Raw genomic sequence first — 72,089 nt, 5'->3', positions numbered from 1 at the left:
TGAATTGCCATTTATCACCAGTGAATATGAGACTGTTGAGAGACATCAAGATGCCATTTTAATCTAATGACCATTCTGACTCAACTTATGCATCATACTAAATAAGAATTCACATTCTATACGATCATAAACTTTACTCATATCCAATTTGAGAGTCAAAAAAGTTTTTCTTCCTTTTTTTTAATTCTCTTAATCCGTTATGCTAATATTCTGTTAAAATCTATTTGTGATTTGGGACACCACACGTATAAGATTAATATTTATTTGTGAATTTATATATAGAGAGAGAGAGCTGAATTTATATATGTTACATACTAACTTTTTGGCTCCTGAACTTTGGCACTTCTTACCTGATCTTGTTGGCTCTTGAACTTTGGCATTTCTCACCTGATCTTTTTGGCCTTATTACATGTAAAACCAACTTTTAGCTCCCAAAAGGTGTGATACCCCCTGATTTCGGAACACGGGTTGATCAAGTCCGCGCACAAAATCAGGGGATGTCAAACCAATTAAAGTATTTAAACAAGCACGGATTACAAAATGAAATAAAGAATAAAAGAAAACGCTGAAGAAATCCAATTAATAGTAAATCCATTAATAACTTCCAAATGGTTACAACTCGGGAATCCCGTAACTCAAGGACCCCTTAACCAAAAGTTACTATTTAGAATTGTTACCAAATAAATACTAATATCAACTGAAACAAAACTAATATCCTACTTTTAAGTAAATAGAAGGAATGGATAAGTCCTCCAGCTGCGGATCCTCAACCTTGAGACTTGACCTTCTAGCAACCTAAAAAAAAATCGCGGGTTAAACCCTACGAGCAAGTTCTCTCTACCAAGCCTCTGGAAACCAATAAACAGATCATCTTTACCAAAACCATCCCTAATTAAGCTTTAACTTTAATATACGATGCTACAAATATATATAAATACTTATATATATAGTACAAGAATCCTATCTGTTAAGAGGGCATTAAATTGTCAAAACCACTCACCAATAATTAATTATCAGTCATACCTAGACCAAGCCCCCCCTTTTATAATTTTCTCATAAAGTAAACCCCACTCACCTTAACTCCATCCTAAACAGTAATTTAGTCATCTAAATATATAACAATTTAAATATGCACCGGCAAATCAACCATGCCATTTATAAATATATTTATTTATATACTAGCAATTCAACCATGCTTCCTTCAGTATATTTACTTTTACAATTAATTAGCAATTCAACCATGCTTCCCATACATGAAATTTATTCATAACCAATAAGGCAGTATATCAAAGCCTTTGGCAACTCATCCATGCCTACAATTCAACCATGTACTAACTTTAAACTTAACTCTAAGTATAATTATAGATAGACTTCACATGCATATAATAAGCATGTCCTTAATTTAATAACCGTGTATCTATTACGATTTTAAATCAACCATACCATCCACGAATCAAGTCATACCAAACAAGATTTATAATATTTAATAATCTTAAATAATAGATATATACACATATATTTTATAATATATATATATGTGTGTATCATACATTCCATACCAATCGTTGACTATTTAAAATCATATCTACATATATATATACATATATACACCTCCTTTCATTGCAAAAATATTTAATTAATTGTATTTATACCACTAAATGCTACTAGGTATCTTAGTAACACTCTGAGGCTCTCAGGACATCAAGAACACACCCTCTAATGATTAATTTTAACCCTAACAAGCTTAAAATAAATACTGGAACTTCACCGGAGTCTCAAGCAACTTTGCAGGACCTCACACTCGTCCCCACGCGCCTCCACGCGCTTCCCCTTACCAGCAGGCGCGTTCACGCACCCTCACGCGCCTGAGCCACTCTCGGCGCGTGTTGGCAACTTCTAAGTGGTTGCTGTTGGGTGCATTGGTACACCGCGCTACACAGGATAACCTCTCTTTTGACCAAACCCATTAAATGGTCCAGATCAACAGGTGCACCCTTTTCTTACGTACGCGACCACATTGGATAAAAATCCTATTGATGCGCAAGTAACTACCGCCTCCAGTGTGTAATATGTTAAACTATTTAACATATATATATATATAACAGTATATATAACTAATTTCTATAATAACATTAAAAATATAAATTAATTCCAGAAAATTTTCAGAAAAACTCAGAAAATTCCAAAAACTTTATTTATTATTTTAGGCGTAAATAAACATATATAATTAAATTAAGATCCATTAAATTTTAATTCATCATGCTACAAGAGGGTAAGCAAACTATGAAAATTGTAAAAAAAATAAAATTTGATTAACCTAACCTCATATACGAGATATATATTATCAGAACAATTCATACATATATTCATATGTTTCAATCTAAAATTTTGTAAAGAATACACATGCTCTTCTAATCCGATTAATAATTTATTTTTAATTAACAAAACAGAAATATAATTTTGATACTCAATGTGATAGGTTTATGAATTTTAAGAGGAGAAGTAGAGAAGAACTCGCCTTTTCTTTTCCAAATCCGGTCTCCTCTTACGTTCTTTGATTCGGCATCCTCTTCGTTAGCCCTTCTTCTTCTCTCTCTAATTCTCTTATTTTTCTAACATGGAAAAACTCCTAACCCTAAAGTCTTATGTGTCTATTTATACACATCCAAAAACCTAAATCCTTTTCCCATTAGGATTATCATATAAAATAAATAATATTTATCTTTTAAATAATATATATACATACATATATTTTAATATAAATATATATATATTACCTTCCATATATAACCATTAGTTAAATAAATTATATATACCTATATATATCAATATATAATTATATTGACATATATACCCCTCCACATGATTTAATAATGAATTAATATACACATGTAATTATATAGGTATAATTATGCAAAGATAATTATTAAATATCCTCACAACCATGGGCCTTTACCAATTAACCCAACAAGGCTTCCTTCAAGCCCAATACCACATCCGTTGGTCCAACTTCCTTTAATCCCAATCCAAATAACTTAAATACCTAAAATAATGAAATTAAATTTAATAGCTACCAATAATTAACAATAAAGCTACACCAACATAAAATCACGCAAATCAAATAAACAATTCACTACCTAGCATTCCACAAATCAAACACCATATAAATTTAACAAATAAAATTACAAAATATAATTTAATTAAAACAATACAATTTACCTACGCACTTAATTAAATAAAACAAATCACAACTATCAAGCACCTAATTAAATAAAACAAATCATTTAAAAATTATAATAATAATAATATAATATAAATTAATTTAATTAATAAATCCTTTTTAAAATATCGGGGTATTACATTCTTCCCCCTTAACAAAAGGAATTTCGTCCTCGGAATTCACGAATCCATGAAATGAAATTTTGATTATTTGTCCCAAATTTTCATTTTCCCTTATTCCACTGTTTGCCATGTAAGATATCTAATATGTAAATATCTATAATAAAATGCTCACAATTGTGTAAATTATTAAAACACCTAGTGGTGCAATATACTAACAGTCAATGATTTGTATATATATGTATAAATATATATGTTATAAACCTTCTTAGACCAATCTTTGAATTTCATTTTGACTGATTACAACCTAAAAAAAAATGGACACTAAAAATACAATAAGTCAGAAATAACAAAATTTCTCTTAACATTCAATCTAAAAGATGCAACATTAATTTGTACATCATGCAAATATTAAGAGCTTGTGATTATAGTATATTAACCATCTTTCAAAGCATCAGAAACAATCGCACATCTATTCAATTTTATAAAAGCAATTTTACCAAAAGTAACAGTACAATCTTTATAAACCAAAAGTGAAACAAGAATGAAATTGCGTCTAACATCTGTGCATAAAGATAGTTATCTAATACTAATATCCCCATACTCTCTAATTTCAAATGTAATACTCCCACTAACTTAACTACAACCTTGGCATCAGGTCAAAAGACAAATATATATCCCTATCATCAAGACTTTTGGATTCCTGAAATCCTTGCAACAAATTGCAAACATGTTTAGTGACTCCAAAATCTATCCATCAGGAATTAATAGATACAATCACTTAACATGTCTCAATGATTAAATATACATTTTCCTATGCCACGTCATTGCTTAGACAGTTCGTCCTGCAAAAGAAACAGTTTCATTTTCCTTCAACATACACTTCCTTATTTCCTTTAACCTTTTGGATACCCATGTTTTATACTAGCTTAGTCCTCTTATCATCCTTCTTCTTTCCTTTGTCTTTCCACTTGGGCCTAGAAGAAGATGGTATAGACTAGGTTAGATTGATAGGAACTCCCATACTTTTGATTATCCCTTCATATGTTACCAATTCTATAAGAATATCAGCTAGTGTGAACTCAAACTGGTTCCTTATTAAATTCACTCTAAAAGAGTTGAACGAGTTTGGTAACAAGACAATAATCATGTCAACTTGAAACTTACCACCCAAGTCAACCTTATTGACCTCCAGTTCAATTTTTAAGTAATAATCAATCATTTTCCAAAATTTGATCTTTTACTGGAGATCCTTAGGCTATCTTGATGGTATTTATATCTGACATAGTACTTAGGCATATGCTCTATCTAATCTCACCAAAACATCTCATTGAGAGATAATATGATGCTTGAAGCAAATAAAATAATACACATATTAGCTTTGGAGCGTATTCAAGATAAACTCTAGAATGTTGCACCGAGCCATATCATTTGCCTTATTTCACTTATTAAAAGCATTAATGTTCTCTTGGGTATCTTAAAGTTAAAGGGAATTAGGTATGGGAGTAGCAAACACATTTTGTACCCTTACGTTGTGAGTAAAATATCTAAGTTCCTTTTCCAGTCTGTATAAATGAGGTCCAAGTACATTGAATATGTAAGCAAGCAAATTAAATGGATTAGACATAATTAATCTGAATATAAATGCATTCATACAATATGCAAGGTGAATTATTAATATTATCATCCATATTTAAAATTAAAATGAGTTTGTCAACCACATAGTAAAGATTTCATTATCACTATTGGTGAACAATCCATTTTAATTAATGTGAGTCCCTCAACTTCGTAGTATAATAAATCACACAATCAATACATCAATAACTTATCATGATTGAGGAGTTCATTATTACTATTGTTGAGCTTTATTCACTATTAGGCGAGCACTTCCATTAAAATAATATGTGGGTCCCTTAACCACTGCATGAAAAATCAGAAAACCAATACGCCAATAACTTATTTGGTTGACAAAATTCATTATTGCTATTGGTGGACAAATCCCATCATTCTCATATCTCTTAAGACAATGTCTTGTCTATATATATGAAATGATTTCCGATTATGTTTAGCCTTTCTAAAATCACCTAGTGTAGACCGTTCCGTTGAGGAGCTAACATTATTGATTTTAGATTGAGTGTATAATGTTATTAATGCTCCAACGAAAAATAAAACATTAAATATCTTGTCATTATAATCTAAACTCTTTAAATCATGCGTAGGGCCTTATTTCTAAAGATTTAATTACAATGAACATTTAATTTTTTTTTTTTTAATTTTCATGAGACAACCATTCTTGTAATTTTTAAATTCTTCAAATCATGCGTGGGGCATTATTTTTGAAGTTCTAATTACAATGGTTATAATAACGAAGGTCATGGGGTAATGTATAAAAATCCCCACTCCCACTCAATTTTTAATCATTTATAATTAGGGTTTTTAATTAATGATTTAATGCATGCAAAACGCCATGATTTTAATCCAATTAAATTTAGAAAATATCTAAACTTTTAAATGATTCACTAATATTTAATTTGAAGCACACTTTAAAAATAATTTACAAAAAATAGTTTTTCGTTTCCCAATAAGTGCCCTCTGATTAATTAGTAATCAAATCCAATTAATTTTCATAATTTAAATAAGGGATAATTTCAGTGACACCCCAATAGTTTGGCCAAATATTAGTCTAAAACATCTTTCGAAAATAACTATCATTTAGGTCCATTTTCATTTTTCCATTACTGCCTCTGTTAAAAACATGGAAAAGACATGTTTGCCCCTAATTTTTTAATCACATTTATTCCAAAACATTAGATAATGTAAATGACTTCTATACGCCTACACACAGTATTTCTCTCACCTCTATCTCTGTATGAAAGGACGAAGCTTCTGTGAGAAAAATGTTAGAGACGATGGGAGACGGCCAATGAACGGGGACGAGAAATATTGGCGACGGCCAATAGACGGCGACAAGAAATATTCAACGAAGGCTGACCACTGGCCAACGGTGATGGCTTGATTTGCATTGGTAATGGTTTCAAGTCGCCGGTGTTTATGGAGTTTAGCGGCATGGTGGTATGAGGGAGGAGAGGACACGATGTGTGTGTGTGTGTGTGTGTGTGTATATATATATATATATATATATATAAAAGAAGAAATAAAGCTATAAAAGGAGTAATTTAATTTGTAGAGTTTCAGTAATTCTTAATCTACGCGATCGTTGTTGAAATTCTGGCAATCGTCGCCCACTTGTTCCCCGAACCTGGCCTGTGGACGCATAGTGCTTCACCTCCGGCGAGAGTTGATTACACCTCCGGAGACTGCACAAGTTGCCGGACCTACCAGGAAACGATCTGGATATCAACGTCCAGTTCCGCACTCCATGTTGATCCGATCCACCAACAAAAACTCCATTGCCAATTCATTATTCCTCGTTGATTTGCTGGAGATCAAAAATAGAGACATCATTGCTCCTCTGTACACGATCAAAGAGTGTCAAACACTCTATATGGTTTATTGTATATGAATTTTTGTATTTTATTATAATTTTTTTTGGGTAATTAATCAATTTTGGGGAAACCAAACCCATTAATTGTTTCTTTCAAGTATTTACAGATTGATTTGGGAATTCTAGTATTAGAGTTTATGGTTTATGGCACCAATTAATTATGTATAGAAAGTGTATACGTTGTTATGTATGATAGAGAGAGAAAAAGACAACGATGAATTAGACCGATGAAGAAAAAAAAATTAATAAAATTTAAATGTAAATATAAAATGATAGAAATAGACTTCAATTCACATGCTAAACAATAAAAAGCATGGGCTTTTGTTATCCAAAAAATATGAGGACAAGCCTATATATATATATATATATATATATATATATATATATCTGAAATGATGGAATATATGAATGGGTGATTGATCATAGAACCGGACACTTGTAAAAAATTTCGTATTTTTCTTTCTCTTTTTAAATTTCATTAATTTTCTTAAAAAAATAAAATTTTCTTACTTAAAATTTCATTAATTTCCTTAAAAAAATATATGAATGGGTGATTTTTCTTATTTTAATTTTTAAAATTTTTCTTATTTTTTTCTTTTTCTTTTTAAATTTCATTAATTTCCTTACAAAAATAAAATTTTCTTACTTAAAATTTCATTAATTTCCTTAAAAAAAATATATGAATGGGTGATTTTTCTTATTTTATTTTTCTATTTTGGTTTTTTAATTTTTTCTTATTTTTCTCTTTCTCTTTTTAAATTTCATTAATTTACTTAGAAAAATAAAATTTTCTTACTTAAAATTTCATTAATTTCCTTAAAAAAAAATATAGAACCGAACACTTGTATGGCATATAATAGCCCTCAATACCAAACTGTATGATGTTGATCACCTACTTTATTTATTCTTGTATATAGAAAAGGAAGGGTAAACATGTCATTTGAATAGTCAACTTAAAGTCAAATAAGGGTAAACATGTAATTTTAATCATTAAAGAAACAATTTATTGAGTCAAACTAAAGTCAAAAGGTAAGAATGTCTTTTTAGATGTAAAAAGTGGTCTGACACACTTGTCAACTAACTTTTGGGGTGTGAGTGACAAATGGAGCAAACGTTTGTATGTGAATGATAGTTATTTTCGAAAGATGTTTTAGACTGATATTTGGCCAAACTACTGGGGTGTCAGTGAAATTATCCCTTTAATTATTATAAATCAAGTCATTTAGATAAAAAATCATGAATCTAATGCATGAAAAATAATAATTAGCAATTAATTATTTTATGCATCATATAAATAAATAAATGACAGATAAAACAAATAACATGGCCAATGGATTTAGCTTTTAACATTTAAATACTATAATTACTAAGTGCTATAATTATTACACCCCATTAAACTCCCACTATTTTTAAATAATGGAGAATAACTTGAAAATCCCCTTTTTGGGGCAATAATTTACTTTTTAATGAGTGAAAACATGACAAAATAATTATTAAAACAAGCCTGGAGGTCCACTGTAACATCCTATGCACCCACAAGAGTCAAAACATGGTCAAACGCACCTCTAGCATGCCCCTACGCGCCCACATGCGCTCAGCAGGTTTCATCACGCGCGTGGACGCGTCGACAGAATGCACTAACTCGTGCCACGCGCTGCCACCCTGAAGGCGCCAGTTGGTTGGGCGCCCCTAGGGAGCACTGAAGGCGCACCTCACCTAATCCCCTCTCCTCTGATGATAGATCATGTGGCTAAGGTTGCGGTTGCACCATCTGATGGTGCACCACAAAGCGCTGGAACAACCATCCTCCTTTTTCTGCGCTGCCCTTGCTGCCGTTGACTCTCTCTTGCCGGAAATTGCAGAAAAAATATTAAAAAACCCAGAAAATTAAATTTGGCCTTAAAAAATTCCAGAAAATTTTTAAAAATTCCTAGAAAATTTCTTAAGCCTAATTTAACCCTCTTGGACCTTTTTGAAGCTTCATAGCATCTTTTGATGAAGATTACATGACTTTAAAGAAATTTTACAATTTGAAATATAATGAAAAAAATTAAATTACATCATTAAACTTTCAAATAGCTAAATCAAAGCCTTAATTACATTCATCCAAAGATAAAATTACATTAAACATATAAGTTTCATCCATGACCCAAAAATACATCATCATTCATTCATAACTATACATACATCATCATTATGTATTAATATATATCAACATATTAAATCATACATCAACATATATCAATAAATATATATATGCATGTATAATTTGGATCCATGAATGATGATTTTCATAAAAAAAAACATGATCTCAAGTAATGAATCAAACCATGCTCTGATACCACTGTTGGGAAACGTGCATGTTTTAAAAACTTTTTGAGGGATTTTCATACATAGATATTGATTCATCACATAGAGACAAGTTTTATGCAAAAATAAAATATGATGTATCATTAAATTAATAGATTGAATACTTACATCAATGTTTGAGTAAACCCTAAATCTCTCTTCTAAAGTGAATGTTCTCACTTATTATAGATCCCTTTGCTAGATGCCTTCTCCTTGGATCTTCATCTTATTGGTAATGATCTTGCCTTTAGGAATCACCCATAAGCCTCTATGAATGACCTTGGAAAACTAGGCTTGTGGGAGCCTCCATTAGATGAGAATACTAATCCTAAAATTCTAGAGAGAGAAAATATATTCCTTTTTTTTTTCCCCAAAAGTTTCCATAAAATATACATGGACCATGTATATATAGGCAACATAAAGATAAGGAAATGAAACAATAAATCCTTCTCAATCTCTAATTCACATATCTCAAATCTAATAGGATTCCAATATCAAGTTGGACTATAAGTGAGAATCATTTGGGCTTATTATTTTCTTGGCTACAATGAATTAATAATTGGGCCGATCCATGGACCCAATTCAATTAATTCATAAATTAATTTCTACTCCACTAGAAGAAATTAATTGAACTCTAATTAAATAATAAATAACCTCTAAGTCAATGTTACACTTTGACCCATCTATGCATAATTAGTTATCGGATAAATAAAGCCATCAATCCAACTACTTAATTAGTATATTTATTTTGGTACCTTTGATTATTTTTGGCTTGATCACAATAAAATATTTGTTTGACAAAAATAATAATTTAAATAAATAAATATATAATAAATCATTTTTGTCTAAAAATACACGAAGACCTTTGAATTTACTTTGTGATCAACCATAATCAATACAAAATAAATATAAGTAGCAATAATGCAAATATTGAAAATATAACCCTCTAACTATTAATTACATAATTACCCAAAGTGTCGGTCTAAGGATTCCGAAGATTCAGCTGAACAAATCAAAATAATTACTAATTAATAAAAGAGTCTATATTTCTCTCATGCTTAAGAGTCAAATGCCATGACGGTAATAGGGAGCAATTGCATACGACGGCTCCCACAATATATCTCAACCTAACGCGGATCAAGTTTAAGTCTTAGTTAATAATGAGTCCATCCATAATTACCGACTTTGAACTATTTATGATTACTATTTATATTCATGTATTAATCGTCATCACATACATATATAAATACTTCTTGTAATCAAGTGGACACTATCAATTCCATAATAATTGAAGCATATTACATTGAATTCATCGATTATATAAATCATAAATATTTCAGATATGTCAGGAACATGTGTCATTATAATCCAAATAGAAATTTACTATGCCAGGGCGTATAAATCCCAACAGTTCTATTTAACATAACTCTTTAGAGGAAAGAACCAATGAGTAGGTTTTGGAACACAGGAAAAAAATGAAGGAGGGAGCTCTTAATATTCTTGGTTCAAGACAAACTTGAATTCAAACAAATAAGCTAGCGCTTAATTTTCCACACACACACACACACACACACAAAAAAAAAAAAAAAAAAAAAAAAAAAAAAAAAAAAAAACCCTTCTCATATCTTTTTTATACTCAGTTTTAGACCATGCCTCCATTAGAGAATTCCATTGAGACACCCAAGGAATCGCTAGAAAAGGGACAATAACAATATCAAGTGGAGACTATTAGTAACACCCCAGATATATATATATATATATTTATTTATTTATTTATTTATGAATTCATGTTTTATCTACATATTATCTATGTGGAATTATGAGAGATAGGAGGTTTACCGTATCTTTTAAGAGAGATACAAGGCTATCAGTTTAGTTTGAATTCTAAAGAGTTCTTATTGAACTCAACCATTAGTTATATATTTAGACTTAGTTGTATCGGCATTGCATTACCTACGTTGACATATCTACGATACTATTCTTTGAATTCTACACGATCATTTTAAAGAAGCGAAGAAACTTAAGCAGATTTCATTTACAAGTAAGTTAATTCTTGCTTGTAACTCTGTATTTATTTATATCTTAATTGTTAAATTATCATGCATAATTTAACTGTAGAACTCATGATAATTATTTTAAATTAGAGATATGGAGATTATACAAGGAGCTACTGATTGATTAGAATTTATATTTATTTTATTATTTCTTTATGTTGTCAAAATTGATTATTTAATCATGATTGGTGAAAGACAAAGTATACACATTTATTGTTAGAGACAGAAACCATTCTAGAAAGTGAGGAGATATCTGTTATCAAAGGTTCACACATATGGGTGCAAAATACCTAGTTAATTAAAGTTTCAGTTTAGTTTAGATTTCTAATGATAGATTTTGCGGTTATTGGTATTTTGTCTTTTAATGTTAGTTTAAGTAAAGGAAAGATAAAAGATATAAGAAAAAGAAAAAGAAAAGAAAATGGTAATGATGGTAGCGAGCCACTAGGAATTTTGTTTTGCCAGAAATCTTGCATGTGAATGATATATATAGAAGTTAGATGGATTGGAAAGAATGAAATATTAGTATTGAGGGTGGCGGTACCCAATAGAAGATTCATTTGACCAAAATTCTTTGGTGTGCGTCATAAGGAGTGCTTATATAAATATTTCATCTTTTGTGTTTGTTTTGTTTAAAGAAAGTCGATTTTGGGTTCACTTATTTACAGAGTATTATATATATATATATTGTGTGTGTGTATATATATATATATTGTATGTTTTGTCAATTGGGTACGGAGTGGAGGAGAATAAATTTTGGCAGAATAGGATATGAATCGTTATTAAGGACGGCGAGTACAGTTAATGGCTGAACAATTTGAGTGATATTAAGGTTGAAATTTATAATATAGGTTTACAACTTACTGTAATTAGGACTATGAGTTGGCACTGGTATGTTGGTAGTTATTTATTAATTAATTAATTATTAATTAAGGTATTTGATAAACTCATGATATTATGAAAAATAATTATTTAAATGTATTTGTATTTAATTGAAGTGATTAAACTAGTTGGAGCGGTAGTCTGGGACTTACCCAATGATGAGTTTGTTGATCGCAGTCAGGGACTGTTTACGGGAGTGAATTACCCTTTTGTTATGGCCATTGGGCTAAATATGCCCTTAGTATGTGGACGTGATCAAGGTCCATCTGGGCGAGTAAACGTACAACCCTACCACATGTGTGTAATTGGTAGTCCGAGACTATGTAATTCACACCATTTAATTGGAGTGGAGCCAAGGGCTCATATGAGGTAATGGCAATAGAACGCCAGGGGAGCCAGGGGCTCATGTGAGGTAAGTGAAATTTTAGTAATTTATTTTTAGATGGGTTACAAGTTCTCAATTTAAGCTAATGTTATTGAAGGACAACATAGTTGACACAATTGTTGTTGAGTCAATTTAATTAATAGTTAGGTTGATGATTTGTAGATATTTTGTGGTCACTTATAGATGTATATATTTACAGAATATAAGTAAGGATTAACTTGCTGAACGATAATAGTGTTTAGCAATTTCTTGCTGAACTTATGAGTTCATCCCTTTATCACTTTCAGGTGCATATGGATTTGTCTTGCAAAGGAGGCTCAATGGGAGATGGAGATTTTTTTATTTTTCCTTATATTGATTTTATTATTGTTTCTTAGTAAAACATTTTGTAATAAGATTCACTTAGTAAGTTGGTGGATGTAATAGATCTCCTTTGGATTGATGGATTTTTAAGTAAAATTTATTCTTACTATTTTAATCGTGGATTATTGTGGATGAATTATGTGAGTCACGTGCCAGATTTTAGTATAAGGTAAAGGTTCTTGTGTTAGAATTTTTTGGGCATGACAGTTTGGTATCAGAGCCTAGGTTTAAGAATACTTGGCTGAAGGGAATATTGTAAAGATAGGATTTAAGATATAAAATGTATTGTGGAATGCGTAAATTATCTACTTTAGTAGTGATGAATGCTGAAAAGTACACATTTAAACTCGTTAAGCTTAGGTATTCTAGGACCTTTATCTATCTTATTTTTCCATCTTAGACTAATTTCATGTTATTGCCCTTTTCATGTGCTTATTCCAAAAATAAGCTAATTCAACCAAATAAGAGAATTAAATAAGCTAATTCAAGCTGGATGGAAGAAAGGAGCAAAGTGGAAGCAGAGTGTGGAAAACAGCAAGTTCGATCGATCTTAACATTCCTTCGATCGATCAGAGTAAGATCGATCTAGACATTTCAAGATGGATCCAAACCCTTGTTCTTTTCCAAAAGATTCCATCATCTTCGATCGATCCAACATTCCTTCGATAGATGGAAATTGCTTAATCTTATCCTTACCTACCACCCCACCTACCACTTTTGTCTCTTTCCCAAAATATCCCAAAATATTTCAGAGATTTATCTTTATTCAAAAAGGAGCTGCCAAGGATGATTGATCTTTGCAGCATTCGATAGATCTCACCTAAGTTTGATCGATCTCACCACAGTTCGATCGATCGAACCTCCTCAAGTCCGGAAAAAAATAAGTTCTAGCTCATTAAAAGTTATCTCATGGTGCAATCATTGGAGGAGCCCTTGTGCACGAGTCCAGACCATTGGTTGTGACACTTGAGCTACCTATATAAAGATTTGAGCTACTTTTTACACATATACTTAGAAACATTCTTAGAGAGGAAGAAAAGAAAGGAGGAGAGGCTAGAGATACATTCTTGGGAGTTCTTCCATTCTTCTAGGGTTTCCATCAAGAAGGAGGTCATTTCTACCATGGAGATAGCCCTTGAGGGTTAGATGGCTACTTCAATGAGTGGTTAAACATCTTTTTGGGGCTAGAGTTAGCCCTAAACATGTCTTCTAGACTTTAATGCTTTGTATTTTGAGGGGATTTGTGTTGTAATCTTGTATTGACACTTAATTTATATATGAATCTTACTTATTCAATTATTTGTGTGGTTTAATACTTCCAATTGATTATTTCATTATATCCATATGTCTATGTATGTTAGAATAGATGTTCATATGTTTATCTCTAGTTTTTGTGTTATTGATGCATGTCTATATGTGTTGATGCAATGGATCTAGAGATTGTAAAGGCATAGTGCTTAATAGAATACTATTGTGGTTTATTTGATGGTTCATACTCATGTCTTGATGGATTGTGCCTCTCCCTTAGTTTATTTAGTTTAATTTTCATGCCCTTAGCTTAGTTGTAGTGTAGTTACCTTAGTTGTTAGATAGGAGGACAATCCATGCTTGTTGTTTGATGTTCCATGCTTATAAATACAAGTAGTATTATTCTCGAACCATGTGATGTGTTTGGATTGTGAGCTTAAAGGAAGGATTAATGGCTTAGTTTGATGTATTATGCTATTTACTAGGTTGCTTAGACAATATATGCTTAATTGGTCATCCATGCTTGTTGAAACAGTCAATCACACACTCTCAAATTGCAACACATGTTTCCCCTCATTAATTATACATTGAATGTCTAGAATGGTGGTGTTTAGTGGTGACCTCTAGACCCCAAGACCTTACTCTTTTGTTTTCTCTAAATTTCATTTAAATTACTTAATTTACATTGAACTTGTTTAGTTTAGTTTGTAGTCTAATCAACCACACAATCCACTTTTGATCACTAGACCTACTAACTTATATATTGTTTCCATTGCTAGTGCACCCACAATCCCTTGGGATGATCCCTACTCACCCTAGCTATATTTTTAGTTAGAGGTAATAGTGGCATTTATAAATTTAAAACTTGGCCACACTATTTTACACAAATTTGGTTATACATCAACGACCACACCAAGTTTTTGGCACCGTTGCCGGGGATTGAGTTAGCAACACCGTATTTTGGAAACAATTAGGAATTAGTACTCTTTTGATCGTGTCTTTTCTTTACTTTATTTTTAGTTATTTATAGTGTTTGTTCTTATTTGGCTAGGTGAATTGAGCAAAGGAGAATTAAAAGCAAGGAAGCCAAGTGAAGCTAAGCAGAAGCAAAAAGGGCTAAAATCTAAAAAAATTGTAAAGCATAGCAAGGCTTGAAAATTGAAAATGAATTGAAGTTTCTTAATGACCCTTTGTGAGATTTTTCTAACTCAATCTCTAGTTAAATCGCTGGCCCGTGTGGTGGCAAGTTTTTCAATTCTTAGATAAATTGTCGGCCCATGTGGTGGCAAGTTTTTCAATTCTTAGATAAATCGTGAGCCCGGGTGGAGGCAATTTACTTTTCTTTGCATGTTGTTTAAGCATGGGAGTATGGGATCATTGTATATGGAGATATGTTGATTGATTTGTTGCGGGGGTGAAGTGATTGTTTTGATTTTTGTGTGGTCTTAACCCACCCTTCATCATCTTAAAGGAAAATCTAGAGGGTCATCTTGGTTATTTAGACCTGAATTTCATGGAACACCCGCCTTTCAACCAATTTCCTCCCGGAGTTCAAGCTCCAATTCCTCCAATGGTCCTTCGTGATCATTATAGTCTCCATGAATACCATGCACCAACTTCTATCATGCTTCCTAATTTTCGAGCCGATCAATATGAGATTAAGCCCGAGACTATTTAAATGTGTCCACTCTTCTATGGCTTAGATGGTGAGGAACCATAGAAACATCTTGATGAATTCCTTGAAATATGCTCTACCGTGAGGTACATGAATGTCCTGGAAGAAGTTCTTAGGTTACTTCTTTTCCCTTTCACTCTTAAAAATTAGGCTAAGCATTGGTTCAACAACTTGGGGGCAAATTCAATAACTTCTTAGGTACAAATGCAAAATGAATTTTTAAAGAAATTTTACCCAGTGAGTTTGACCAATGTTATGCGAACTTCTATTCGTGAATTTTCTCAAAGAGAAGGAGAACTTTTACATGCGGCTTAGGAAAGATTGAATGACTTGTTAAGGAAATGCCCACACCATGGCATTCCTAAATGGCAAGTAGTTCAATATTTCTATGAAAGTCTATCCGACATTCACAAGGACATAGTTGATACCTCATGTGGAGGATCATATTTTGGGAAACATGCAGATGAAGATTGGCACCTTTTTGAGAAAATGAGTGAAAATTCATTGCATAAGTGTCACACTTCTCGGTTGAGTCATGATTCTAATAATAAAAAAATAAATAAATAAATAAAAAAAAAAAAAAAATTGAAAGTATGTCAAATTGGAAGTCCAGTGGAGATTGTTACCGAGGTCAAAACTCTCACTCAAAAACTTGATCAATTTTTATTGAGTCAAAAATCGGCAAATCAATTATCTCCTCTTCTTAATCATCATCTTCATCATTCTTGTGAGCCATGCATGACTTGTCCAAGTGTATTGCATACTACTTCCAATTGTCCCCATGGACATGTGCTTGATGAACACTATGAACAAGTCAATACCACATTTGCTCACCCTCTTTCAAATGCTTATGTTCTGGTGTGGAGTGAACATTCAAATCCGTTTCAACCTAAAAATTTTCAAAACCGATATATTTTCCTCATCAAAGAAATAAAGGTTCAAGTGGATTTGTCTCACCTTCTTCTTTTCATTAAAGAATGAATCATTTCTCTCATCCTCAAGCTTATAATTCTCAAAGTAGCTCTAATCATCCTCATGCACTTTCTAGCAACCCCACATTTGAAGATAAGGTCTTAGTAGCTTTAGGTAGTTTGGAAATAAACACCAATTTGTTACTTTCATATTCTCAATAGATATCAAAACTTGAGTCTCAAATCGGGATAATAGCTAATGCATTGAATGCAAGAGAAATTGGTAAATTGCCTAGCCAACCCGAAAGGAACCCAAAAGCCCAACATTATGTGGAAGCAAACTCCATATCAGGGTGTCCCTCCCAAGAGCAAGTGCAAGCAATCACCACTTTGAGAAGTGGGAGGCAAGTTGATAATAAGGTTGAACAACCAAATGAAGATAGTGAACCGGTGCAACCAAAAGTTGACACCGTCCCGTTTCCAATCTTATTCCTATTTCCTTGGATGAAAATGGCCCTAAAGGGAATTCTCAACCTTCTTTATCACCTCCTCAAATTGCAAGGTCTTATGAGCCAAAAGTTCCATTTCCTTATACTTTAAAAGAAACTTCGCCTTTTAGGAAGCAAAAAGGAAAAATCCATGACATGATGGAAGTCTTCAAACAAGTCAACATAAATCTTCCTCTCTTGGACGCAACTAGGCAAATTTTGCCTTATGCAAAATTCTTGAAAGATCTTTGCACACAAAAGAGGAAGAGTAAGGGAAAAGGTCGTAAGAAAGTGTTTCTCATAGAGTAAGTAAGTTCCATCATCCAACATAACACTCCACCTAAGTTCAAAAATCCCGGGGCTCCGACCATTTCATGTGTGATTAGAAACCATGAAGTTTGTAAAGCTCTTCTTGACTTAGGAGTGAATGGTAATTTGATTCCTTACTCCGTGTATGTCCAACTAGGATTGAATGAATTGAAACCAACCTTGGTGGTGCTTCAATTAGCCGATATATCTATCAAAACACCTAGGGGCATGATTGAGGACATACTCATCAAGGTTAACAAGTTCTACTTCCCGATCGATTTTGTGATTTTTGATACCAAACAGGTTGTTAATCCCACCAATCACATCCCAATCATCTTAGGAAGGCCATTTCTTGCTACCGCAAATGCTACCATTAATTGTAGATCCGGTGTCATGGACCTTTCTTTTGGTAATATGATGGTTAAGCTTAATGTTTTCAATGCAAGTCAACATCCCATAGATGAAGATGAGTGTTGTCTCATAGATGTCTTGATGAGGTTGTTGAGGAATCTATTCCTACCATGGTCATGAAACAACCAACCAAGGATAATCTTTCATCTCTTCTTTCTGAGGACCCCCTTGCATCTTATCTTCTTGAAATGTACAGTAATTGTGGGTTTGATAATGAAGGGTTAATGAATGAGCTTAATGATCTAATGGAATCCATTGCAAGTTTGGATTTTCCACCTTGGAAAGCTCCAAAAGAGCCTCTTCCTCCACTCTCTAGCACTCCACTGGTCCCATCTCTAATCTCTCCATCCACTATTGAGCTTAAAACTCTCCCTCCCGATCTTAAGTATGCCTTCCTAGGCTAGAAAGAGACTCTTCCGGTCATCATCTCTTCAAATCTTGAAAAAGATCAAGAGAATTCTCTTTTGAATGTGCTTAAGGAAAATAAAGAAGTTATTGGGTGGAGTATGGCGGATCTGAAGGGAATTGACCCTTCCATTTGTATGCATTGCATTCTTATGGAAGAAGATGCAAAACCTTTTAGAGATACCCAAAGGAGATTAAATCCAAACATGAAAGAAGTGGTTAAGAAAGAAGTAGTTAAGCTCTTAGATGTCGATATCATTTATCTAATCTCTGATAGCAATTGGGTGAGTCCAACTCAAGTAGTTCCCAAGAAATCGAGGATTACGGTGGTTGAAAATCCAAAAGGTGAGGTAATTTCTAAGTGTACCGCCAATTCATGGCGTGTATGCATTGACTACCGAAAATTGAATGCCACCACTATGAAAGATCACTTCCCTTTGCCATTTATTGATCAAATCCTAGAGAGATTGGCCGAGCAACAATATTATTGCTTTCTTGATGGCTATTCGGGTTACAATCAAGTAGCCCTTGACCCCTTAGACCAAGAGAAAACTACTTTTACTTGTCCTTTCGGCACATTTGCTTATAGACAGATGCCATTTGGTTTGTGCAATGCCCCTGCAACATTTCAAAGGTGTATGATGTCAATTTTTTCTGACATGGTGGAAGAGTATCTAGAGGTCTTTATGGATGATTTTTCTATCTTTGGGTCTTCATTTGATGCATGCCTTAAAAATCTAAATTTGGTGCTTAAAAGATGTCGTGAAACAAACCTTATTCTTAGTTGGGAAAAGAGCCATTTCATGGTTCAAGAAGGTATTGTTTTGGGTCACATCATCTCAAAAAGGGGAATTGAGGTGGATAAAGCGAAAGTTGAGCTCATTTCTGAATTGCCTCCACCTTCTACGGTGAGAGAGGTTCGCTCCTTTCAAGGTCATGCCGGCTTCTATCGCCGTTTCATCAAAGATTTTAGCAAAATTGCTAGACTCTTGTGTAATCTTCTCGCCAAGGAAACTCCTTTTGTCTTTGATCAAGCATGCCTTGATGCTTTTCATAAATTACGTGACTTATTGTCATCTGCTCCTATTATGCAACCACCCAATTGGTTATTACCCTTTAAAATCATGTGTGATGCTTCTGATTATACCATGGGAGCAGTCTTGGGGCAAAGGGTAGGAAAACTTTCATGCGCTGTATACTATGCAAGCAAAACCCTCTCAGGAGCTCAATTGAACTACTTCACTACCGAGAAGGAATTACTTGCCGTAGTGTATGCTCTTGACAAGTTCCGGTCTTATCTCTTAGGGTCAAAAGTTATTGGTTATTCTGATCATGCTACTTTGAGGCACCTTTTGACTAAGAAGGAAACAAAGCCTCGTTTAATAAGGTGGATTTTGCTTCTTCAAGAATTCGATTTTAAAATCAAAGATAAGAAAGACACCGAAAATGTGGTTACCGATCATCTTTCAAGATTAGTGCTAGAATCTTCCTTGAGTCCACCAATTCATGATTCATTTCCGGATGAACAACTATTCTAAGTTTCTAATGGATAAATGCCTTAGTTTGCCAATATTGTGAATTTTCTGGCAATTGGCAAACTTCCGACCAATTGGTCAAAGCAAGCGAAGAAGCGTTTCTTTGTTAACATCTGGAATTACTATTGGGAAGATCCTGTTTTGTTTTGATATTGTCTAGATCAAATTATGAGAAGGTGCATTCCGGAGAGTGAAATCTCAAGTGTGCTTGTGTTTTGCCATACTCTTACATGCGGTGGACATTTTAGTGCAAAGAAAACCGCCTTGAAGGTGCTTCAAAGTGGGTTATTTTGGCCCACCATTCATAGATATGCCTACAATTTTTACAAGGAGTGTGAGAGATGTCAAAAAATGGGGTCAATGTTGAGGAGAGATATGATGCCCTTGACAAATATTCTTGTTATTGAAATCTTTGACATTTGGGGTATTAATTTTATGGGTCCTTTCCCTATGTCTTATGGATATCAATACATTTTGCTTGCCGTTGACTATGTTTCTAAGTGGGTGGAGGCTTGTGCTACCAAAACCAATGACCACTCCGTGGTTGTGCAATTCATTAAATCCAACATATTCACTTGTTTTGGTATGCCAAGAGCCATGATTAGTGATGGATGAAAGCATTTTTGCAATCAATTCTTAAAACAATTATTTCTTAAGTACTCCGTCACTCATAAATTCGCCACTCCCTATCATCCTCAAACAAGTGGGCAAGTAGAAGTTTCAAATTGGGAAATCAAACATATTCTTGAAAAAACGGTTAATACAACTCGAAAGGATTGGTCGCTTAAGTTAAATGATGCTTTGTGGGCTTACCGAATGGTATATAAGACTTCTATCGGCATGTCTCCTTATAGACTTGTTTATGGAAAGCCTTGCCATCTTCCGGTTGAGCTAGAACACAAGGCTATGTGGGCAATTAAAAAGCTCAATCTTGACCTTGACAAAGCCGGAGAGAACCGGTTACTCCAAATTGAATGAGTTGGAAGAGTTGAGGCACAAATTGAATGAGTTGGAAGAGTTGAGGCACAATGCTTATGACAATGCCAAACTCTACAAAGATATGACCAAAGCTTTTCATGACAAACACATTAGGAAGAAATCTTTTGAGCCTGGTCAAAAAGCTTGGCTTTTCAATTCTAGATTAAAACTCTTCCCCGGAAAGTTGCGAACCAAATGGGAAGGTCCTTATGAAATCATTTCTGTTGCGCCTCATAGGGCGGTTGAAATTCAAAGTTAAAAAAATGGCAACACATTCAAGGTAAATGGGCAAAGGTTGAAACCCTATATTGAGGGACAAGTTTTTCAAAGGCATATGGAAGCTGCCCTTTTGGTAGATCCAATCTACGAAGAGATATAGTGATGTATTCATTGGTTTCAAGAGAAAGCTCAATTTCCTACATACTTTGCCAGTTCGATCAATCTCAAAGTAAGTTCGATCGATCGAACACCCATATCTGCATCCAATCAGCTCTCTGTCCCATCGTGCGAGGATTTCCTGCATATTTCAGCTCTCTGTCCCATCGTGCGAGGATTTCCTGCATATTTCAGCTCTCTGTCCCATCGTGCGAACTTCATGCTCGATCGATCTGAGAATTCCAAAATTGATCCGGTTTCTCTTGGATCGATCGAAGTTCTATACTTAGAAAATTTTTGAAACCCTGCATATTTCAGCTCTCTGTCCCATCATTCGATGATGTCTGCAGGATTTCACCTATTCTCGATCAATCTAAGTTCAATCGATCTGATGCTTCATAATCTTAAAAAAAAATAGAAAAAAAAAAAATCGATCTTTCAAAGCAGCATTCCGTCTAGCTAAAGACGTTAAACTTAGCACCCATTTTGTATATTACTTGCATTTTTCATTTTTCTTCGCATGTTTCTTAAAAAAAATAAAAAAAAAATAGAACAACTTTCTACCATTGTGCCCTTATGAGTAATCATGCATACTTTCATGTTTTTGCTAGGACTTGATCCCATATCTCTCTTGCCTCTAGTGTTATATTGTCTTAAAATGCTTGATTTACTTATCTTATCCCATTTGATATTTGATGTGAGTTTGCTAGTGTAGTTATTCAAATAGGTTGTTAATTCTAAGTTTGGGGGAGACCCTTTTCATATTAGATCATCGCCAGGCTTCATGCTTTCGCCACCACGGTATACTCTTTCCATCTTTTCTGTTGTTCTCATTGCATATTGAGGACAATGTGCAGTTTAAGTTTGGGGGTAAGGTATCTTTGTTGCATTCTACTTAAAATTGAGCTTTAAATGCATGATTGAGATTGGAGATCCATGTTAGCCATGAATTTGATCTTTTGAGGACTATATTGCTTGAAATTTAAAAATTACTTGACTTAAGAGTCCAATACTCCTTGTATGCCTTGTGGATGCCATTTACGAGTAAATTTTTCGAAAGATTGATATCTTGCTTGCACTTGTGGTCCATATCATCCTAATTTTGTGATTGTTTTAAGATTCACTCTAGGATTCTACACTAGCACAGGTGTACACTAGCATTCATTTGTGGGGTACATGCTTTATTGATTATTGAATTGGTTATATCTCAATTGGGCTAGTAGTGCATTGAAAGCTTTCATTTTGATAAAGGTGGATAACAAACCCTTTTTAATGAGTAGCCGGGATTCTAGCCTTATCAAGCATTGAATTTCTCGCGCCGAAAGGTGGAGGGCCCAAACTGTAATGACTAGGATTTTTCGGATAAATTTTTTCCATTGTCTTTTCCCTTCTGAGTTTGGTTTCTTGTCGATTAGTGTCGTCTTGAGTGCTCTGGAGTGATTTCCGAGACTCTTTTCTGTGAATTGACAACTTCCTTTGAGGACCGAATCAATTCCGCATTTTTCGTTTTTCGACACTTTTCACTTTTTGTCTTTTCCCTATTTTATCTTTTTCCCGTTTGGCACTTTGTTTGCGTAACCACACTTCTTGTGTTCGGAGTTGGTTTTGACTTCACGTATCTTCATTCTCAGTGGTTTCCATGAGATACGTATCTTTACTTTCGTGAGAAAGTACTCTAGTTGCTCCCGGTGCCCATAGGAGCATAAATGCAAAGTTCTTTGAAATTTTTTTTTTTCTTGGGGTGTTTTTCATAAATATCTTTTGAAGATATTTTATTTCAGGGGTATCTAAGAAAATATCTTTTGGAAGATATTTTCATTCTGGGGCAGTTTCACAGTTTTCACTTTTTGGAGGGGCCATTCTGTAATTAATGAAAGTTATTGCTCAATGCCTTGTTTTGAGCCTGGATCCTCGTACAGGATTCATTTTCACATTTCGTCGAGTCGTGGACTCTTAGAATTTCCTCTTAGGCGATGTTTTCCAGTTTCAAGGTTTCTGGCCCCGGTTTGCGCCAAACTTGTTTAGGGCATAACTCTCTGTTCGGGACTCAGTTTTTGATGTTGTTTCTTCCGTTATTCATATTTTCTCATTTTAAATCTTTTTCGTTCATGGAGTTTTGCCGTTTGAGCGTGTCTGCTCAAATTACACTTTTTCGGACCCGGCGGGGCCCGTTCGGGGCACTTTTTGAGTTTTTCTATAAATAGGGGGTTAGTAGATGAAAAATCAGATTTTTCTCTCTCTCTCCTCTCTCACGAATGGTCCAAGCTCCTCCCATGACTGCCATCTTCTCTCTCCTCTTTTGAGCTTTTTCCTTTCAATAAAAAGTTATCATGCCTTAGTGTTTTATGTTCGTGTTGGTGAGGCCTTCGATTCCAACCGATTGGAATCTCATTTTGGCCATTTCTTGAGTTCGGGTTTGAAGTCAAGTTATGTTTTTGATGGGGCTTCCTTGGGATTAATGTTCGTGGTGTTGTCCCCGACAAAACCTAGGAGTTTCGTTGGATTCGGAGCCGATTTATTTTGGTGGGGATTTGAGATTTCATCTCAAATGGAGGTAGGGAATGTTTTAGAATTTTATATGTGTTGTATTGTGTGTTTTTCATGTTTATACAACTTATATGCATGCCTTGTATCAAATCTAGGAAATTTGAAATATTTAATTCTTTGTATAGGATTTAATTTTCATAATGATGAGAAATTTGGATTTGAATTGTGGCATGGTAGAAACTCTGTTTTAATATGTTGGTTAATATATATTAAATTGGGATTAATTAAATAAGAATTACACTTTTTAATCAATATTTATCTTTTGTGAAAGATTAAAGTTCATGACCGTACCTTGCATGAAATTAAGTTGTATTATGCTTCTAAATTAAGTTTTGACTTGTTTGTTAACATACTTTAATTTGAGAGTATTTGGTTGAGTTGAAAATCTAGATGCTTTAATCAAGAGAATTAAATAAAAATCTATTTTTTGTGGTTTCATGGGCCTAATTAAGCTTTTGTGTGAATATATGTAATGACCATGATATGTCTATTAACATATATTAAATTGGGGCTAATTGGAAATGATTTGAAATCTAGAGAGTTTAATTATTTTGATGTAATTAAATTTTATCTTGTTTATCCATGGATTTAATCATGTTTTAGAAGTTGCTTCTATTTTAAGAGCATGGATTTAGACTTGTGATGTATTCACTTGATTGTGTTATATGCATTGACGAGCATTGTTGTTAAAGTTATATTCATGAGAGTATGTTTCTAATATGAATATATTGTTAGCTTGTGACTTCATAGCATTATGAATATGAAATGCTTATTATGCACAATTGAGAGTTATATTGCTAACTTGTTACTATGTAGTAGTAATATGTATAAGTTGTGAACTTATTTGGCTTATTTTGGAATCTTGGGACATTGTTGAGTTGAGATGGCTAGGGTTTGGCTCTAGTACGGGGACGTAAGTCCTCTAAGTCATTGAGATAGTGTGCACTTAAGGTGGTCTTCCCTGCAGGTTAGTGCCCGGAATAACCATTGAGGTCTCGGCAGAATTCCGAGCATGATGTCCAAGTCTTCCACTTTTTGTTTTCGCATTCAATTCCAAGTTGACAATCATGTTTACCTTGTTGACTTGTGGTTTTGGCTATTGGCGATTTTGATGTTGTTAAGTACATCCATACTAAATTGCTATATTTAGTTGATTTCACACTTTTAGATTTCTAGTTGATAACCTAGATAATCTATGTCTTGATGTGTGGTATTAGATATTCTAATTATGCTAAATTGTTATATTTAGTTGATGTTGCATTTTAGACTTCAAGTTGATAACCTTGAGAATCTATATGTTGTTATTTTGTGTAAGCATGTTCCTATGTTGTTGCTTTGTGTAAACATGACCCTATGTTGCTAAAATTACATGAATGAGGTGATTGATGCTAGAAATGATCTTAGGTAGCTAGGATGCTCCTTGAGTCTCACCTTTGACATAGACGTTAGGTGGAATGAACCCCAATAATTAAATCATGCAAACTTGTAAAACGTAGGTCGATGCATGCTCATTTCCTACGAGTAGCTTTATGTTACTCACCCCTATGATACTGGGGCATATTTCAGGTACAAGAATTAAAGTTGAGACTCTCATTATGCTTGGATGACTTGTGGACTTGAAGATTTTCATTTTGTGAAAGTTGGCTCGGAATGCCAATTGTAGTCTTTTTTGTCAAATTTGTATATTTGATTCTAAACTTGTAATGTGTGCCTGAGCACACTTTTGATTCTTATTTTATGTATATGACATGAGGCCAAGGGCCAAACTTCTTTTAAAATCACATTTATGTCATGGATGTTGATTTTTGCCTTTAATGAGATTATATTAAAATTCATGCGTTTTAATATGCTATTTTGCACCGGAGCGTGTATCGTGTATGAAATTCATTATCTAGAATTCATTTAACATGTATGAGGTGTGGCCAAAGGCCAACCAGTATTTTGAAGTCATTTCAAAATTTTGGATTCCAAGTTTTCATTCCAGACTTCATTTTTGGCATTTTGGCCGTTAGGGGGTCATATTTTGTATCCGCCATATTTTTAAGCCATGGACCATTGTAACACATCTTATTAGGTAAGTTACATTTGCATGCATGGTCGTTTTCGGGCAAAGCTTCTTCTTTGGTAAAATGAGCCTCTTACGGACTCATTTTACACTTTTGTTGCATAATCTGACCTAAGGGTATTTTGAACATTTTCTTTGGGAAATAAATTCTATTCTTCATGTGGCCAATTAGAAAATGTGATTTTAGGGGGGGTTTCTTTTTCGTGTTTTTCCAAAAAATGTCATCTTGGTATTGGAAATCGATTGCAAAGTTCAGCTTCTGTTTTTCCATTTAGCAGCTTTTTGGACCCTCTGGACCAGTTTTCTTGGGAGGGAATTTTGGGAATTTCATAGTGTGTATTTTTCAATTTTTCTAAAAAGTCACGTAGAAAACTCAATTTTGAGGGGGGTTTCTTCTTTGTGTTTTTCCAAAAGATGTCATCTAAGGCCTCAAAATCCCATTTTTTCTGGAAAAACCCCTGTTGCCAGGTTTTTGGGTTGCACCTTACTGCCCTCTTCACATGTAACCGGTTAGAAGGGGTTTGGTAACCGGTTAGATGACTTGAGGCAGTGTCTTGGTCGTGTTTTTTGGTCTCCTAACCGGTTAGGAAGGCTTAGTAACCGGTTAGATGGTCATGGGTTGACTATTTTGACCGTTTTGCCCCTGTTTCTTTTGTTAGCCACATCTTCTTCATCTGGACTCCAAATCAAGTGATTTTTGAGTCTAAGTTCATTGATTTTTCGTTGTCTTTCCAATGGTGTGCTCGGTAGCACCCACTTTTAAGCTTGAAATGACGTTTTTGCCCCTAGGTTCATTCTTGTTCGTTTTTGAAACGTTACTTCCACATTTGATTCCTTTGGGTTCCGTGACCTCGTTGAGGGTCAAATTGGCGTCTTAGAGCCATGTTGTATCTCTAGAGACCATTTTTTTGTCTTTTGCTTCCGCATTTCGAGTCCGTTTTCGGGTCATCTTTCGGTTCATCACTGACGCACCGGGTTGAAAAACTGGGGCTGTCACACAAATTCTAGGCTCAAACTTTAGGTTAATAATTAAATGCTATTAAAAAAATAAAATAATAAAAAATAAAAATAAATAAAAAGTTGCAAAAGAAATAAAAAAGTGAGGACTTCTCCCAAAAGGTGAGAAGTGGGAAATGATTAGATGGAGGTTGTTTTGATTTGTAGCCTAGTTGATTTGAGCTTGTAAGTCCTTAGGGGTGTTTAAACGCCTAATGCCCTAAAGCCGTCCGGTTTGGGAGTCATTGACCTAGTTGATTTGAGCGCTGAAAAATGCGCATTTAAACCCCTTAAGCTTAGGTATTATAGGACATTTATCTATCTTATTTTTCCTTCTTAGATTAATTTCATGTTATTGCCCTTTTCAGGTGTTTATCCCAAAAATAAGCTAATTTAGCCAAATAAGAGCATTAAAGAAGCTAACTCAAGCTGGATGAAAGAAAGAAGCAAAGTGGAAGCAGAGTGTGGAAAACAACAAGTTCGATCGATCTCAACATTCATTCGATAGATCAGAGCAAAATCGATCTAGACATTTCAAGATGGATCCAAGCCCTTGTTCTTATCCAAAAGATTCCATCTTCTTTGATCGATCCAACATTCATTCGATCGATCGAAATTGCATGATCTTATCCTCACCTACCACCTCACCTACCACTTTTGTCTCTTTCCTAAAATATCCCAAAATATCTCATAGATTTGTCTTTATTCAAAAAGGTGCCGCCAAGGATGATCGATCTCTGCAGCATTTGATGGATCTCACCTAAGATCGATCGATCGAACCTCCTCAAGTCTGAAAAAAAATAAGTTTCAGCTCATTAAAAGTTGTCTCATGGTGCAATCATTGGTGAAGCCCTTGTGCACGAGTCCAGACCATTGGGTGTGACACTTGAGCTACCTATATAAAGATTTGAGCTACTTTTTACACATATACTTAGAAACATTCTTAAAGAGGAAGAAGAAAGATGAGGAGAGGTTAGAGATACATTCTTGAGAGTTCTTCCATTCTTCTAGGGTTTCCATCAAGAAGGAGGTCATTCCTACCATGGAGATAGCCCTTGAGGGTTGGATGGCTACTTCAATTAGTGGCTAAACATTTTCTTGGGGCTAAAGTTAGCCCTAAGCATGCCTTCTAGCCTCTAATGCTTTGTATTTTGAGGGGATTTGTGTTGTAATCTTGACACTTATTTTATATATGAATCTTGTTTATTCAATGATTCGTGTGGTTTAATACTTTCAATTGATCATTTCATCTATCCATATGTCTATGGATGTTAGAATAGATGTTCATGTATTTATCTCTAATTTTTGTGTTATTGATGCATGTTTATATGTGTTGATGCTATGGATCTAGAGATTGTCAAAGCATAGTGCTTAATAGAATATTATTGTGGTTTTTTTTGATAGTTTATACTCATGTCTTGATGGATTGTGCCTCTCCCTTAGTTTATTTAATTTAATTTTCATACCCTTAGCTTAGTTGTAATGTAGTTACCTTAGTTGTTAGATAGGAGGACAATCCATGCTTGTTGTTTGATATTTCATGCTTATAAATGCAAGTAGTATTATTCTCTAACCATGTGATATGTTTGGATTGTGAGCTTAAAGGAATGATTAATGGCTTAGTTTGATGTATTGTATTATTTACTAGGTTGCTTAGACAATATATACTTAATTAGTCATCCATGCTTGTTGAAACAATTAATTACACACTACATGTTTCCCCTTATTAATTATATATTGAATGTCTAGAATGGTGATATTTAGTGGTGACCTCTAGACCCTAAGACCTCACTCTCTTGTTTTCTCTAAATTTCATTTAAATTACTTATTTTACATTGAACTTGTTTAGTTTAGTTTGTAGTCTAATCAACCAAACAATCCACTTTTGATCACTCGACTTACTAACCTATATATTGTTTCCATTGCTAGTGCACCCACAATCCCTTGGGACGATCCCTACTCACCCTAGCGATATTTTTAGTTAGAGGTAGTAGTGGCATTTATAAATTTAAAACTTGGCCACACTATTTTGCACAAATTTTGTTGTACATCGATGACCACACCAAGTAGCATGCTCCATCTTAGCTATGATTAATCTTTAAGAATAATGATTATATCATTCTTCATTATATAGGATGTCTGGAGCTGGTAGATGCCGAGGATGACCCTGCTAGAGGTAGAGGTCAAGGAGGCGCTGGTTAGGGCGGGGTAAGCCGCGGCGTGGCTCAGATGGATGACGCACTTTAAATGCCGAATCCTAATGCGGAACAAGTTCCCATGACTACATACACAAGGGCCATACGCAAATTAAAAGTTATTGAGTTCGTTAGAGCTTCCGATCCACTTGATGCTGAAAAATGGATCGATGATGTGGAAAAATATTTTGAGATGATAGACTGTACTGAAGTGCATAAAAGGATGATAGCTGCATTTTTCTTGTCGGGTGAGGCATGCCAATGGTGGCAGACCATGACTAGGACTACTGTAGACATAACCGCTATGACTTGGGAAGAATTTAAGATACGGTTCCATGAAAAACATTTTCCACTATCCGTGAGAGAAAAGAAGGTGATTGAATTCATGGAATTAGAACAGAGCAACACAATGATGGTTAGTAACTATGAGACAAAGTTTACGGAACTCTCTCGATTTGCTCCTCACATAGTAGCTAATGAGGAACGCAGGATTCGAAAGTTTGAGTGGGGTCTGATCTCTTATGTCAAAAGATTGGTAGTCAGACATAGGTGTGACACCTATGCAAAAGTTATAGAATGTGCCATGGCAATTAAAGAAAATAACAATAATATTTTTCAAAAGAAAAAGGAGCAATAATCATCCAAAAAAAAAAAAAAAAAAAAAAAAAAAAAAAAAAAAGGAAAAAGGAAAGGGTACTTTCTAAGAAGCTCAAGGAAGTAAGAGTGATCAATTCCAACATTTCCAATGGGGTACAAGAGATGAACAAAATGACCAGAAATGGAAGTGACAAAGAATTAAAGGTTCTAGACAAATCAAATTAGTGGGGCCAACAAAAACCGGATAGGAGCAATATAAATTCTGGGAAAATGTTATAATTGTTTGGAGGGCGGACATATGGTAAGGTTTTGTCCAAAGCCACATAAGAATTCTGAGACAGGTGAAACGGAACCGTAGAAGTAGGAGGAAGATATTATGAATGAAGAAGTGGGAATTTATTATTATTATTATTTATTTATTTATTTATCTCTTTAGCTTTTGGCATATGAATAAAGTAGAGGTTTAGGGTTACTTATTAATGGTTGTTAAACATTATTTTCTCTAAACATTTGGGTTGTTCGTAGCATTTGACATAATAAATTTGGATTTATAAATCTTGTAAATTCATTGATTATTAATGAATGGTTGTCATTATTTTATAAGTGATTACTTAAAATAATCAGGATGACTAGAAAGAAAATTAATGAGGACCAACAGAAGCAAAAGGATAATTTATTGGCTCATGTGCGAGGGAGAACTCAAAAGGCAGGAATGGATATCAAAAGTTCTATTCCAATAGGTGTTATCCCAAAGTACAAATCGAGAAAGGTTGCTTATGTATGAGATTGACCTCCATTTTACGGACACAATGCTAACCTAGTTCCTTTTACGGAAATGAAAATTGAAGTGGATGATCTTAAAGAGGATTCTGAGAAGACGTCTCGAGACATTGAATAAAGGCATGTAAATTTCGAGGACGAAATTTCAATTAAGTAGGGTAGAATGTAACACACTATATATATATATATATATTTATGAATTCATGTTTTTATCTACATATTATCTATGTGGAATTATGAGAGATAGGAGGTTTACCATATCTTTTAAGAGAGATACAAGGCTATCAGTTTAGTTTGAATTTTAAAGAGTCCTTATTGAACTCAACCACTAGTTATATATCTAGACTTAGTTGTATCAGCATTGCATTACCTACATTGACATACCTACGATACTATTCTGTGAATTCTACACGATCATTTCAAATAAACGAAGAAGCTTAAGTAGATTTCATTTGCAGGCAAGTTAATTCTTACTTGTAACTCTGTATTTATTTATGTATTAATTGTTAGATTATTATGCATGATTTAACTGTGGAACTCAGGATAATTATTTTTAATTAGAGAGATAGAGATTATACAAGAAGCTACTGATTGATTAGAATTTATATTTATTTCATTATTTCTTTTTGTTGTCAAAACTGATTATTTAATCATGATTGGTGAAAGACAAAGTATACACATTTATTGTTGGAGACAGAAGTCATTCTAGAAGTGAGGTGATATCTGCTATTAAAGGTTCACGCATACCAGTGCAAAATACCTAGTTAATTAGAGTTTCGGTTTAGTTCAAATTTCTAATAATTGATTTTGGGATTATTGCTATTTTGTCTTTTAATGTTAGTTTAAATAAAGGAAAGAAAAAAGATAAAAGAAAAAGAAAAAGAAAAAGAAAAGAAAATGGTAATGGTGGTGGCGGGCCAATATGAGTTTTGTTTTGCCAAAAATCTTGCACATGAATGATATATATACATTGTTAGATGAATTGGAAAAAATGAAATATGGGTATTGATGGTGGCGGGACCCAGTAGAAGATTCATTTAACCAAAATTCTTTTGGTGTGCGTCATAGGGAGTGCTTATATGAATATTTCGTCTTTTGTGGTTGTTTTGTTTACAGAAGGTCGGTTTTGGGTTCACTTGTTTATAGAGTATTTTATATATATATATATATATTGTATGTTTTGTCAATTGGGTACGGAGTGGAGGAGAATAAATTTTGGCAGAATAGGATATGAATCGGTATTGAGGAAGGTGAGTTCAGTTAATGGCTGAACAATTTGAGTGATATTGAGGTTGAAATTTAGAGTATAGGTTTACAACTTACTGTAATTAGGATTGTTAGTTGGTGCTGGTATGTTGGTATTTATTTATTTATTAATTAAAGTGTTTGATAAACTCATGATAGTATGAGTTAGAATTATTTAAATGTATTAGTATTTAACTGAAGTGATTAAACTAGTTGGAGCGGTAGTCTGGGACTTACTCAATGATGAGTTTGTTGAGCGCAGTCAGGGACTGTCTACGGGAGTAAATTACCCTTTTGTTATGACCTTTAGGCAAAATGTGCTCTTAGAATGTGGACGTGGTCGGGGCCATTAGGGCAAGTAGACGTCCAACCCAGCCATATGTGTGTAGTTGGTAGTACGAGACTATGCAATTCACACTATTTAATTAGAATGGAGCCAGTGGCTCATGTGAGGTAATGGCAATAGAACTCAAACAGGTTGACGGGAGCTAGGAGCTCATGTGAGGTAAGTGAAATTTTAGTAATTTATTTTTAAATGGGTTAGAAGTTCTCAATTTAAGCTAATGATATTGAAGGACATCATAGTTGTATTGTTGAGTCAATTTAATTAATAATTAGGTTGATGATTTATAGATATTTCGTGGTCACTTATAGATGTATATATTTACAGAATATAAGTAAGGATTGACTTACTAAACGATGATAGTGTTTAGTAATTTCTTATTGAGCATGTGAGCTTACCCCTTTATCACTTTCAGGTACACATGGATTTATCTTGCAAAGGAGGCTCAATGGGAGATGGAGATTTTCCAATTTTTCCTTATATTGATTTTATTATTGTTTCTTGGCAAAACATTTTGTAATAAGATTCACTTAGTACATTGATGGATGTAATAGATCTCCTTTGGATTAATGGATTTTTAAATAAAATTTATTCTTAACGTTTTAATCATGAATTATTGTGGATAAATTATGTGAGCCACATAGCATATTTTAGTATAAGGCAAGGGTTCTTGTGTTAGAATTTTTGGGGCTTGACAATTAGGGGTAAATGACACCCAAAGATGTCATGGAAGAGTCTATTGCTCAATTTCATAAATGTGACATAATGCCTCCTTCACTAAATATTTTTCGAATAAATAGAGCATCACTAGATAGGGCGGGGTATTTTGCCATCCCTACTCCTGGCCCACCCCTCCCTCCGCCCCTGGTATTATTGCAATCATGTTCTATGTGTCTAAATCCCGTTTAAAAAGAAAAAAAAAATAAAAAAAATAAAGCAAAAAAAAAAAACCCCTAACAATAAAGAAGTCCATCTGCAGTAATTATTACCTTTTAAGTTGTTTGAGAGCTTATGCTCAACACACACACACACACCTAATCCCCGTTGCCAGCTTTTGCCATTTATGATCAGTGTTCACAAGAGCGAGAGCACGATTCGTGATTATGTAAAAAAGTTCTCAACAATGCCCTATGTACCCATGGACTACGAAGTTGCTTTGACTATATATGATGATCTTGATCAAAATTACTATGCTTATGCCACTTCTTTACAATTCTTGGTCAGAAAGTGCTCTCTCTGTATTTCTTCTTAGTTGAAATTATCCTCGCAGATTAACTTAACATCAAGCCAAGGTTCCCAAACACTCTATCAATGCGACCCATAATATTCTGATCACTATACACAAGGCAAACCCTTAATATTGTATAAGTAGAGAACGACATTTCATGCTCTTAGCCGCCTTGGGGACTTGACCAGCATACTACACAACTCTTTGAGGTTACGAGGTGACATCCCAAAAATGACTTCACTTAAGAGCTTGATCAAACTTTCTTGTAACAAAAAGGGTTAAGCCAAATCAGTAAAGAGTAGATCTTTTATGACCAAAATCAAGTTGCCCCAACAATTTCTCTTCTAGTGTCAAACTTATATGACCACAACAAGCAAAACACTAGTCTAGCAGTCTAATGACTAGGAGAAAAATAAAACATCCTCTATAGATAGACCAGAAATTGTGATACCCCTTCCCCCCCCAAAACCAATGAAGGTAGATTAATGAATTTTCATTTCTCATTTGTTTTTACTTCATTTGGTAAGATGGATTAGGCATTAGGAAGGGGTATCCACTATCTCCATTGCTCTTTTGCTTAGTTATTGATTACTTCTCATATATGATCCAGAGGGTTCTTCAAGTAGGTCAATTACAGTTTTGTTATGCTGTTCAGAATTCCAATTCCTAGATTTCTCATATCTTTTTTTTTTGGTTGATGACTTGTTTGTGATCTTAAAAACATTTATTCCAAATGCTAGACATCTTCAAACTTTTGTATAGCAGTTCTACAATCTTTCAGGCTTAAAGGTGACTAAGAGTGAATTATTTTTCTCTAGGTCTGTGAAAAGGTAAAGAGGGATACAAAATATCTTGAACTTTTCTATAGACTCTTTTCCAGTCACTTGCTTAGGTTTACCACTAGCAGAGAAGAGAAATACACATGTTTATTGTGCTCCTTCGGTGGATAAAAATTAATACAAAACTGTCTACCTGGAACTATTTCAATTTGTCACTTGTAGGTAGGGTTGAATTAGTAAAGTCTGTGATCACCTCATATTACTATTTATGGTCTGCTATGTTTTCAATTCCTGTTAGGGTACAAAATTATATTGAGAAGAAAGTAAAATAATTCTTATGATCTGGCAACCCAGACCAGAAAGTTAATCCCCTTCTAAGTTAGGAGAAAGTCACATTGCCTAAGAGGGAATTAGGTTTTGGGACAGATTTCTTTAAAGTGTTACTGCAGCCAGTAAATGTGTGTTATTATGGGACTTTCTGTATCTCAAATAAGCACTGTGGGTTCGATGGTTCGGAGATAAATACTTGAAGAGGCACCATTTTTGGAACATGGTTAGCAAAACCTCTTACTCAGCAGTTTGGAAAAGCATTCTTTCAGTCACAGAGTTTATATTACCTCATATGAATTTTAAGATAAATGATGGTTCATCTTTGAGCTTGTTTTTTGATCCTTGGTGTAATGGAGCATCTTTGCAGTAGATATATGGTTTGACAGCTCTTAATGCTGGATTTAATCATGATGATACACTTAGTATGCTGAGACAAGATACTGGGTGGTTTGTACCTCCCTCGGTTTTAAATTGTCTAAATAGGGGCAGCAATTTGGTAGCTTCAGATGGTTCACCTTTGAGCTTGTTCTTTGATCACTGGTGTGATGGAACATCTTTGCAGTAGAGATTTGGTTTGAGAACTATTATAGTTGGATTTAATCATGATGATACACTTGGTGTGTTGGGAGAGGATATTAGGTGGTTTTGTACCTTCCTCTTAACTTGATGAGATTTTAAATTGTCTAAATAAGGGCAGTAATTTGGTAGCTTCAGATAAGTTGGGGTGGGACAATGGTTAGTTCAGCTTTAAAAAACATCATGACACCAATGTTCCTTAGTACTCTCTAGTATGGAATGGCAGCCGACCTAGAGACTCTATTTTTGTTGTTTTAATGTTACAGCATGCAAATAAGTCCTACAAAAATCCAATAAGACAAGGCTTTACCCTCATCTCTACATATTATAACTGCTATAGAAGAGAGCACTCAAATGACCATCTATTTTGGTCCTGCAGTTATGCTAGACAAGTGTGGCAGTGGTTTATTGATTTATGTAAATCGGAGGAGCTAACTGCTGAGATTGTCTTCTTTAAACGATGTTATTACCCGGTTCATTTTCAATTCTGAATAGCGTAATTTGAAGACTAAGGTTCAAAAATGCTTTCTCACAGACATCATCTGGAGTTCATGGAATCATAGGAATGGTATTCTTCATGGGTGAGGTCCAATCTCTATTGTTGATTTAGGTAGAGCAGCTTGTATGGAAGGAATATCCTTCTTGGGTGTTTCTCTTATAGACTTGCAGTATATTTTCTGAGTTTTTGAAAATTTTGGATTGTGCTTTCCCATGTTCTAATCAAGGGTATGCTCAAGACTAGTGATTTATTATTTTGTTTGTTCTTGTGATCTCTTGTCTAGATCACTTATCTTCTTGTACAATAGTGTTTCATTTTTGTATCAATAAAATTCGAACCATTTAGGGGGAAAAAATTACATCTCTTTTTGGTTGGCTAAGTGGAAAGGAGGAAAGAAGTGATACTATTATGTTTATACCTAAGGGTGCACAAAAGAACCATGAGAACCGAACAAAACCATGGGCTTCGGTTTCGGTTCGGGTTCTGAAATTAGGAACCGTGGGTGTACGCTTCCGGTTCCAGACCCGTGGGAACCGGTAAGAACTGGAACCGTATATATATATGATTACTTACTTATTATATATATTTATTTTGTTTACCTATTATATATATAGGTTTTGTGGTTTAGTGCTAGCCACGTGGTCCACACTAAACCAAAAAACAAAATTTAAACCTAAACCTCATCAGACTTATCGCCTCCTCTCAATTCATCTCTAGCTTCCTCAGGTCGCCTCCTCTCAAGTCTTAACTTCATTCTTTAGTCCTCCTTAAGTCCTCAGTCAATTCAGTCCTCACTCCTCAATCCTCAATCCTCATCCTCTCATCTTCAGATCTTCTCATCGCGGCTATCGCTGACACCCACACACCATCTCAGACTTCTCATCGCCATCGCCGACTCCCACACACCATCTTCAGATCTTCTCGTCGCAGCTATAGACAATTTTTTTTCTTTTTTTTTTTTTTGTTCGTTTTGAATGTTCAATCATTAATTAGAACGATGTATACAGCTGTTATTATCACATTGAAGCACTGCTAGTTTTTTTTATTCGATTACCTGATAGTCGGAATATCTTTTCTGTTGGGTGTTCAATTTGTAGATCTACTCTGTGTGTTATTGTCTTCAAAGGCTTAAAGCCTTCAAATAAGTAATAGAAGGGAACAACAGGAAAAAAAGAGCAAACAGTCAGTGAGAACCATGGAATGGAACCGGTTCGGTTTCATACCTATATAGTTCTGGTTCCGGTTCCATTTTTAAAGAACTGTTGTGAACGGTTCCGGTTCGGGTTTCGACTGGAATCGTAAGGAATCGAATCGTGTGCACCCCTATTTACACCCTTATTTAAATTAATAAATTTTTAGATACAAGTAATATAGTTTTTTTTTTTTATTTTATCCAACTAACATTTACAATATTATTTTTCTCATTTTTCTTCCACTTTTGGATGGAAAAAAATTTGTGGACGAGAAGGGATATTTCACTCCTCCCATCTAGGCACGACCCATTTAGGGACTCAACAGAAATTCTTTTATATACAAAATTACCTATAAAAGGTCACGATTCTCATCTTCTGTGTTTTTCTTTACCAAAAATTGAAAGTTTGCTCCATTCCTCCACCTCCTTTCGTACCAAACCTAGGCTTAGGGCCTGTTTGATTTCCTATTTAAGCGCTGAATGCAGATGACGATAAGTGATTTTAAAAAATAAGTGTGTTTGATAAAATTTTAGGACACCGCTTAACATGGTAAGTACTGCTTAAAAGAGGTCAAAATTTTAAGCTGGAGAGAGTTGCTTATCGCTTATCGCAGAAGACGGTAAGTAATTAGGTTTTAAAACTATTTTTTTAATGACTACTCTACCCTCCAATAATCACTCTCCCTCTTATAGACTTTTCTATACGATTTTTATAATGCTTCTCTCTGCAATTTGTTTAAAATTGAAAAACTTTTCTATATATATTTGGTTGGTTGTTACCTTTTTTTTTTTTTTTTTAGAACAAATACTTTAAAAATATATATAATTTTACCAAATTCCCAAAATAATAATAGTAATAATAATAATAATAGGTATTATCTTATATACACGTCTCTTTTGGTTACCTATTCAAATTGTTTTAACCCAAGTATTTATATAATAGAATTTTATTTCTACATAAGAATTCTTTTTCACCTACTTTCTGTAATTTTTAACATCCTTTTCAATACTAAACATAAATTTTATGTAATCCAAAATCAATATATTTTAAATTTTACTTTCTTTAATCTTTGTAACACCTTTTTCGATATCTTACAGAACAAATATTATGTAATCCAAAACCCATATATTTTAAATTTTACTTTCTTTAATCTTTGTAGTACCCTTTTTAATATCCCACATAAATGTTATGTAATCCAAAATCCATATATTTTAAATTTTTATCAATTATTTTTTTGATTATTTGACATTATTATTCATTGTTAAATTGATATTTCATTGAGTGAATTAATGTGGTTATTTTATTAATATTTTTATATTATAAATATAAAATTGTTATGAGTACCATATATTGAGGGCAAAAATGTAATCTATACAACTTTCAGAATTCAGTTTTTGTATATAATAAACAATCTTAATGAATTCAGTGCTTAAAATTAAAACATTATCAAACAGCTTTTTAAATTAATATATTCAGCACTTAAAATTTCAGCGCTTAAAATTCAGTACTTAAAATTTTCAGTGCATAATTTTCAATTTTATCAAACAGCACCTTAGTCTTTCTTTTAAAAGACAAATAAGTCCTTTCAAATTTTAGTAAGACCACTAAGTCTTTTGAATTTTTTTTCCTATTTAAGTTCTAAACCACTTGGACTTTCATATATAACCTTATCACAATAGATATAAAATTAAAATTTTTAATTATGTGTGTATTAAAATTGTAGTAAATTCTATGCACAATAAACTAAATTTAAATTAGTTAATTATAATTTATATTCAGAATGCTTTATTCCTTAATTAACTAAACTTGAATGAATTAAAAAAAAAATTGAAGTACATATAAAATTTTGAATAATTTTAAAAAAAGTTTCTTTCATTTTTAGTAAGGATCTAAATAGAAGAGATTCAGTGTGGTCTAATTCAACATTAGGATTTATTAGTTTTATTGATAATTGATAGGACTAATTTGTTTTTAAAAAGTAAAAGGTATGATTTTTTTTTAATTATTAAAAAGTATTATTTACTGCATTTATTTTGTACTATAAGGGTTTGCAACTTGAACCGTGGGACCAAGTAGTAATAGTACCCTCTTTATTGACCATATGAGGTTCTATAATTTTGAAATTTGAATACAAATGGCGCTCGAGAATCGACAATAAATGGGGGAATCGGGGATTGAATAAATGGGGGAATCGGGGATTGAACTCTGGCATCAAGTGCTGAATGACTACAATGCCCATGGAGTCTTCATGAGCAAGTCAAAGTCGACCTTTTGGTTTGAAATGCATACCTCAAATGACAAGAGTATCCCCACAGGTTCAATAGCCAAGCTTTTGGGTTTGAATTATATTTCTTTAATTTGAAGTAATATTCCCTTGTTTTTTCAACATTTGAGATTTGATAAATCCAAGTCCATATAACTTATTGAAATTATTTACCTTAAAATATCTCATTATTTGTATTTGGTTTTTTCTTGCTATTTTAATTCAAACTCTTTCATTTATTAGAAATTTTTGTCCAATCACCAAGTAAATTGAACCAAACGAATGTATTAAAATTTTAAGATAAATTACACTCACATCTTCTGCGGTTAGGTCATATTACACATATATTAACATTTTAGTTTTACATTTCACTTATATTTGAATTAGTGGTTTAGCATTTCACTTACACCCCAAATGTCAATTTTTGATAGAATCAGAGTACTTTTGAGGTGTTAAAGGACTATACTACCCTTTGACCTCATATTGATTATTTTTTGTGACCAAACTACCCATCTCATTCACCACCGCCCCCCTCTCTGTGAACCTTCCTCTTTCCCTTTCTACCTCTCCTTTTAACCTCTCTCTCCCTTCTCCCTTTTCCCTTCTCCCTTCTCCCTCCTCCTCCTTATTTTCTACCCCCACAGCCCACTCTCTTTTCCCCCGTATAAAAAACCCCCTCTCTCACAGGTCACAAACCCTCACACATAGATCCTTCGTCGAGGGTTTGAGAAAATGGAGAGAGGTAGCTACAGTCGTGGCGGTGGTGAAAGAGGTCGTGGTGGAGGTGGTTGCGGTGGCGGCAGGAGAAATAGAAGGGATCGATTCCCCATTATCGACGATTTGTCAAATCAAATGGCGATGACGACGTAGAAGACGACAATGATGTAGAAGCCTTTAGTGGCGTTGAAAATGGCGGTACAAAGGCGAAGAAGTTGAAGCCAAAGAAACCAAAGCTTTTTGTATCCAACGCCGCGGTGAATATTGATGCCTCTGATCTTTCTGTTCTTGTTGATGAAATAACTGTGAGTTTACGATTCTCTTTCTATATTGTATCAATTTGATTTGGTGGACTGTGATCTATTGTTTGAAATTGTATATGAATTCAATTCTGTGTTTGTTGTGTTCAAAAATTTGAATTCCGTCATGGTTTGTGTAAGCTTTTTATGAATCGCAGTAGGATATACAACTCATGCAATTCGCTGACTATTTCGGCCGCGCATTTGCTCAAGTTATTTCATCAAGAACTGGTGGTGGTGGTGTGGGATAGGGATAGGAATAGGTGGTCTTTTGTCATTTAAGATTACATATATTTTGTATTAAAAAATTAAAGGTAAAATGGTCAATTCGCATGATTGGGTGTAAGTGAAAGTTAAAACCAAAATTTTCATCTAGCTGAAATATGACCTAACCTCAGGAGGTGTCTGTGCAATTTACCCAAAATTTTATTATATATAAATATTTTATGCCATTAATTGTGCATGTAAGAAAACTAAAATGAAGACCACATGATTAACAATTCAAATGAAAGAAAAAACTTAATCTAATAAATTTGATAATCACATTCTCAAAGTATCACATATTAAGTCGTTAGTTGATGTAGTTATCATAATTCAATTATATAAACTTTGTACCCGTGCGAATTTGAAAAAAAATACCTTATACAATTAATGTAAAATTAAATATATATAAAACTAATTCCTCAAGAGACTTGTGAGCATACTTTAGTACAAAAATCTTATCTATATAAGAAAAAAAAAATAATTTTTTTTACTCTATAAAATAACATACAAGGATCTTCTAAGTTAAAATTTTTTTGCGTTGTTAAAAATTGACATATGACCTTTGTAAGGACCTATTACTTGCAATTCACCACATCAAAGAGATGCGTTTGAGACATTATTTTTCTAAACTATGCTCACAAGCAAAAAAAAAAAAATAAAAAAAAAATAAAAAATCACTTATGATAACAATTAATTATGAGGATTCTTACATCGTACCAATTAAAAATCTGATGGATAGTTTAGTCATTTTGGTTAACTCAAAAGCTTCTAATTCATCAATGGCAAAACGGTAATTATATAAAACTACAAGTGTTCAAAATCCATACGCATACAATATATAAAGGTCATTTCTTTACCTGCACACATTGCAGAGAAGAACAAAGCAGATAGTGGAGGGAGAATTTTTTTTGCTCTTTTGAAAGTTCAGATAGCAAGAGAAATTCACCAGCAAAGAATGGTTAGCCTTTTCCTCTGTCATATGCTTCGTTCATGTTTGAATTCTTCTATAACATGCATCTATCTATATCACGTAAGTAATTTGTATGATTAGGGTTTTCAGATTTTGATCTCGGAATTTAGGGTTTTGAGAATTCGATTTCATTCTGAAACCCTAATATATATGCTCTTTTAGAATGTTTACAATTCTTGCAGTGAATCTTATAATTTTGCTTTCTGTTTTGTGAAATCTGTCTGTCTAGATTTGATATTGTTCTGAAACTATGGACTCCTATCATGTATGCTATATCTTCTGGGTTTTTGAAGAAGTACTATTGTGCTAGACTGTATTTTTTAGGTCTTACTGATTATGATAGTTGTTTGAGTATTAGTGTGGTTGAAACGAATACACAAAAGTTTTCAGCTAAAAATATGATTTCCTCTCAAATGTGAATTAATTTGTCAAATTTCATTTGAAAGCATCTGCAATACTGATCTGCATGATACATATCACGTTGTCCGAGTTTTATTTATATGATATTTCTGCTAATTTTTACTTCTTTAGGTCGATGGATGTTGTTTCACTAAGGATGCAGTATCTTGGGCATAATTAGTCTGCAATTTTGGTGTGAGAAACAGTTTTAAGGATTTCTTAAGCAACAAAGGGGACATTTTAGTCGGTTTTTTTCATGGTATTTTTTATTATATTGTTTTAATCATTTTTGGGGTGGTGGAAGTTGGGACAATTTTTTTTTTTTTTGCAGTGTCTGTCTCTGCAAGAGCCGTGCTAGACGGCAGTGTAAGTGGTCGGTTTATTGTTGACGATTAAATTAATCTTGAAGAGTTCTAATAAACCTTTGTGATGCATGTTTGCTTCTCTTTGCTCTCGTATTGCCTTCTTCCCTACCTTTATCCTCCTTCACTCTCTTTACTTAAAACACCACTTAAACCTATTAAAGCATTAAAGACGACTAACTTGATGTATGGAAACTCACTTTCATCTTCCATTCATTTAAAACACCTCGCCCTTCACCTTCCTTTTATCTCTCTAGTCTCTACTTTACTTCTTCTACTCTTTGCACCCACACAAACACTCTCTCTAGTTTCTGGTTTTGTTAAATCACCTCCTTGATTTACGATCATTTATCAGTATTTTTTTGTTTCTGTTGAATGCCTATTCAGTTCCTAAAACAGTTACTGATTTATGATAGTAACATTGCGAGTATATATATATATATATATGAAATTTTTGGGAATAATTTAAACAGTTCGTCTCCAATCAAATACAGAGTACACCGGAATGTTACATCTGACAAGCGGTTCTTGGCTGAAATGAGTATCGAAATGCCTCGTGTTGTTCGCATATTTGTCACCGATGGTGATGCAACAGACTCATCGAGCGATGAAGAGGATAGTCCTACAAGCGTGACGAAGCATGTTACTGAGACTGCTATTCAAACTTGTTGCAACAAAACATTGATTAAAAATTGCGAAAAGTTCCATGGCGTTCGGCAGCGGCCATGGGGAAAGTGGGTGGCAGAGATTCGAGATCGGTCCCAGCGTTCTAGGCTTTGGTTAGGGACCTATGACACTGCTGAAGAGGCTGCGATAGTTTATGACAAGGCTGCAATTAAAATACGAGGATCAGGCGCACGCACAAACTTCATCCAACCTTCACTGCCGGAGATTACATCTTCCATTCATATAAAAAAAAGAAGAAAAGAAAAGGGAATAGAAGATGAAAGTGAGTTTCCAACTTTCCACGCACGGACAAACTTCATCCAACCTTCACTGCCGGAGATTACATCTTCCATTCATATAAAAAAAAGAAGAAAAGAAAAGGGAATAGAAGATAAAAGTGAGTTTCCAACTTTCCATACATCTAGTTGGTTGTCTCTTAAATGCTTTTATAGGTAATGCTTTCATAGGTAGGGAAGAAGGTAATATGAAAATAAAGAGAAAAGCAAACAACAAGCATCACAATGGTTTAGTAGGACTCTTCAAGATTATTTGTTTGTCAACAACATACCAACCAATTAGACTACACTCAGAGTAGGTTGACCGAGTACAACACGGTGCTAAAAACAAGTCTCAACTTCCAGTTTCCCGAAAATAACTAAAACAATGCATACCCTTTGATGTCCTGATTACAAAAATTGTGGTCTGAACCCATAAGTCAATATGAACATTCTCCAAAACAATTGCAACAAAAACTTTCTATCAACACATACTGAAAACATAGTTTAAATGTTTTGTTAGAAATGGAAAAAACTCAAGGAATAGTCAAGCTTCCACATAAGTTGACCATTTCCGATTTAGAATCATGCAAAATCAAATTGAATTCAAGCCTTAAAGAAATAGAGGAAAACAAATTAAGTTCCCTTTTCTCTTTCTTGAGGACATAGCTTGTAGTACCCCTGGGACAATGACCTGCAAAAAAAAGGTTGTGAGCAATGTGGTAGAAAGATGGATAGAGACACGAGGATGATCAAGTAGAACAACATAAATACAGTTGTTTGGTGTTATAATTTCATGAGTTTGGTCAAGTTGGTTTCTTCATTTTTGTGTTACAGTTTAATTGATAGTAAATTGTGTTCTTTATTCCATCACGTGGCTTGTATTTGTACTTTTATGTGACATGTAACAGTAATCCTGTCACTGCTTCTGCTGGCAGGACGGACATGATTCAGAAGATCCAAAACAAAGCACTGCTGATATGACGGCTTTTGTGAGTAATTCTTATAAGAAATTTTATGGCTTTGTAGTCTTTATGAAGGTGTAAATAGTTTGCTGATGCCTTTGTATAGTTATTCTCTGTTCTTTATATCATTTGTTTTTTTTTTTGATAAGTCTTTATATCATATTATTTTAACACATAGGTTGGTCAGACCAATGGGTGCTCACCTTGCATGCCTAATTTATTGTGTATTGTTAACAATTAGATAATTGTTGAGTAAAAAATAGATAGTACCAGCGAACACATTCTGGAACATTCCATTTTGGCTAAAAAAATGGGACTTCCTATTTCAATTTATTAAATGCTCGAGTGGTTTCATTTTAATTCCAATTATTACGGTTGGATTTGAAGATTACCTGCGCACATATTCTGAAACATTCCATTTTGGAATGTTCGTGCCTTTGTATGCTTCATACAACGGATGTTCTCTGTTCTTTATATCATATTATTTGAACACCTAGTGTGGTCAAACCAATGGGTGATTGGTGATCGCTCACCTTGCATGCCTAATTTATTGTTGTATTATTAACAATTAGATAATTGTGGAATAAAAAATAGATAGTACCAGTGAACACTGAAACATTCCATTTTGGCTAGAAAATGGGACAACTTCCTGTTTCAATTTATTAAATGCTCCAGTGGTTTTATTTTAATCCCAGTGAGTACGGTTGGATTTGAAGATTACCAGCGAACATATTCTGAAACATTTCATTTTGGCTAAAAAATGGGACAACTTCCTATTTCAATTTATTAAATGATCCAGTGGTTTCATTTTAATTCCAGTGAGTACATTTTATTTGAAGATTTATGATTTTCATGGAGATTGGCTATGGACTTATGGAAAGTTGATAATGACATAAAACCCTATTACATTCATGGATCATGGATGAGATTTAAGAAACAAAGATGCATTGGGGAAGTTATAGATGTTTCGAAGACAGATGGAATGCATAATTGCAAATGTTACCTCCTCTATGGAAGTTTGATAATGATATAAAACCCTATTACATTAATGGTTGAGATTTGAGAAACAAAGATGCATTGGGGAAGTTATAGATGATTTGAAGACGAATCGTATGTATAATTTCAAATGTTACCTTCTCTCATGGCTGGGGGCCATTGCCTATTGGGTATATGCTCAGATTGTCTAGTGTGAGAGCACATGTTCAAATCTTTGAGAGCAATCATTTTGTGCAAATATACCAAATGTTAGATCCTCATCCAATCTACCTCTCTCAAACTCTCAATTAACGGGGACCATAAGGCACATGCAACAACAGGGTCCTCAAGTGGCAACTATTTAGTAAGTAATGTTTCAGATTATTGGCTTGTAATCCAATAGGGAGAAGTGATTAACATTTTTTACACAAAAAACACATACATTTGTGGTTAATTCAAGACGGTAACACCAGATTAGTCTAGTAAAGGGTGTAGAAATTTTATTCTGATTTTTGATTGTTTCTTCCATATGAAAGCCTTGATGTTGACTACTAACCCTTCTGCATTGCCTTTCCAGGTGCAAAATCTTCTTCAGCAAATGGTGAGTTGCAGTGCAGATCTTTTTCTTTTTTTGTTTTGTTTTGTTTTCTTTTTGGTAGGTATAATTCAAATTATACGTTAGAGCATTGTTATCACTGACTTCATCCCTTTTTAATTTTTTTATTTTGCAGCAAGCTAGATTTCAGACAATGTCGGACTCTATTGTTACAAAGAATATCCTTTTCTGCATTTTGAGTTTTAATAGTTTGATGTTAGTAAGTTCTGCAGTATACATTAATGAAGTAGATAAAACAATATTATTATTATTATTATAAAAAATTAATAATAGGAATAATTATAGTAATCACAATAAAATATGGATGAACTAAAGGAAATAAAACAATTCTCCCAAAATATGTGACATACTATTTGCGATAGATAAACTTGTTTTTCAGCTGATTTTTTCATGACCTCCAAATAGTACTTAATTGGTAAGGGCATCAGTCTAGTGGGAACAAACATACATAATTTTAGCCTAATGTCCTCTCTAGTATCTTTAGATAATATAAAATTTGCTGGCCACCCTAGATATCTGGAGGCCATATATTTTTGACCTTTTGAGCCAGGATGTCTGGCTGGGAAAGAAATTTTATTCTATTGTTAATCATGTCTAGTGTCTGGTAGGTTATCATTGGTTTCTCAAAGTTTGGAATCTTTAGCAGTTTGCTATATTGTTGCTTTTCTGTACAAAACAGTAACATTTCGTTTGGGAGCACCAAATCGGTGCCTTTTGGAATTGGAGAAAATTTTGTTCAAGGCGCCCATTTGGTTCTTTACAAACATGATGTGGATTGTTGGTGATCCTTTTTTCCTTAACTGCAATGTACTTGATGAGATGGGAAGCCGCATAAATGAGTTAGAGCAGAGTATCAATGACCTCAGAACAGAGATGGGAGCAGAGGGTTCTCCTCCTTTGCCGCAATCAAAAAAGCCAGATGAAGTAAAGCCGGAGGAAGGTTCTGCCTAGGCTTTTGGTTTGAATGACTATTTTGAACCATGATTTGAGTTAAGTTTGATGCTTGCATTTTGGGTTTATGAATCTTGTTCAAGAAATTAAACTCATTATTTTATGAGCCTTGAATTCCCCAGACATTCCTGCACTCTGGTATTCTTCTTCTGTACTTGTCTTCTCTTGGATGTTATGATGGTTTCCTAATAGTGAGTAATGAATCATGTTTATGCATTGGCGCTTCCGTTGCCATGCAAATGGCACCAGCGGTGCTTCAAACTGTGCAGATTTGCACAAGGATCATTCAATTATATGTTCTACAATTATATTTTTGGATGGACTTCATAGAGGGTTTTATGAATTCTTGATTTATATGCTGGTATTTGATATTATTATTTGAAAATTCGAGTGCCCCTAGGCTAGTTAAGTTCTTGTTTACTAATTCGACTTTAGAAATGGAAGAAAATCAACTGGATTTAGTAGATACCGAAGTTGACCACATAGCCCAGCATCGTTGTGGCTGCAGTACTAAGATCTCATGGAATAAGGCAGAATTTAGAACACTTTTGTGTCGTCGAAGACCCTTATCAAACTCTCTCCGCTACCATGATGTCTTTTATTAGTTTCTCAGAATGCTGAATCTGCCAAATTCTTCGAGACAATTTCAAGAATTTCTCTTGAGACATCCTAAAAAGGGTTTGCATACAAACTTGGGTTGCATGCATTAATTAGTAGTACTTCCGGGGTCCATTTCTTCCCGCGAAAGGGAAAATTTAAAAACTACCACTAAACTTACTATATCCATGTGAATTGTGTCCCCTATCTCTATGAATATGAAGGAATTATTCATTATTGTTCACTCATAATACTATAATGGTGGAATCAATGACTCGGAGTCGGATTCTGATCCAACACTATTGATGAACCAATTCAATAAATCTACTTCTAAAAAATTCCAACGTAATTTTTAATTGGGAAAGATTAAACACAAGCAAAATATGCTTTGGGATGTTACTAATGGAACGTGTAGAAAGAAGGAAAGGAGAATGCTATCAAAACATACTTGCAATACGTGATTTTAATTTGATTTTATATTTATATTGGCTGGTTGGAAATGCGTGGCACATGACTAACGGAAACTATGAATGATAGCACAATTATTGAATAATTTTTCATACACAACAAGAATTGAATATTTTTTCATATCCTTCGCCACGTTAGCTCTTTTTACTACAAATTTTTTTAATAATAATATTTTTGAATATTTATTTATCGTGCAAGGAAAAAATATATATTTACTTATCATGCATTTTATTATTTTTTTTTACACATTACATTGTAAATAAATATTATTTGTGGTACTGTAGCAGGTCTGGAACACTACACCACAAAACATTACACATACCAAACAGGCCCTTATGGTACTTTATCGCAATGTACAATATTGGTTAGTTAACTTTCGAAATGGTGGTCACCCCATGACAAAAAAAGAGCTATTTAACCAGGCACACTTTAAGCTAAGGAATGTGATTGAATGAGCATTTGGATTGTTTTCCAATCTTGAAAAGGATGACACCTTATAAATTTGAAGTGCAGAGAAATATCGTTATTGCTTGTGCAGTTATTCGCAATTACTTTCGAAAGACTGTTGTCACAAATGAAATTTTTGAATAATAGAGGATTTTCAATTTTAGACTCCACCTAATATTGCTGAAAATTTGACATTATCTAAAATTGACACCACAAAAAGACAATTCGATCAAGTATTTATGGTTAGTTTGTGTGATCAAATTGCAAATGATTTATCTAGTTCTCGAACTTAAAATTTTATATGTTTAGCTTAAGTTAACAATTTTGAGACATTTATATTTTGATAGCTTAAAATTAAAATATTATCAAATAGATTTTTAAATTAGTACATTCAACACTTAAAATTTCAATATTAGAGGCAAATTAGCTAATGAAAGGTTATAAATAAGAAATACATGCTTAAAAACGCTGTCGTTCAAGAGCGATAATAAATTACTCCATAAAATGTTACAACTCGTGCCCACTCAGAACGTTGTCATTTAAGTTTTTGATATGAATTGCTCTATAGAGGAGAAGTGTAGTTTTTTCTATAATAAAAAAATTTAGAGATTTGAAAATTAGAGGGCTTATCTTGGTTTTGATAGCCCACCACTTTGTGATATTTATAGTGCAATGAAAGCTTCTCTAAATTTTTCTACTCTTTGCAAAAATATCTGCAAGTGTATATTTCTTATATTCTATATCCTAATTCGCGCATTCTCTTAAAATTTCCGTTCTCACAAAATATCAACAATGGTATATTTCTCATATTCTAGATCTTATATTTTTTTAATACAATTCTTTACACGTCATTTGTTTAGAAAAATTTATCTAAATTTTACTTTCATGTATAAATGTGTATACATATTTTTGTTTTATATATATATATATATATATATATATATATATATATTATGAGGTTGATACACTTGTCCAAAATAGCTAAAAAAAACAAAAGAACAATTACTTTGGAAGAGCTAAAATAAAAAGTGGACAATTAATGCGGAAGCTACGCAACAAATATATGAAGGATTCATTTTCTTGTTTATATTACAGGCATGTTTCCCTTCAAATGTAGAAAGTGAGGGTTTATATTTTATGTTATGTGCATGTGTCTCGTCAAATGTAGAAAGTGAGGGGACAAATAACCAGAAATGATTTAAGTTTTATATATATATAAAAATAGAACATATTTAGAAAATGCTAAGGGCCGTTTGGATTGCGATATCAAATAAGAGTTATTGTTTGATATGATATGAAAACAATCGTTTTGATATTGGTGTGTTTTTATTAAAAATCAGAATCATATTTGGTAACGACTGTTTTGTATTTTGATAATTTGAAGAAAAGAAAATAGCATTTGGAAAGTTATTTTTGTTGTCGGTAAATACTATTTATTAATATAATTATAAATTTATATGTAATAGTTCATTTTTTTATTTTGTTATTTTTATGATTTTTGATAATTTAAAATTCTTTCTTTCTTTATTTTATTAGAAGAGTCGCAGTTGCTAATTTTGCAAAGTTGCTAATTTTATTAAAACAGTCATCATTAAAAGGCAATTTCATTGACATCAAGAAGATAAAGCGTTGCAATCAAGATCAAGATCTAGTAACAAACAGGTCACATATCCCAATTTTATTCCTGATACAAAATACACACTGGAGGTACAAAGCAAGTACTCCAGCCAAAGATCAAACAAAAAATACTACCAAAATCAATCTTCTATACCGAGCCCAAGGAACTGAATGCAATCAAAGCAAACCAGTATCTCTCTTCTTGTCTTCACCAAGTCTGAGTTCCTCTCTACTCCAAATTTGCCAAAAAATGGCACAAAACAGATTTCTAGCAACTTTGAGCTTCAAACCACTGGACCACCTCCTGCAAATTAGCATATTGAAGGACACCCTCCCATTTGCAGCAAGACATGAAGCACTTCCAAACTTCCTTAGCCAAGGAAAAAAAACATTTAATTTGTTCTTAGTGTTGAAATGAAGCAACCATCATAGCCAAACAATTCATCTGAATAAGTTCAGGAAAAGGGAAGAAAAATGCAGTTGTGCTATCAAAGTTCAAAGTATGAACTTACCTGGAAAAAAAGAAAAAGAAACAAGAAGAAGTTCCAAGTATGAAGAAAAAAAGAACCATGGACTATATCTAATATAATTTTAATTTTAAATGTCAAAGTGTAAAATTACTTGCAGTTGTAGAGCACAGCCCAAATTTATATTAAAGGAAGAATCGCCCATTAAATCGCCTCAACTGAGCTGCGAGAAGAGAGAGAAATGAGAGGAGAAAATGGGTAGGATTTCTGAAACACGAGGTTTTATACCTGTTATGGCCGCTACAGTAACTAATATAAGTTTGATATCAGTTTTTGGGCCTGATATCTCCGCTACAGTGACCACATCACCCAATATCACCAATTTGGTAATATGGGTTTGGGTCATTATTTTGGAAATGTTTTACTACTGTTCAATACTTCAGCAGGCCACTCCAAACGTAATATGGGCCCAAAATGCAAAACTAAAACACCCAAAACAATAACAAACCACCTTCCAGACAGGCCCTAAGTATACACATGACGTTAGGGTTTTATCTCACTTATATTTGTGAGCTGAAGTCTCAGTCGCCGCTCTAGCGCATTCCCGTTCCCAAACACATACGCGGTATCGACGTCTCAGGTACACCCTCTCTCTCTCTGTATTATATATATATATATGTGTGTGTGTGTGTGTGTGAGATTTGATTCACCGACAGATATTGAAATCCTAGTGTATGTTTATTGATTTATTTTTATGTATTTGAAACACTCAATAAGATGAGATTTAGAGGATATTGGAACATTCAACCGCCTTATATATGGATACTTTGATAATCTCGTTCTATGAGTTTTGCGAGTGTTTTATTGCTTTTACAATAACATTCATGAATTGGGGTTTGCTATGTTTGGGATTTATTTTTTCGAATTGGAATTAGATGAAAATTAGTTTAAAGCATGAACTATTTCTCTTGAATTTCGATCCATGCTTTTGAAGGCAACATAGAAATTTTGGATTATGTGATTCTATTTGTGTCTAACCCTGTTTTTTTTTTTTTTTTGGTTATATAAAACGTACTTATATTCTTTCTGAAATACTGACGTCACTTTATTGAAATTAAAGTAGAGCTGTAATTGTTTCGGAAACTCCACACTCACAGTCTTGTACTACCCTCCAATTTTTAGCCGAGGAAGAGGAGTTGCTCATAGCTTGCACTACATTACAAAAAAATCGTTTAATTTTTTTTTTCGAAGTGAAAAAGTTGAGGACACAAATTAATTTATTGTTTAGAATTGGGTGAATTTTTTTTATGAATATTAATTTGTAACTAACTTATTGAATTACTATTTTTTTTCTTGTTTAAAACATAGTTCATTAGTTGATTAAATTTCAAAGAATAATCATATACACTAATGGAGTGTGTGAATAGTATCGTATTACAGTATGATGTTAAGGAAATGTGTAACAAGGATTTTAGTCTTTTTAGATACTCGGGTTTTTTAAAGAATCTTGTTCGTATAATATTGATATTGGACGCCGCGTCTCCTTGCAAATATGTGCCCAATACCTTTTAAATGTATCAATAATTTAAGGGAAATAGCACTCACCTCCCTCGAGGTTAGGCCTAATTGCAAGCTGTACCCCTAACGTTTCAAAAATTACAGAAACCTCCTTCAAAGTTGGCTCCGACATAACACTTTGCCCCTTCCGGTAGCCCGTCAATGACCTTTTTTTGCTGATGTCATCCTTTTTTAATGTGAAATACCACATTTACCCTTATAAACTCCCTAGAAACTCTTTTTAAATAAAAAATTACTTATTTACCCTAACTGTAAGGATAAAAAATTGCACGTTTTACTAAATCTAAGGCTGTCTCCTTTCTAACTCTCTCTCTAACTAAATCTCTCTCTAACTCAAGCTCTCTCTAACTCAAGCTCTCTCCTCTCTCTCTCTAAATTCTATTACCGAAACCTCTCCTCTCTCTCTCTAAATTCTATTTCCAAAACCTCTCATTTCTCTCTCTAAACTCTAATTTGGAAAACCTCCTAATCTGTATGCATGATTTTTTCCCCATGTATATACATGGTTCAACTCTTCTCTATATATACATATATTATATATACTGGTCACTCTCTGACCGGAAAGCACCATCAACAACGACCAAACTTGACGGTGAAGACAGACCCATCAACTAGTTTCTCCCATCCATCGACGACTATGGGCTCCATCGATTCCGACGTCCATCGATTTGCCCTATGTTTGTGGGGGAACGGATTGATTGCATTGGCAATTTGTGGCAAACTTTTTTTCATCACAAATTTATAAATCGATATTATTATTATTATTATTTTTTTTATGATTCATGGGGAAACACAAGACAAACATTAGAAACTGATTCTTTTTTTTTTTATTTTTTTATTTTTTTTTTCATGAAACAAAAAAAGAGAATCAAGGAAAACAATCCCAAAACTGAAGTTGCTCAGTTTGGTGAAAGCCGTTATCGGAAGTGGATCTGCAGCTTTGGTTTTGTAGTATCTTAACCGGAAATAATGGAAGGAATGAAGGTCGCCGGAACTGTTCACTTAATAGGTTTTTTTGAACAATGAAGATTAGTGTGGTTGGACAAGGCGGTGGTGGTGCCTTCGGGCTTGGATGAGGGTGGGTAGTGGGTAGGGGTGATGGTGGAATACGGTGATACTGTTGGGCGTGGTGGTGGTGGGCATTGGGTGATGGAGATGGTGGTTGGAGTGGTGGAGGTGTAATGGAGGTAGTGATGTGAGAGAGAGAGAAAGTGAATAGATGTTTGAGAGAGAGAAGAGAGAGTTTGTGGGTAGCTTTGTCATTTCACCTGTTGCTAATATTTTTTATTTTATAAATGAAGGATATATTAGTCATTTAATATGGATTCCACCGAACACATTTGAGGGAGGTTTATGTTATTTTTAAAATGTTAGGGGTACTTCCTATAATTAGGCCTAACCTCGAGAGGGAGGTAAGTGATATTATCCCATAATTTAAAATCATTATTTTTTGAGCAAGCATTTGAAACTTTAAAAGGCACATATCCCACATGTCTTGAATGCTAAAATAAAACATTTCTAGTGGTATAGTATAATTGTGACGAACAGCGCTATTGTTATGATGGTGCAAGCAATAGTGTAGAGGCAGTGATAGTGGTGGTGGGAGTGGAATTTGTGCTGGTCAGTGGTGGTCACGGTGGTATTACAGCCTTATATTGCACTCCTTACTAAAGTAGCTAATAACTGGTATCACAGCAAGAAACAAGTATGAGTATATAATTAAACGGGAAAAAATTCTGACAATTTAAAACATTGGACTGTCTGACAAAACCACTGTCTAGATTTTCTAAATTTATATGTTTATATATATATTTTTTAATTTCTGATTATTAATGTTGTGGGATTAGGTTTTTGGATCTTCTATAGAGCTTTTAGATCTTCAGCAAAGATGCAGAACGATGAGGGGCAAAACATGGATCTTTACATCCCTAGGAAATGGTATATGATGCTATATCTTTTCACAGCAACAGTAACATCGTGGTTAATTTAACTCATGCTAATTACAAAATTTGCATGCAATTGCAGTTCAGCAACAAACAGGCTGATTACTTCAAAGGACCACGCATCTGTGCAGATTAATATTGGACATCTGGATGAGAACGGTATCTATACCGGTCAATTTACCACCTTTGCTCTTTGTGGTTTTGTCCGGGCCCAGGTTCGTACTCTAGCTCATTTAGTTTTGATATGTGTTTATGCCTTTTTTGTTATTTTATATTTTTGCATGGGTAATGGGTTGTTTATACTGATGATGGGAAGATTTTCTTCTAACTTTGCATGCATTTCGTATTTAGAAATGTTAATTTTTCAGATCTGGGTCTGCCTAACTTTTTTATCCATTTTGGCATCATAGCCAAATATTTCCTTCCATTGCCAAATATTACTGATGTAAGCATGGTTAAAGTCGCTGTACTGGATATGTTAGGATAGATAGGGAAAATTGCAGCATCAATTTTTATGAAAAGTTGACTAATATAGATTCACATTTGATATTGCATCATTCATTAATTTCTCTGGTCTTAAAGGTGTGGTCACTATTTCAGAATACTATTTTTTCACCAATGCACAAATAAGAGAGACACTTGTATGTTGCTTTGATAGTGAATATGTTGCATGGACTATTCTAAATGCATGAACAATCCGTGTCAAGTACCACACGGTCAACAAAAAATGACCATATATAACAGACATGGGTAACAATCATGCACAAATGTCTTTAAATATTGCTAGTTCTCAACATAAAACAAAAAGGAAAAAGTAATAAGGAATATGTCAGAAATTATCAATGTGTTGAAACAATCATGAGTGATGTTCACCTTGAAAATTCAAGGTGCTGCCTACTTATCAAATAAAAAAAAATTAATAATAAAAAGAAAATCAAGGAGCTGCCACTTGTTCATTAGTATACATCATTGATTTGTATTAGGTGATACCCTAGATACAAGGGTTGAAATCTTGTAAAATTGATTTTTTTTTGGGAATATAATAATGAAAAATTGATCAAAATCTTCTTGAAAATTGGAACTTTTTGGAAAGATAACAATGAAAAATTGTTCCATCAAGTAAACAAAATATACCTGCTTGAACATTTAATATGGTCTAAATTGTCTAATCAATACAAGCATTGCGAAATTGACATAATGAAAAATAAAATGGATAGATTCAAATCAATAATTGTCTCTTGTCATCATCATCGTCAACATTGTCTTAGCAGTATTATTGCCGTTTCCATCACCTTCATCCCTATTCTTATCGTCAGTTTCCTCTCGTTCAAAATTCCTTACCTGCTTTGACTTGTCATCATTCTCTTCTTCACGAGTCCTCTCTGTCATGCTCCTAAGTATTGTTGACTTACTAAGTAGTTCAATATGTATTGTATTTCTGCTAGTTTGATCTATTTTATTTTTAAACAAAAAATCTGAGAAGAATAAAAAGAATTAAAAATTCATATGTTTACCTTGCACAAGATCAATCTAACTGTGGGATTTGGTTCCTAATTTTTCCTTGTACAATGATCTAACAAATTTTGTTAACTTTTCCTCAAAAAAGAACAAAGAAAAAAGAAAAAAGAAAAAAGAAGAATGTACCAGTACTCATCGATTTAACATTTATCATTTAGATCTACAATAGCTAGAAATGTATGCTAAATCATAATTAAATAATTTGACTCTTGAATGCTTTGTAATACATTCTTACTTGTCAAAAAAAAAAAAAGAAAAAAAAAAGAATAATTGAAAGAAAGTGAAAACAATCTTTTGCTAGAAGACCATTTCATTAATGGGGTTTCCTCCTCAACCCTAGTCGAGGAAATTGGAACGACATAACTGTGGAGGGAAATTTTCCCACCACTCACAAAACGACACATGGCAGCAAACCAAACAATAGGGCCAGCCAAATGCATTGGGCCGAGGAAAGAAGCCCAGGACATATTAATTTGCCAAAAGCCCAGAAGAAACACACCAGACATTGATTTGGCCCATGAAGTAAGGATCAGCCCAGCAAGCCCAAATCCGAAGGCCTTGGTCAACACGGCTGAGAGTAATGCTCACCAGCAAATCACAAAGAATCAGCAGAAAATCAAATCTATATATGTAATGTACAAATAACGGTTCCAAAAAAGTCTCATTGTATGAATATAAATACAAAGGGCAAGACCCAAGAGAAGATAGACCATTCTCGGCACTATTAGTTCTTGTTCTTCCTTGATCTCTTTCTTTCTTATTTATTGATTAATTGTATTCTCAACGAGTGTTTGAGCATAGAATTCTCTTCTGATCGAACTGTCACGTTCGGTCCAAAATTTTGTGCACCTACAATAACTAACACTTTAAACAAACAAAAGAAAGAAAACATAAGCAAAGGAAAAGAAGAAATAGCAGCTGTTGTAAAACAGCTGCAAAAACAGCCTCAAAACCATATGCTAAAACAGCCTTGAACTCCTAGCTCTCCCCACCTTTTTTTTTTTCCCTCTCCATTTCTGCAGTTACAGTGGCGCTTGTAAATAGCCAAATAAACTAAAGGCCATTTGCACAAGTTGCTGTCCATTTTCACATGCTAGCTGCTGTCTTTTGCTGCCCATTTTCACTAGAAAATTCATAGAACACTACACAATCACAAGACAATAGACCAACAATCTCTGACAACAAAATGTTTAACATAAACATATTAAATTATTTAATAATAAGGACTGGTAATTATAATTTAAAGATAGTAATCATGATATAAAATGTGCTCATCACCGCGCAAGTCTGAAAAACCATGCTGTGGAACTATTCATGGCTATGGTTATATATTTGCCTCTAGAGATCAGTAATCTACTAGATGCATCCGTTTCTTTCAATCTTTAATAATTCAAATGAAATGAAAGAAAATCAATAAAAATAAGGCACAGAGTTCTGCACGCTTGAAATCTCCCCCTCTCTAGATGATTTGACTTCCCTTTGATCTCAATTAGAGGATAGAATGAAATTGGTTGATGGTAATGGTAATTTTTATTTTATTTTTGATTAGTGATGGGTGACGGTAATTTATTAGGAAGAGGAAGGGGTAGATTGTGAGTAGATATATAATAAAGGGGAGGAAATGCGTAAGTTGGTAGAGAGAGGGAAGCTTTTCTGGAAGAGGGACTGAGGGAGTGATTTTGTTGTAGATTCATCAGTCTTATATTGCATATATAGAAATATAACAATCTTATACTGATCATGTAAAATGAAACAATTTCTTTTTGGTGTAAGAGAGTGCCATTAGTTTCTTGAGGTGGCAATGACTTTGTTAACCATATTAATATTTATATATGTACATGATTTCTTTTTTAACAGTTTTTCCTTGTGTTTTCTTCATTCAGTAAATAGCTTTCTGAATGATTTGGTTCTAATTATTAATAGAGATTGTGACCCATATAACCTCCCTCCTCTTATGGCGTTTTATGGTGAGGGCAATGATATGACTATGATCTTCACTGTCGATGCTCCTAGTCTTTTTAAGGCAGTTTTAGGAATGGATGATTTATCTAATCCTTATGAAAAGAAAAGACCATAATGATCTTTGAAATGCATGCTATAGCATCTTTCCCGTGATATTTTGTTGGGTGGATTGCATATTGACATGCGGAAGTTATTATACTTGGGGGGTATAGCGACTGATTTTGTTACTTATATTGCAGGGAGATGCTGACAGTGCAGTTGATCGTCTCTGGCAGAAGAAGAAAGCTGAAGTTCGACAGCAGTAGCGAATTTTAGCCATGATGACTACAGTAGGCATGCATTGCCATTTGGGAAAATTTTCTTGCTGTTGCTAGAGACCGAATTTTCTCGTTATTTGCTGAAATGTTACTGAAATGCTTGATGATGATGTGTACCTGTGTTGCCTTTATTTATTTAGTAATGTTTTATGGGGATAACAGTTAAAAGATGGTATCTACCTGAGTGTTTGGCTTTATTTATTAGCAATGTGTAATGTGGACGTGTGCGTCTTTGCTGGTGCTAGTGTTTATTAGATTGATCAATGTTGCTTGATGGATTTGATTTCATTTACTCAGATATATAGTTTAGATATAAACAGGTATTTATCTTAATGGAACCTGAAACCTCCTTTTGAGCCTCTAAAGTCAAATTTTCCTGAATCTACCTTTGAAACTATTCTTACCGTCCTTATGACGGTTCTTACCTAAATTACACAATCCTTCTTAACGGATTCTGCTCTCCCGCTTTGCTCTTATTTTCATTTTGTGTTAATTTTGTCATTTTTATATTTTCGAATTCGTTTTCGCTCCATGTGACTTTGGTTTATACTTCCTGGAACCCATTGCATAAACTTTGCCAACTCAAGCTAGCTACTTTGCAACCTATGTCGAACCTACAAGAACATCACCTATTCTAATAGTGGGGTGTTACTGTACATTTTTCAACATATTACTAATATACTTTTCAAACTAGTTACATTTTCAACTTTGTGATTTTCAAGACAATACATCAAAAAAAAAATTAATGTAAATTACTACATCACCAAAATTTATTGAGGGGCTCAATCACTCGTGTTGATACTTTGCTTTTTGCGATTGTCCAATTAAATATTGCCATTTTCCAAGAAGGGTTTTCTACTTTTAAAGTTTTAACATTAATGTTTGAAAATATTCTATGTGATAATATGATTTGAGGATTTTCAAGTCCTATACTCCTACTATGACTAGTGAAATTGATCTACATTTTTTATTTATTTTTTATCTTGGCAAACATTTGAAAAGAAAAAAAAGGTATCAAAACTATATTATATGTTTATATTGTTTTTTAGTTTGATAAGAGCAGTTTGGGAGTGCTTTTAAACTCATTCCCTAATTGGAGCATTAATGGTTTTAAAGTCCAAATTTGCCCTTAAACAGTCTAAAGAATACAATATGTGTCTCAAAATAAAACATGGATATGGGATATACATATAAAAGGTATAAAGACAATTATTACATCAATAAAGGCACAACAATGCCAACTTCGATTATTATACATACTATCACCCAAATAATATATCTTCATCAACAATTTTTAAGGGCTATTGATTCATGATCATACATACATACATATATAAATTTATATGTCGAATTGTCTCTAAAATTTCTATATTATATATTACAAATTAAAATCCAAGCCTAAGTGTGGCTCCATGACCCCAAGAACATCACAGTTCTGATGGGATCTTCTACATGGAAGCTCTTTTTTCGTCTCTCAATCTCTTTGGGAATCGGACGACCTTGTTCTTTCTGACTTCCTTTCCGACAGGTCTGGAAAATGGCCACCATGGCAGCCTCATAAGCCTTCTCCAGCACCTCTCCTATCGTCTTCTTGGATTCAACCATCACAGAGCTATCACTGAAGAGGTGCTGCTGAGGCTTCATTTTCCAGATATTGAAGCTACACCAGAGGCTTAGGTTGATGATATTTATAGAAGTATGATATGGGGGGTTAAGGGTATTGGTTCTGCTGACATGGCAAGATGTCATGTGGGTTGTAGGGCCCACGTGTCTTGCTCAGATAGGGTTGATGGTGGATGACAAGTCAGCTAAATTGTTGGTTTGGTGGCTCCACTAGTTTACAATTATTCTTTCTTTTTGTTTATTTGTTATCTTTTTCAATGGGATTGGATTCTCACTTTATTCTTTTGTTATCTTATTATTATTTTTTTTTATTGATCTTGCTAGTTGGGATTTTGATTTGCTCTATTGGCTCTTATTATTAATTTCATTCGAAGAAGTAAGTGAAGCTTTTTCCCACTTATACTCTTTTTCCTTTTTAACCACTTATAGCCTCTATATATATATATATATATATATATATATATATAATGCCTCTTATAGTTAGATTTCTTGTTTGGATCCCACAATAACAATTGTGCGGATGGGAGCACTTCAGCTTTCCATTTGAGGCCAACTAATAAATTTTAATTAAAAAAACTACAAGAAAGCCCTAAGTGGGCCATGTGAGATCCCATCGAGTGGTAATGAACATTAATTATCTTATGTGTTGTTTGATAATTTTATAGTGCGATAAATTCTTAATAAATTAAATATTTATTTAATCAAGCCGTTTGATAACCTAAAATTTTAGGTGATAGAATTATAACTTCTTACTTAATGAAGAATTTTAAAAATATTAAAAAATATTTAATTTTTAATTATTGATTCAAAACTTCATTGTATAAAATTCAATTCTTAAAATTTTCTATACTTATTTTTTAATTTTATCAAACAACACCTTATTATTGATACTTTTGTTTGCTTTATGTCGTTTAGCTAGGTTAGGAAATTCCGAACTTCTACTTCCGCAAAGCTCCTCATTCTGCCATTCAGCAGCTAGATCGGTCTCCAAATATATGTCACTTAGGACTATAACTTGGGCGGGCTAACCCAGCTCAATCCAAGCCCAACTCGAAAATTTGAAATTTGGACTTTAAGTTTACAAATCAGGTTCATGTTCGGGTTGGGCTCGGGCTCAACCCGAACCTAACCCAAAACCCAAATATATATATATATATATATATATTTTCTCCGTTCTCTCTCCTCTCTCTTCTTTCTCTTTCTCTTTCTACCGCCGTCCCCATACATTCAAGTTAGCAGTTGCAGAGAGAGACAGAATGGGGCAAACTTGAGAGTTGAGAGACAGCGGTTGAAGCTTGCGAACGACGAACCCGATCTGGAACAGCGGGTGATGGAAACTGAAAGATCTGGGTTTTAATTTTTTGAACAATCTGAAATGATATGCCGATATGGGTTTTGAACTTTTGATTGTTGCAGACAGATAGATGAAACTGAAATATATGGGTTTTGAAGTTCTGATTCTTGTAGATTTTGTAGTTTGCAGTTGTTGCAGAGAGAGAGAGAGAGAGAGAGAGAGAGAGAGGGGGAGGGAGGGGGGGGGCAAGTTCAGAGAGAGACAATTGGGGAGGCTAAAATGATTTGCCCTAAATAAAATATGTAATATGTATATATATATAATTTGTTTTTAATAATAATATAATCAAATATATATAATATATATATATAATTTTCTAAAAAATATTTTGTTTTTTAAAAAAACTCAACCCGTCAACTCGACCCAACCCGCCTAAAAATATTCGGGCTGGGTTATGACCATAACCCATGTTGAGTACAATTTGAGCCTAACCCAACCCGATTCAGGTTGAGGTTGAGTTGAGACTGAACTGGGTTGGACCAACCCAACTTGCAGCCCTAATGTTACTATGGTGTGGCTAAGTAAGAAGAGATACAGTATATATAATGACGACGCGTTCATATGTGAAGATAATAAGACTATGTACAGAGATATGTAATCTCATGAAAACGTCTATATATAAAAAGTGCAGTTGTGTGTCCCGGTACATGATTCCAAATCATTTAATAATTTTCTTTTCGTCAAATACGTTGGAAGGCTGTTGAGAGGTTTGTTGTTCTATTTCACCGGTCTCCGTCATTACTCATTAAATAATTATAAATATATTTTTAAAATTTTCAAATTGTTATGTTTTTAATTAGAGCTCATTTGTACGCATTTATTTGGAATATTTACATATACATAAATCACAATTGATCATGGTACATGGTGAAAAGAAGTATTAAATTTAGGAATTGCAATTATTCATTTATACTCTACATTTAAATATAAATGCAAAATAAGAGTTTGTTTATCTCAGTGCACTCAGGAACGGATCTAGAAATTTATACGATGGGAACAAATTTATATAGAGGAGTTTTTTTTTTTTTCATAATTTCAGTGACAATTTTAAAATTTTGTGGTTATAAATGCAAAAAAATATAAATTTGAAAGTATAAAATGTAATAACAAAAAATTTCAGTGGGTGATGCCCCTAGAGTCCACAGTACATCCGTGATCCGTCCCTGACTGCACTCTCATGTTCATTTGATTTTTTCTTTTTATTGTTTTTATTATGGAAAATGATAAGGGGGCTGAAGGGTAACTCCCGAAAAAACGATCGAATCTAACGTGGCGTGGCACATCAGATTCTCTAAAGTTTCTCTAAAACTTCTTGCGTGTAAAGAGTAAAAGAGCCATCACGTGCTTAGCGAAAAAATTGTTTGAGAAGATACTGTAATAATAAACACTGTGAAGGGTATATACAAATAGAAATATACACACAATTACATATATGTTGGTAATAGATCAGAGGGTAAAGTGCAAAAAACCCCCCTCAACTATTAGCCAAAATGCCATTAACCCCCCTGAACTACAAAAAGTGCAATTAACCCCCTGAACTATGCTAGTTCGATGCAATTTACCCAGTCCGGCCACCGGGAAAAAAATTTTGATCGTTAATTGGCGCGTGCATGCCACATTTTATCTAAATAACCATTTAACCCTTGTGAAACAAAAAGACCATATTGCCCATTTCTTACAAACACTGTTTATCTTCTTCATCAAACCCAACCGTAAGATTAGATTTCGTCGCTCTAACTACGACAGCGTAAACAACAGCTCTATGTGTGTGTTTATATATATGTGTGTGTGTGTGTGTGTGTGCTTGTCCGGAGAATTGAAGATATCCAGAGGAAGCATTTGACGGAGAAATAGTTGAATATGAAACACGGGGATTGAAATCCAAACAAAACCCCTCTCCATCGATACCTACACACTCCTCATAGGAACTGTAACTTAGCCGGCGACACACCTCCCTTTCACTCGTCGCCGAATTGATGGTTCAAATTAGACCCAATTCCTTGTTTTGGCGAACCCAAATCGAGAGCATGGTCTCGTCGCCGAATTGATGTTCAGATTGAAACCCAATTGCTTATTTTGGTGAACCCAAATCGAGAGCTGTATTAGTTATAAGCCGTAATCGTCGATTGTCATCACCAATTGTTGTTGCCCATCGTTGTCGTGGATCGCCTTCGTTGTTCGTCGTCGTCGCCTTCGTTGTTCGTCGTCGTCATCGCTGTATCCAGTGCTTGTGGATTTTGAGCCACTTACTGAGACCCAACTCAACTGGATTGCATAGGGTTCAATCCTAATTTTAGAGTTTTCTGTAATTAAGAGAATTCCCAAATTGATTTCGATTCTCTGTGATTCTCAACTATTAACAGGTTAAATTGCCCCTTTTGTAAACTCGACTAATTATGGTAAGAGGTTTGCTTTTGTAAACTCAACTAATTAGGGTAAGACTCAACTAAGCAATTAAACCCAGAAAGTTGCAGCAACCAATTCCGAAAGCCTCACCTTTACACAACTAGCGAGCTATCAAACCGTATGCAACCGGTGAAATTCATCTCTTCCGGTGAGTTTTTGTCTCTAGTTTGGGTGAGTTGTGGTTTAGTTTGGTTCCAATTCTAGTGAGTTTTGACTGATTCAACGGCAAGCTCCCCCTTTCGGCGAATCCAGCAATCTCAGTTCCATATATTTGAGGGTATCAGTCAAACAAAAGGAATAACAATTTATTCTTATTTCGGTGCTGTGTGTAAGCTTTGATGTGGATTGCTGAAGTGTCAATTGGTAATTGGCTCTTCAGATTACAATTTGCCATGTCATTGGATAAAATTTAAATATATGAAATTTTAATGAAACTACGTCGTTTTGTTTGAGGGTATACATGTCATTTAACATTTTCGGTGAGGGATGTTGACCAGCTAAGTTACTGTTGTCCTCAACTGCAACAAAATGATAGTTCAAGGGGGTTTCTTGTAGTTCGCCCAGGGGGGGGGGGCTGTTATTTGTAAAACGCCCATAATTGAGGGTGGTTTTTTGCACTTTACCCTAGATCATAAATATTCAAAGATTTTTTTCTACAAATTTCCCAATAGATTTAGGTATTACTCAATGATCTGATTTTAAGAATTACATGATCATCTTGTATTCGAATCACGCACAAAAATTCGGGAGTATTCACAACATCACTATTTGATTCGGGATTGACTCTCTCTCTCTATCTAGGGTTTTGAATAAGTTTTCTTCTCTAACAGCAATTCAATCGGTACACTGATTTAATTTGATATATCTAGTTAGTGTAAATTTTAAAATATTTCAATTATGAAAAAAATTCTAAAAGATACTACATAACAAGATAAAGATAAGTCGATTCCTAAAAAAAAAGAAAAGGATAAAGATAAGTTTTCTCTAATTTTGGAGACTTCTTAATTTTCCGGTATTCCTTTTTCACGATCACCTTCCCACCATTTTTTTTTTTTTTTTACTTGATGGACTCTTTTGCTCCCTCACGCAAAAGGGTGAGAATCTAATGTGGCTAGAAAAAATAATAAGGATAAGATATATTCCTGTGTCCGTCCTTTTTACATGTTTTGCAAGAAAATAATAAGGATAAATCTTCATTACATTGAGAGAAAGAATAACACATTTTATCTAAAAAAATTAACAATGTTATTCACATGAAGGATACATATATATATATATATATATATATATATATATATATATATATATATATATATTTGATATGTGTCATGATGGTATGCAGGCACAGATGGTGAGCGCATCTTCAATGACATATGAATTTGTGCTGCTTCAAATTCGAATTGTTTTTGCTTTGAAGAGTGAGATTTGGATTCTTAATATTAGCAACATGAGATAAACGTTTAACAAAAAAAAAAAAAAAAAAAATTAAGATAGATGTTGATAGGGTCATTAGACAGAAGAATGATTTCTTTTCATAAACCTAGATGCTTTAATGTACAATCCACTTATATAAATATGGATGACAATGATGGATGAAGAACGATGTACAAATGCTAGGCTAGGAACATATTCTCCTGAGCACGTGTTCAGAGATCTGAAGTCCATTATTGTACATCAATTGATATTATGCTTATTATTGTACAATCTATTCTTTGATTTCCTTTTGATATCCTGGAACCTCGGCAACTAATATTCTAATTTTTTACTAACATGCATTTCAATTGCCATGGTCCATCAGTAGACATGTGTTAGATGTACTGTTTGGAGAATCATGATACACGGTTCTTTAAACAGGACATCTTTTTTGAAATAGAAAGAATAATATATATATATAGATATCCTAGAACCTCGGCAACTAATATTCTAATTTTTTACTAACATGCATTTCAATTGCCATGGTCCATCAGTAGACATGTGTTAGATGTACTGTTTGGAGAATCATGATATACGGTTCTTTAAACAAGACATCTTTTTTGAAATAGAAAGAATAATATATATATATATATATATATATATATATATATATATATATATATATATATATATATATATACTCTTTTTCAAATGTCCATTCTCTTCCGAATACGAGGCTGTATTCAACACATGCGGCATTTACTTTTGGGAAGAATGGAATAAAATATAATATGTGAAAACAAACAATCAAGAAAAAAAGAAATCACACAAAAACACAAAGATTTATGTGGTTTGGCACAAATTCACTGTCAACAATAATGATGGATATTTACAAGAAAAGTTCTATTTGATCTGCTCTTTGTCTCACAGTCTCTCTTGTATATATATTTCTCTCCTCAAATATGTCACGCATATGCCACACACACTAGGGTTGATACAAAACCCAATATTTTAGTGTAAACAACTTGCTCCCCATGTCTAAGAGCCTTTTGGAAGCAAATATTCTGTTTAGGAAACAAATCTCGCACCTTCTTATTCACGTTGATCAAACTGGTTATGGTTTCGATCGATCGAAATAACCGTGGGTTCGATCGAGCCAAATACATATATCTTCGATTGAACTTACTTAGTCCTTGAACGATCAAAAGAGGTTTAAGTTTGAGTGAGATTTTTCATACTCTCGGGATCTCAAAATTATTCTTGTCGATTGAACTGGAAACTTGTATCGATCGATCGAGACAACAAAACTGTCATCAAAACTTATGATTTAGGCTCCATAATCTCAACAATCTCCCACTTGGAGGTTAGAGCACAAGTAAAACAAATCCATTATACCGGTGTGCTCATCTTTCTCTTCAAGCTAGAAGACCGATTGAAGTTACACACAATTTCAGTTTCGCTGTAATCACTATCTTGGTTAACATATCGGCTGGATTCTTGGTGCTAAGTATCTTCTCAAGTGTTAACACCTCATCTTCCAACAATGATCTGATGAAGTGGTACCAAAGTCCTATATGCTTGGTCATTGAATGAGATGCTAAATTTTTTGCCATATGTATTGCATTCTTAATGCTATAATCCTCTATATTTTTGAAACCTAACTAACTGCAGTTGTACCAACTGTGAAGACATAACCTGTAATGACTCGGTCATTTTTCTTCCTTTCCCTTTCTTCAAATTTTGCGGATAAATTTTCTTTTCCGTTGTCTTTTCTTTCTGAATTCGGTTTCTCATCACTTAGTGTCATTTCGAGTGCTCAAAAATGGTTTCTGAGACTCTTTCATTTGGACTGACAACTTCCTTTAAGGACCGAGTCATTTCCACATTTTCACTTTTTGGACACTATTCACTTTTCGTCATTTTCCCTATTTTGTCTTTTCTCCGTTTGTCACTTTTTGGCACAACCTCACTTTTCGTGCTCGGAGTTGATTTTTGACTTCACGTATCTTCATTCTAAGTGGTTTCCATGAAATACGTATCTTTACTTTTGCGGTAAAGTACTCTGGTTACTCCTGGTGTCCATAGGGGCATGGATGCATAGTTTTTCAGAATCTTTTTCTTTTTTTGGGGTCTTTTTCATAAATATCTTTTGAAGATATTTTATTTTAGGGGTTTTTAAGAAAATATTTTTGGAAGATATTTTCATTCTGGGTCATTAGTGCAGTTTTCACTATTTGGAGGGGCCATTGTGCAATTAATGAAAGTTATTGCTAAATGCCTTGTTTTGAGCCTGGAGCCTCGTACGGGATTCATTTTTACTTTTTGTTGAGTCATGTACTTTTAGAATTTCCTTCTAGTTGTTTTTCTCCAGTTTTAGGGTTTTTGGCCCCGATTGCCGCCGAACTTGTTCGGGGCATATCTCTCTACTCGGGACTCAGTTTTCGACGCCATTTCTTCCATTGTTCATATTTTCTCATTTTAGTTATTTTTTGTTCACGGAGTTTTGCCGTTTGAACGTGTTTGCTCAAATTTTACTTTTCCGGACCTGGCGGGGCCCGTTCGGGACACTTTTTGAGTTTTTCTATAAATAGGTGGTCTTAAATTGACAAAAACCAGATTTCACTCTCTCTCCCCTCTCTTGGCCGGATTCCATGGCAACCAAGGGCTGCCACCTTCTCTCTCCTCTTTTGAGCTTCTTCCCCTTAGTGAAACGCCGTATTGCCTTAGTATTTTATGTTCGCCTTGGCGAGGCCTTCGATTCCACCGATTGGAATTTCGTTTTGGTCATTTCTTGAGTTCGGGTTTGAAGTCAAGTTGTACCTTGGGGTTAATGTTCACGGCGTTGTCCCTGACAAAACCCCAAAGTATTGTCGGATTCTGAGCCGTTTCTTTTTGGTGGCTTTTGAGATTTTTATCTCAAATTAAAGTAGGGGATGCTTTAGGATTATGTATGTATTGTATTGAGTGTTTCCCATGATTATACAACTTGTATGCATACTTTTGTTCATAATCTAGAATTTAATTTAATTATTTTCTATGATTAAGATTTAATTCTCATGATGATATGCAACTTAGAATTAAATTTTGACATGCTAGGAAATTAAGCTTTGGTGTGTTTGTTAACAAATATTAAAATTGGATTATTTGGAAAAGAATTGCAACTTTTATTTAATATTTTTCTTTTGTGAAAGATTAATTCCCATGGACGTACCTTGCATGAAATTAAGTTATGATGTGCTTTTAAATTAAGTCTTGGCATGTTCTTTAACATACTTTAATTTGAGAGCATTTGGATGAGTATAAAAATCTAGAGATTTTAATTAAAAGGCTTAATTAAAATCTATTTAAAGGTTCCATTGATTTAATTAAGTTTTTAATTTGATATTTGTGATGACTAGGGCTTGTACACTAGCGTATATTAATTTGGGGGCATTTGAGTTGTTTTAGAATTTAGAGATTTAATTATCATGATTTAATTAAATTTTACTTTGTTGTTCCATTGGCCTAATTAAGATTTTGAATGGATATATGTAATGACCATGCTATGTTGTTTAACATGTATTAATTATGGGTCATTCGATTGAGATTTGAAACCTAGAGAAATTAATTAGGTTACGTAATTAATTTTTGTTTCTATTGCGTTGATGATTTAGTCATGCGTTAACATTGGTAGTATGTTTAAAGCATGATTTTGGACTTGTATTAAATCATTCAGTTCTTGTTTTCAATATTAGATTATATTGTTATAGCGTGTAACGAGTTGCACACTGAAGATTCGATATGTGATGTTATTATAGCGTGTAACGAATCGCACTCTGAAGATTTGACATTGTCATCTTATAGTAGTTGTGGATTTAGAGCATGTATTGTGTGGTTTCAACCTGATTGTGCATGAAGGTAGTTTCGTGTGCTATTTAATACGTATAGAAGTTGTTAACTTATTTATTTTAGAGTCTTGGGACATTGTTACAAGTGATATGGCTAGAGTTTGGCTCTAGTGCGGGAGGTATTAGTTCTCCCCATTTTATAGTGCGCACTAGGGTGGTCTTCCTAGCGGGTTAATGCTAGGAATAACCATTAAGTTCTCAGCGGAAATCCGAGATTTGATGTCCAAGTCTTCCATATTTGCTTTCACATTCAATTCTAAGTTGACAACTAATGTTTAATTGTGACTTGTGGTTTTGGTTATTGGCGATTTAATGTTTTTAAGTACATTTGTGCATTATGATTTTAAATGAATCATAGCATGCTTTTGATGTTGTTAAGTACATTCATGTCTTATGATTTTTGATGAATCATTGTAAACCTTGATGTTGTTAAGTACATTATACCTTAAATGTTCAAATGTAGCTTAGGAATGATCCTATAGATTCATTTGGAACATAGACGTTAGGTGGCATGACCCACTTTTGTCGTTTTCGTATTTTAGATTTCAAGTTGATAACCTTGAGAATCTATATCATGTTGCTTTGCATAGCATGCTTGTATATTGTTGAAATTGCATGGAGGATGTGATTTATGCTAGAAATGATCTAAGGTAGCTTAGGATGCTCCCTGAGTCTCACCTTTGATATAGACGCTAGGTGGAATGAACCACAATGATATAATTATACAAATTTGTAAAACGTTAGGTCGATGCATGCTCATTTCCTACGAGTAGCTTTATGTTGCTCACCCCAAAGTTACTGGGGCATATTTTAGGTACAGGTTTCAAGATCTGGAGATTTGCACTTGCCTTTGGTGATTTATAGATTTGAAGTCCATTTAAATGTATTCTTAATCACATGCAAGTGTTAGCATGTTTGAGTTTACCCTTGAAATGTAATCTTTCTAACTTAGAGGTTTGACATGTCAATTCTTGTAAATGAAATATAATAAGGCCATGGGCCATTGTAGCATGTTTAAAATGCCATATTGCACTTGTGTGTATGTTCACATCATCATACAATAGCATATAATGCAATTTGATCATGCTATGGGGGATCCATTTGAGACTTAGGGACTTTTCTTCATTTTTGGTGCCTAATAGGTTCATTCTACACATTTTCAACCTGTTTTTGGTTGACTAATAGCTTGTTTCAGTCGATCGATGCCCTTTTGAATTTCGATTGAACAGTAAAAACTCGATTCCAATAGCCATTTTCAGTTTCGAGCCACAAACCGGTCGACCGGTTTGTCATTTCGGTTGACCAAAATGAAGGCTCATTTCCCTTCTTCTCTTGGCTCACTTCGGTCGACCGAAGCTCCATTTCGGCCGACTGAAATGGAGCTGTCTTGTGGGTTTTGGTTTGGTTTGTTGCCTAGGCATGTTAACTCTGTTTGTTTGTTTCCACAGGACCTTATTTATTTTGTTTAAGCTATTTAATGGTGTACGCGGTCTAGCTTGAACTAGATCTTGTTCCCTTGGGTGTCATTGGTGTCATAGGGTACCGTTTGACCTTTTCATTCTAGTTTCCTCTTCTGGTTATTTTCTTAAGTTCCGTGACTTCATGGGTGGTCACACTTGTGTCTTAGGGATAGTATATGTCTCTAGAGACTTGGTTTTATCTTTTGTTTCTGCATTTCAGATCCGTTATCGGGTTAACTTTCGGTTCATCACTAATGCACTGGGTTGAAAAACCTGGGCCGTCACATAACCAGTCGTACTCCTTCTATGATTTACCTCATCAACAAAGCCTGCATCTACATATCCATGTAGCATCAACTTACCCCTTCTAAAACATAGGTATCTGTCAATGATACCCCGTAAATATCTCAATATCCATTTCACTGCTTCCTATTGTAGCTTGATCGGATCCTTCATAAACTTACTTACTGCTCCCACTGCATATGTAATTTCTGGTCTCATGCACACTAGTGGGGCCATCGCGGCACCAACGTTTAAAGATGTGCTAAGAGTGTGAGTGTGTAATGTGGCCAAATTTTAAATTTATAAAAACCACTACTACCCCTAACTAAAAATATAGCTAGGGTGAGTAGGGATCGTCCCAAGGGATTGTGAGCGTGTTTGCAATGGAAACAATGTATAGGGTTAGTAGGTCAAGTGATCAAAAGATGATTTGTTTGGTTGATTAACTATAATGCAATTAAAATTAAAGCAAGTAAAAGGTAAGAATTTAGAATGTAGGGAAAAAGATATAGAGGAGAGGACTTAGGGTACTAGAGCTCACCACGAAGCTTGACTTTACTAGACACTAGCAATTGTATATCAATGGGGAAATTGAATTGTAACTTGTGTGTGTGTGTGACATTAATTGAAACTAGGCATGGATGGCAAATAAGCATAGATTGTCTAGCCAATTCAAATGGAAAGCACAACCTATCAAATGAAACCAAAATCCATTCAATGAAACCACAATTTATACACACACAACAATCTAGAAACATACACCCTTTGCATTCATAAGTATGGAACACCAAGGAACAAGAATAGATTGTCCACTTATCTATGAATCTAAAGCAACTACACTGCATCTACACTAAAGACATGAAAATTAAACTAAGTAAGCTAAAGGTGTGGCATAATCAATCAAGAAACAAGTGTGAACCATCAAATAAATTACAAGAGTGTTCAATTAAGCACTATATTTTGACCATCTCTAGATTAACTTCATCCATACACATAGATATGCATAAATTCCATTAAACCTAGAGAAAAGCACATGAATCATCCATTCTAGCATACATAGACATATGGTTAGAAATAGATAATCAATTGAAAGCATTAATCTATACACATCAATTAGAAACCATAAGATATATATATATATATATATATAAATCCAAGATCAAAACACTTATTACAAGCAAATCCCCAAAAATATACAAAGCACTAAGTTTAGGAAGCAAACTTAGGGGCTACTCTATCCCTAAGTAGATGTCTAGCCACTCATTGAAATAGTCATCCAACCCTCAAGGGCTATCTCCATGGTAGGAATGCCTCATTCTTGATGGAAACCCTAGAAGAATGGAAGAACTCCCAAAGATGTGTAAAAGCTCTCTAGTTTCTAGCCTTCTTTCCAAGATATGAGATATGATATGTGTAATGAAGATATGTTCAATCTTGCTCTTAAAATGGCTCCAAATCCTTATATAGGAAGAGGCTCAAGTGTCACACCCAATGGTCTGGATTCGTGCACTAGGGTCCTTGAAATGATTGCACCATGAACTAACTTTTAATGAGCTGGAATTTGTTTTATTTCGGACTTGAAGTGGTTCGATCGATCGAATTATGTTGAGATCGATCGAACATTAGTGACATCCATCGAATGCTGCAGAGATCGATCATCCTTGGCGGCGCATTTTTGAATAAAGACAAATCTCTGAGATATTTTGGGAAAAAGACAAGAGTGGTAGGTGGGGTGGTAGGTGTGGATAAGATTGAATAATTTCGAATGATTTGAGAAAGGTTGGATCGATCGAAGATGATGAGATCCTTTGGATAAGGACAATTGCTTGGATCCATCTTGATGAGGCCAGATCGATGTTGCTGTGATCGATCGAAGGAATGTTTAGATCCATCGAACTTGCTGCTTTTCCACACTTTGCTTCCACTTTGCTCCTTTCTTCCATTCAGCTTGAGATTGCTTCTTTTAAGCTCTTATTTGGCAGAATTAACTTATTTTTGGGATAAGCACCTAAAAAGGGCAATAACACGAAATTAGTCTAAGATGGAAAAATAAGATAGATAAAAGTCCTAGAATACCTATGCTTAAGGGGTTTAATTGCACATTTTTCAGCGCTTGTCACACCCCCAAACTTAAATATTGCTAGTCCCTAGCAATGAACTACAAAGTAAAGGAATGAAATGAACGACTATATAACTATGAACTAGAAAGCAATAAATGGATAATGCCACTTTCGTATGGAACACGATTGCATTTAGTATATGCAACAAGCTTTTTAAACTCCTAGGTTACCCCTAGTGAACGAGTGAAGTCTCGTGAGGGTTTCCAAAAATGATACCCACAACCATTAAGCTCATTATCACAAAAGAGGCACCAATATTGCAAACAAGCATTGGGAGAAAACTACTTCAAGTATGCAATTGTTCAACCATTTCCAAGCAATCT

The 72,089-nt window shown here is 33.9% G+C and overlaps 2 protein-coding genes across 3 annotated transcripts; both read left to right on the top strand.

The window, feature by feature from the left end:
- The first annotated feature begins 40,970 nt into the window (after window positions 1-40,970).
- LOC132306229 (heat shock factor-binding protein-like) lies at window positions 40,971-46,634 on the top strand. Of its 2 annotated transcripts, none has more exons than XM_059803552.1 (5): window positions 40,971-41,086; window positions 43,739-43,792; window positions 45,318-45,341; window positions 45,472-45,514; window positions 46,168-46,634. In XM_059803552.1, the coding sequence occupies exons 1-5, from the start codon at window positions 41,084-41,086 to the stop codon at window positions 46,305-46,307; spliced, it is 264 nt and encodes an 87-aa protein (XP_059659535.1). In that variant the 5' UTR covers window positions 40,971-41,083; the 3' UTR covers window positions 46,308-46,634. The 2 variants fall into 2 exon arrangements, with proteins under 2 accessions (XP_059659535.1, XP_059659534.1); XM_059803551.1 differs by having other exon boundaries at window positions 40,978-41,158.
- Window positions 46,635-50,405: 3,771 nt separating this feature from the next.
- LOC132306228 (small ribosomal subunit protein eS21) lies at window positions 50,406-57,495 on the top strand. The gene is made up of 4 exons (XM_059803550.1): window positions 50,406-50,543; window positions 53,329-53,419; window positions 53,507-53,639; window positions 57,144-57,495. Exons 2-4 carry the CDS (start codon window positions 53,370-53,372, stop codon window positions 57,207-57,209), a joined length of 249 nt encoding a protein of 82 aa, XP_059659533.1. The 5' UTR covers window positions 50,406-50,543; window positions 53,329-53,369; the 3' UTR covers window positions 57,210-57,495.
- The last annotated feature ends 14,594 nt before the right edge of the window (window positions 57,496-72,089 follow it).

This window comes from Cornus florida, unplaced genomic scaffold, assembly GCF_030987335.1.
Source record: "Cornus florida cultivar Cherokee Brave unplaced genomic scaffold, ASM3098733v1 CherokeeBrave_3.0.0_Hap2_Chr05, whole genome shotgun sequence".
In the NCBI taxonomy this organism is placed as follows: Eukaryota; Viridiplantae; Streptophyta; class Magnoliopsida; order Cornales; family Cornaceae; genus Cornus; species Cornus florida.
The sequence above is the reverse complement of the archived record's forward strand: the minus strand, read 5'-3'. Positions and strand labels throughout refer to the sequence as shown.

Bases quoted from the DNA above. Each gene is read 5' to 3' on its own strand.
- LOC132306229 (XM_059803551.1), top strand. From the start codon at position 41,084: ATGGTTAGCCTTTTCCTCTGTCATATGCTTCGTTCATGTTTGAATTCT. The intron at 45,342-45,471 runs GTGAGTTGCAGT...TTTATTTTGCAG, and splicing joins AAAATCTTCTTCAGCAAATG to CAAGCTAGATTTCAGACAAT. The intron at 45,515-46,167 runs ATATCCTTTTCT...ACTGCAATGTAC, and splicing joins GGACTCTATTGTTACAAAGA to TTGATGAGATGGGAAGCCGC.
- LOC132306228 (XM_059803550.1), top strand. From the start codon at position 53,370: ATGCAGAACGATGAGGGGCAAAACATGGATCTTTACATCCCTAGGAAA. The intron at 53,420-53,506 runs GTATATGATGCT...ATGCAATTGCAG, and splicing joins CTTTACATCCCTAGGAAATG to TTCAGCAACAAACAGGCTGA. The intron at 53,640-57,143 runs GTTCGTACTCTA...CTTATATTGCAG, and splicing joins GTGGTTTTGTCCGGGCCCAG to GGAGATGCTGACAGTGCAGT.